This window comes from Passer domesticus, chromosome 10 (genome assembly GCF_036417665.1).
Source record: "Passer domesticus isolate bPasDom1 chromosome 10, bPasDom1.hap1, whole genome shotgun sequence".
NCBI classification, from domain to species: Eukaryota; Metazoa; Chordata; class Aves; order Passeriformes; family Passeridae; genus Passer; species Passer domesticus.
Genome location: NC_087483.1, coordinates 41692443 through 41763084, shown reverse-complemented (window position 1 = coordinate 41763084; position 70642 = coordinate 41692443). Strand labels below are relative to the sequence as shown.

General features: G+C 48.1%; 1 protein-coding gene and 2 long non-coding RNA genes across 3 annotated transcripts; 2 read left to right on the top strand and 1 right to left on the bottom strand.

Moving 5' to 3' along the window:
* Positions 1 to 30836: 30836 nt before the first annotated feature.
* Positions 30837 to 44026, top strand: RND3 (Rho family GTPase 3). Its single transcript, XM_064435327.1, has 5 exons — positions 30837 to 31169; positions 31286 to 31373; positions 37754 to 37863; positions 39795 to 39929; positions 42036 to 44026. Exons 1-5 carry the CDS (start codon positions 31020 to 31022, stop codon positions 42285 to 42287), a joined length of 735 nt encoding a protein of 244 aa, XP_064291397.1. The 5' UTR covers positions 30837 to 31019; the 3' UTR covers positions 42288 to 44026.
* Positions 37298 to 42039, bottom strand: LOC135309269 (uncharacterized). Its single transcript, XR_010369587.1, has 2 exons — positions 40578 to 42039; positions 37298 to 37699 (listed from the first exon to the last, which is right to left on the bottom strand). It is a non-coding gene; the product is annotated as an uncharacterized LOC135309269 (long non-coding RNA).
* Positions 44027 to 64953: 20927 nt separating the features above from the next.
* LOC135308395 (uncharacterized) lies at positions 64954 to 69135 on the top strand. Its single transcript, XR_010368831.1, has 4 exons — positions 64954 to 65097; positions 65227 to 65299; positions 65375 to 65474; positions 67819 to 69135. It is a non-coding gene; the product is annotated as an uncharacterized LOC135308395 (long non-coding RNA).
* The last annotated feature ends 1507 nt before the right edge of the window (positions 69136 to 70642 follow it).

Here is a 70642-nt window from a genome sequence, read left to right as displayed (position 1 = left end):
CCCAGCTTCCAGCCCTTTCCCAACTTCCAGCCCTTTCCCAACTTCCAGCCCTTTCCCAGCTTCCAGCCCTTTCCCAACTTCCAGCCCTTTCCCAACTTCCAGCCCTTTCCCAGCTTCCAGCCATCTCCAAGCTGCTCCCAAAAGCTTGGAAAACACCAGGAGATCTGAATGAGTTCTTGGATTCGAGCACGGACACTCCAGCCTGAGCGTGGCCACGAGGAGCTGAGTTTTAAACCCCAATTTCCTCCTTTTTCCCAAAGAAACAGCTGCAAGAGCTTGTCAGCTGGATTCCTGCTGGAGGATCAGAGGGAAGGGTCTGGTGTAAAAGGATGCTGAGCTTTGGGGGGCTGATCAATACCAGAAATTCTGATCAATACCAGTATATAATATAATATAATATAATATAATATAATATAATATAATATAATATAATATAATATAATATAATATAATATAATATAATATAATATAATATAATATAATATAATATAATATAATATAATATAATATAATATAATATAATATAATATAATATAATGTAATGTAATGTAATATAATGTAATATATTATGTATTTAATATAATTGATATAATATACAAATTAAAATATAATATAGAAATAATATATTTCATCTATATTATATAGAACATATAGTTTATATATTGATAATATGTTTTATATTAAGATAATAAATTTATATTTTTATATTGTATATTTATATATTTCTGTATATATTATTTTTATATACTATATATAATATTATAGAACGAGAAGGAAGGAAGGAAGGAAGGAAGGAAGGAAGGAAGGAAGGAAGGAAGGAAGGAAGGAAGGAAGGAAGGAAGGAAGGAAGGAAGGAAGGAAGGAAGGAAGGAAGAAAGAAAGAAAGAAAGAAAGAAAGAAAGAAAGAAAGAAAGAAAGAAAGAAAGAAAGAAAGAAAGAAAGAAAGAAAGAAAGAAAGAGAAATGAATAATGAATAAATAAATGAATCCACCCCATGTATCCTCTGATAGGATTTGGGGTTTCCCTGCCTGCTGCACAAACACCCCCAGCTCTGAGATCATAAAGGGAAATTAATTTGGGATGTTTTCATTTGGCTTTATTATCTCAGAATCCCCAAAGAAGCTCCTAAAAACCTCCTGTTGCACCACCCAAGCGGGAATTGGCTCCACCCCCAGGAATATAGGAATTTATGGCTCTTTTTTCCCATTTCTGACCCAAATTCCGTGAGCAGAGCAGGGATCCTCAGCAGCAAAACCCCACAGCCAAAGCTTTAATCACCCACATCCCCCTTTCCCCCCACACCTGAACCTGTGCTGGGAAAATCATATTAATTCCCAAAAAATAACCCAAACTCTCTGGCTGGAGACTGTTTTACCACCAAAATATGGTTTTACACTCCTTTTATCCCATTTCTCCCAGGTTTTACACCAAAATATGGCTTTACACTCCTTTTGTTGCATTTCTCCCAGGTTTACCACCAAAATATGGTTTTATTCTCCTTTTATTCCCATTTCTCCCAGGTTTTACCACCAAAATGTGGTTTTACCTTACTTTTATCCCATTTCTCCCAGGTTTTGCACCAAAATATGGCTTTTCACTCCTTTTATTCAATTTCTGCCAGATTTTACCACCAAAATATAGTTTTACACTCATTTTATCCCATTTCTCCCAGGTTTTACCGTCAAAATACAGCTTTTACACTCCTTTTATTCAAATTTTCCCAGGTTTTACACCAAAATATGGTTTTACACTCTTTTTATTCCCATTTCTTCCAGGTTTTACTGTCAAAATACAGCTTTTACACTCCTTTTATTCAAATTTTCCCAGGTTTTACACCAAAATATGGTTTTACACTCCTTTTATTCCCATTTCTCTTGAAAAAATATTTACCACTGTGGCCAAGGGGCAGTGCTGCCCCCACCTCTGTATTTTTATGTCTGTATTTATATTTCTGTGTTCATATTTGTGTTGCCTCCACCTCTCTATTTACATTTAAAATAAAACCGTCCCAGCTGAACAAGCTGCTGATATTTGAGATAATAAAACCAGACGTGGGGCCTGATGACATCACCCTCACTTTTTCCCGGTTTTTCCTCCTCTATTTTCTCTCCCCTCTCGGAGAACTCATTAAAATACCGAGGAAAACCAGCTCAAAGCCAGGGGAGGGATGGTGACAGCTCGGAAAATTCCCTTCGCAGAGATTTAGGGCCGAGCTCAGGGATTTCTGCTGGCCCAGGGATGGGGGGAATGTTCTCTTATCCCAGCCATAAAAGCAGGAAAAGCAGAGCCCCCCGGGATCAGGGATCATTGGGAACGGGGTAATTGCTCCCTCCACTCTTCCTCAAGGCAGCTTTTGGATTCTTGCCCGGGAAAAAATGGATATTAATGGGGTCGGGTGCAATTTTTCTGATATGATCAGGATAATAGGCTGACTTTGGAAAGGTTTTTTTCCCCGTTTTTCCTGAGGGAGACAAGTGCAGCAGCAGGTCAGGGAGCTGGAAAAGGCAGGAGTGGGATTTGATTTGCTGTGGGTTTGGGATGCCGGGACACACCAGGGACATCTTCCTCTTTTTCTTTCTGCCCACATCTAAGCGGAGCCCAAAAAACTCCTGGAGAGCTGAGCACTCTGGGATCACGATTTGGGTTGGAAAAGCTCTTTTTCCACATCCATTCCCCACAAGTTTTGCAGCACCCCGGGTTTAACAGCAGAGGATGGATCGATTAAAGGTGGAATTCCATCAAAACACGGGAATTTTCCCTCCTGGGATCACCTCTTTGTGTCTCCTGTTTCATCCGGCGGAGTTTTCTGAGATGGGAAATTATGCTTTTGGAATTCTCTGGGATCACAGAGAGGAGCAGCTCACCCAGGGACTGAGTTAATCACAGGGCTCGGTGATCAGTAATTAACAGGTGATCATTCCCTTATCCTTCATTTGCATCTAAGCAGATCCTCTTTAAATTGTGCCAAACATCCTGGAAAGAAATGGGGGAAAAAAAGCAAAATTTTCCCTTCTTTACTCCCCCAGACCCGAATATTTTCGTTTAAATTTATTTTTTATCCATTTTTGGGGGCTAACCTTGACTTTTATTACCATTTTCTCTATTTTCAGAGCCAGCCAAGCCCATGCCCCGAAGGTTTCTCCCAGATGTTCCAAGAGAGCTCAGCCCTGGGCACCGAGGGGCTCCAATCCCCAACCATTCCTGCTCTGTCCATGATGGGAACGATATAAATTATAAGAGACGTTTTAATTGCCATCAATCTCTAGCCCAGCCCATGTTTGACCCGCAGGAGGGATTTGGGGAGGGATTTGGGATGGGGAGGAGGTCAGGCCGTGCTGCAGAGGGATGATTGATGCCAGGAGCAGGTTCAGGAATGCATTTCCAAAGGGCAGCGATCCCTGCCTGCTCCACAGGCTGTCCTTGCTCCGGGAAAGGGAAATTTAGAGCATCATTAGGGCTTCAAATCCTGCTGGGATAGCCTGGAGCCCCAGGAATTAACTGGGCAGGGCCTTTGGGAGGAAGGGAAAAGGATTTTCCCTAATGTGCTGGCTCCTCAAATATTCCCCCATCTCCACAAGTGGTTTTACCTGCAGGAAAGGATCTCCAGAGGGGATTGAGGCTGCTCTGGAGCAGAGTTCCAGAATAAAGCAGGGATTGATCCAAGGATCTCCTCCATGGCTGCACCTCGGGCAGCAGCAGAGCCCAGCCAGGGCTGCCCCCAGGATGAACCCAAATGGCCCCAAAATGCACGAGCGCTGCCGGGGTCTCTCCCTGGGCTCAGCTCTGCTCCATGTGCACATTGCAGTTCAGTGGCCAACCCCACTGCAGCCCCTGCAGTCCCACCCTGCTTGTTTTTCTCTCTGCAGCCCACGGGCTTTGTGCTCCTGGGCTGGGATTGGGATCATTTGTCCTTGGTGCCCAGCTGGAGCAGGAATTGTTTTGTGTCCCTGCTCTGTGCACAGAGCTCAGCAACCCTTCATGTGAAGCTCAGAACTGCACACCAAAGCAGCACAGAGCCTGAAACATGGAAAAGATCAACCTGAGGCATCAGGATTTTCCTTAATTCTTTCCCATTTCCCATTACTTTCCAAAGCCAGGGCTCTCAGTGTGCACTTTGTTCTCCAAGCAATGGCACAGGGAACAACATCTGGTTATCTAAAAAACAGGTGAGTTTTAGGGGAAAACAGCAAGAAATCCCAATATTATTGTTTGCTTTGTGGGCCCTGGCCAGGGGAATATTTGAGGAATTCATAAAAACGTGGATAAAACAAAGAGTCTGTGGCTGAAATGTGCAGAAAAAGCCGTGCTGCGCTTCACTCCTCCCGACTCCTCCTCCCCACAAAGGGTTTTCCTTGTATTAAGGGATCCCAGTGGATTCTGGGATGAATCTCCGCAGGCAGACGCCGTGTTTGACACCTCCCTCTCACGAGTCTGGCAGCAGGAGGAGGCCACAGAATGCAGAATTCCCAATATTTTGACTTGGCTCCTCAGCAGGCTCTCCCAAATCTGCTCGGCAGAATGGATGGGAGGGGGGAATTTTCTCACTTGGGAAGCTTTAATGTGGTGTTGGAAAACTCAGTTCTCATCGAGGGCTGGCACTGGGATGGCATCCCAAGGATGTTTCTTCTCGGGATGAGCCAAAAGACAAGACCCTGGAAGGAGGATTTTCCCCTGGTGTGGGGAAATTCTGAAAAATTCCTCCCTGTGGAGAGTGGGAAAGACTTCCAGGCTCTTCCCTGCTTAAATCTGCCCTGTGGAATGGTTTGGTTTGGCCAAATTCTTCTCCCTGGATGGGGAACATCCATGACTGAGCTGGGATCACTTCCCGATGGAGCCCATCCCTGGGAATGCCAGGATTTTCTGGCTCATTTTGAGCCCCAGTCCAGCAGTTTAAGGAGCTGTGGAATTACCAGGGAGCAGATTCCACAGGGAATTCCCAGGAATCCCAGGGCAGGCAAACAGCTGGTGGGGGAGGTTTTCTCCAAGGAAAAACTATTAGGAACCACACAAAGGTTCAAAAGGACAGACCCTAAATCATTAAAACAGATGATTCCTGTGGATTTCCATGGATTTCCATGGGGTTGGATATGGATCCAACCTGCCCAGTGGGATAACAGCTCCAAGGCTGTTCCCAGTGGGTTTTCCCTAAGGAAAAACCATCAGATGATTCCTATGGATTTCTATGGATTTCTCCAAGGAAAAAAACATCAGAATGCCACACAAAGGTTCAAAAGGACAGATCCTACATCATTAAAACAGATGATTCTTGTGGATTTCCATGGATTTCCATGGGGTTGGATATGGATCCAACCTGCCCAGTGGGATAACAGCTCCAAGGCTGTTCCCAGTGGGTTTTCCCTAAGGAAAAACCACCAGGATCCACACAAAGGTTTCAAAAGGACAGACCCTAAATCATTAAAACAGTTTATTCCTATGGATTTCTATGGATTTCCATGGATTTCCTTGGGGTTGGATATATATCCAGCCTGCCCAACGGGATAACAGCTCCAAGGCTGTTCCCAATGGGTTTTCTCCAAGGAAAAACCACCAGGATCTACACAAAGGTTCAAAAGAACAGATTCTAAGTCATTAAAACAGATGATTCCTGTGGAATTCCATGGATTTCTGCAGGGTTGGATATGGTTCCAACCTGCCCAGTGGGATAACAGCTCCAAGGCTGTTCCCAATCTGTTTTCTCCAAGGAAAAACCATCAGATGATTCCTATGGATTTCTATGGATTTCTCCAAAGAAAAAACCATCAGGAGCTACACAAAGGTTCAAAAGGACAGATCCTAAATCATTAAAACAGGTGATTCCTATGGTTTTCCATGAATTTCCATGGGGTTGGATATGTATCCAACCTGCCCAGTGGGATAACAGCTCCAAGGCTGTTCCCAGTGGGTTTTCCCCAAGGAAAAACCACCAGGATCCACACAAAGGTTTCAAAAGGACAGACCCTAAATCATTAAAACAGTTTATTCCTCTGGATTTCCATGGATTCCCATGGGGTTGGATATGGATCCAACCTGCTCCAAGGCTGTTCCCACCAGATCTGGCTCTGACTTTTGGGATCCAAATCAATCCACATGGAACTGCTCCACATCCTACTGGATTTAATTCACGGAGCTGCCTGGCTTTGGGATCAGTCTGTGTTTGTTTGAAGCCTGAGTTCCACCTTTCATCTCCCACGCCAGGAATGCCATAATATTCCAAGAATAATTGGATATCCCATCCCATAATCCAATAGCCTGCATCCCCAAATCTCATTTTGTGCTGTTGGGCTGACATCAGGCAGGGAGCAGGAGAACAAACAGCTCATCAAGGATTGGATCTTTTCCCAAAATAAACCTGGAACATCCACAGCGATGGATGGAGCTCCAGGCAGGAGCTGCCTGATGAATCCATGGATTTTGCAGCTCTGGGATTGTGGAAAATTCCTTCTCATGGTGGAGTGTGCAGCCAGGAATTCACCAGCTGGGACTGCAGTGATCCTGTCTGGGATATTTGGAATTATCGTTCTTATTAGAGGAATATCCTGTTTTCACCTGCTCAAATCCACAATTATTTTAAGGATGTAAATTCTCCAAGCCTGGATTTGATTCTGATCCCAAAAATGGCCATTTTCCAAATCTCCAGATGTGGGAAAAAACACCTTTTGGTGAATCTAAATGGGCCGTAGGAGTTCTGTGGGAAGGAATGGTTTTAACACAGTGAAAAATCAGTGAAAATCAGGAATTTTGGCCTTTAAGGGGCCTTAACGGCACATAAATTGGGAAGGAAAGAAAGTGGAAATGTTTATTAATCCCTAAGGATTGCTAAATTGTCCTTCCATGTAAAAAATCCTGTTTAGGATGCCCTTGCTCCTACCCAAGATTTTTTTATATATTCTACATTTTATAATTATATATTTTATTTTTTATATTTTATATTCAAGGCTGCTTCTCCCAGTTTATATTTCCCTGTCCTTGGCAGATGAAGAGCCCGAAGCTGTCGGAGGGGTGGGAATTTGATGGGATCCTGCCTGCCCCTGCCACCCTCCTTTGTCACCGCTTGTCACACCCTTGTCACTCCATTATTCATGAGCCAAAAAGGGACGAAAACCATCCCAAACCTCCTCAGGCAGGCTGGAATTCTCTGCGTGGATACAGAGGGGAATCCCTGAATCCCTCTGGCAGGAGAGGAGCTCCTGGTCTTGGCCTGGCCAAATTCCTCCCAGTTCCCAAAGATCTCTTGGAAAAAGCACACTCAGGAATGTTCATGGTGGGATATAAAAATGATTCAATCAGTGTTTTTGTAGGGAATGAAATATGAGGATTTGGAGATTTTATTCCCAGCCAAAGGGGATCCTTTGCTCAGACCTCTCATCCCACCCATCTCCAGAGGGAAGGAGAGCTGAGCCAGGAAAACTGGGATTTCCCAGCCCTGGAGCTGCTGCCCCAAGTGTTTGTTGTCCCTGGAGTTTCTGGGATGGCTTTTCCTCCTCTCCATCCTCCCTCCCTTTTATCCTGGTTTAGGGCTCTACCAGGAATAGGAGACTCCAAATCCCAACCAAATTTCACATTCCCAATGTTTTTGGGAGGATGTGGAGCAGGAGCATCCCGTGGTGCAGATTCCAGCCCTGAGCATCACTGCTTGGGGTTTGGATCGGGAGTTCTTATTTGATCCTTTGCAGCTCTGTCCCTCCTTGTCACCCTGACCACAGCCAGACCCCTCATCCCACCCAGCTCCAAAGGGAAGGAGAGCTGAGCCAGGAAAACTGGGATCTCCCACTGATCCTCAGGTTTATCTTTTCCGTGTTTCAGGCTCTGTGCTGCTTTGGTGTGCAGTTCTGAGCTTCACAGGAAGGGTTGCTGAGCTCTGTGCACAGAGCAGGGACACAAAACAATTCCTGCTCCAGCTGGGCACCAAGGACAAATGATCCCAATCCCAGCCCAGGAGCACAAAGCCCGTGGGCTGCAGAGAGAAAAACAAGCAGGGTGGGACTGCAGGGGCTGCAGTGGGGTTGGCCACTGAACTGCAATGTGCACATGGAGCAGAGCTGAGCCCAGGGAGAGACCCCGGCAGCGCTCGTGCATTTTGGGGCCATTTGGGTTCATCCTGGGGGCAGCCCTGGCTGGGCTCTGCTGCTGCCCGAGGTGCAGCCATGGAGGAGATCCTTGGATCAATCCCTGCTTTATTCTGGAACTCTGCCCAGCCTCTGCTCCAGGGCAGCCTCTCAAGGCATCGCCACCCCTGGAGCTGCTGCCTGACCCCTTCAGCCCCTCAGTCTCCTCCATCCCCACAAGCATTTCAATTTATGGGATTCCTCCTCTCCCAGTGCTTTCCCCGCTGTTGTTTTGGGTGGAATCAAAGCGTTTTCAGAGCTGGGATTGTCGTGGTTTGAAAGCCACAGGCTTCACAACTGAAAGCTCCAACTCAGCTGTCGGGACATAAATCAGCAGAAATTCCTAAACTCAGCTGAGCTCTGTGGGATCTGCATTCCCTGCTCTCCCTTTGGAACCCCTCACAGCTGGTTTTTACGGCTGCTTTTACACCTCCCAATTTGTTAATGTGTGTTTTGCAAAGGGGATTTTGATTGGCTCCTCTTAATTAGCCCTGCTAACGAAGCTGAGAGGAGCAGAGGATTTCATTGGGCTTTGCATTCCAACGCAGCCACCGGGGTTGGGTTTTGCAGCCCAGCCCTGTGGGGAGACAGAGGGATGTGGGAAAACGCCCCCTCAGAACTTTGATGTCTGTGGCAGGGAAAACACTGAGAGGTTTTCTGGGGCCCACTGAGGAGGTTTTGTGCCAAATTCAGGGAATCTTGGAATGGTTTGGGTTGGAAGGGACTTTACAGTCTGTCCAGTTCCATGGGCAGGGACACTTCCCCTGTCTGAGGCTGCTCCAGCCTGGCCTTGGGCACTGCCAGGGATCCAGGAGCAGCCCCAGCTGCTCTGGCAATCCCAGCCCAGCCAGGAATTCCCAATTCCCAATGTCCCACCCATCCCTGCCCTCTGGCAGTGGGAGCCATTCCCTGGCTCCTGTCCCTCCATCCTTGTCCCCAGTCCCTCTGCAGCTCTCCTGGAGCCCCTTCAGGCCATGCCAGGGGCTCTGAGCTCTGCCTGGAGCCTTCCCTTCTCCAGGGGAGCATTCCCAGCTCTCCCAGCCTGGCTCCCTAGCTTTGGAACATCTCCATCCTCCCCCTTATTCTGGGTTAGGGCTCTACCAGGAATAGGAGGCTCCAAATCCCAACCAGATTTCACATTGGCACTGCTTTTGGGAGGATGTGCAGCACGAGCATCCCATGGAGCAGATTCCAGCCCTCTGTGTTGCTGCTGTGTCCCAAACCTGCTGGGGTTTGGATTCCAGGGTTTGGATCAGGAGTGTTTTATTCCCTCCTCTGGACTCATTCCAGCAGCTCCACATCCTTATTTAGGGTTTTCCAGAGCTGCAGGCAGCTCTGCAGGTGGGCTCTTAGGAGAAGGTGAGAATCCTCCCTCCTTTCCCCTGATCCAATCTGCTGCTGTGGAAAAAAAACATGGGAAAAACAAATGATTTATCACCAACACATCCCTCAGTTCCTTCCCAGCCCCAAAAATCACCAGGTTATTGAGATCCACAGCACCCAAAACTCAGCTCTGGGGATGCAGCTGCAGGAAAAGCAAGGAATTGTCTCAGGAGGCTCCGAGGCAATTACCAGTGCAGTTTCTTGGTGCTGATGGGATCTGCTGCCAGCCACCCGTGGGAACACAGAATTCCTGGACACCTTCCTGGCCTCCTGTCCCTCAGCTATCACAGCGGGATCGGATCAGCTGCAGATCAGGGTGGGTGGCAGCAGCTCAGGTTTTTCTGGTCCGACTTGAAGGATCCCAGGTTTATCAGGGCTCTTCTCCTGCAGGCACCACATCAAACCCTCCCCTCCTCCTCCTGGGGGAGGACTCACCCAGGCCTGAGCAGAGCTGGCTCCTTGGTTGCCCAACTGGCCACCAAAACAGTGTTGTGGCCTTTGGAACCTCTGGGATGGGTTTTGGAGGGTTCCTCCAGCTCCCACCATGAGAAATTCACCTCTGCCTCATATCTGGCTCTTAAATATCTTCAGAGATTTTCTCAGGCGTCACTTTGCTGGGATTTTGGTGGATTAAATGCACCAAGTTCCTGGAGTCTGTCCTGCACTGGGACAGCTCATTTTTTCTGGGTAGAGCTGTATCCCACATCTCAGGTTAGTGAGATCCTTGTGCATCTCCTGGGATCTCTCCCTCTCCATCGCTTTGAACTGATTCACTCTTCCCACACAGCTCAAATCCTCACTGTGGGATCCTGAGTGCTTTATTTCAATCCTTAAGACTCCAAATTGTCCGTGCTTCCCTTTCAGTTGGTGCCATCAGTGGATTTCATCAGGAAATTTCAGCAGCAAAAGCCCTCCACACACTTTTCCCTCTTTTTATGGCCATTAATAAAAATATCAAACATTGTTTTCCATGTGCATCTGGGAGGAACTGGCTCCTCTGGTTGTCACCTGCCCTTGCTCAATCTCTCACCTGCATTTGCCATCCCCTCCTTGTCCCTTTGCCCTCATTTTCCTGCTGTCCAGACAGATCCAATCTCCTGCATTCCTTTTTCTAAGAATCCCATTCTCTTCCAAAGCCAGGCCCAATTATCCTTTCTTTCACCTTTGCTCCACTTTTCCATCATTTCCCATTACCAGCTCCTTCCCTCATCCATTTTCTTAAATAAAATTGGATTAATCAGCCTTTAATTGCCCAATCACCATTTGTAAGTGCCAGGATTAATATTAATGCTATTCCCCACTAAAATGCAGAGCAGAACTTGGAGCAGGGATCAAATTCCCTGTAATTCCTCCCTCCCAAATCACCAAGACAAACCACCCAGAGCCACTCACTTCTGCCCTTCCACATAATACATTTGTGCTTTCTTAAAGCTTTATTGCCATTAAGAAGTCATCAATTAGTGGGAATAACTCCGGGAGCTTCATTAATTTCCTTCCTGGGTGCAGATGTAAGAGGTGCCCTGGATAAAGCCATTATTTTCCGGGATGTACCCATCAATCCTTGGAGATTGTGTGGCTTTTCTGCTCCTCACAGAGCTGCATTTCCTCCTGCATTTCCCCCTTTCCTTGGGGGAAAACGCTCCAAAAACCTCAGCAGGGCCCTAAAACCCTCAGGAATGAGGGGGCTCACCCCTGGAATGGGGGTCAAAGGGAAGGAAAAGTGGGATGGAAGCATTGATGGGATGGAAACATCATCCTGATCTGGATGGGATGGAAACATTGTCCTGATCCTGGTGGGATCCAAATATTGTCCTGATCCTGGTGGGATGTCAGCATTGTCCTGATCCTGGTGGGATCCAAATATTGTCCTGATCCTGGTGGGATGTAAGGATTGTCCTGATCCTGGTGGGATGTAAACATTGTCCTGATGTCCACGGTTCTGGTTGGAACACGGGGAAGGAGCTCTGGACTTCTGATGGATCATGAGCAGCACTGGATTCCTGAGGCATTGAGAGGTGTCCAGGGAGGTGACACCAGTCAGATTGTCCTGGAAACCCTCAGGAATGAGGGGGTTCACCTCTGGAATGGGAATCAAAGGGAAGGAAAAATGGGATGGAAGCATTGATGGGATGGAAACCTTGTCCTGATCCTGGTGGGATCTAAACCTTGTCCTGGTGGGATGTAAACATTGTCCTGATGTCCATGGTTCTGGTTGGAACATGGGAAAGGAGCCCTGGATTTCTGATGGATCATGAGCAGCACTGGATTCCTGAGGCCTTGGGAGGTGACACCAGCCAGATGTCCCAGGCCTGGCACTGAAACCTCGGCTTGTCCTCCTTTTCAGAGCTCTTCCCATGTGGAATTCCCAGTTCTGGGAGGCAGAAAGCCCAGGAATTCCACAGCAGGCCGTTCCCAAGGCACTGACAAGCAGAGTTTGCATTCCTGTGTGGTTTGGACAAGTCCTGAATCCTCCACGGGTGTCCCCAAACCGAACCCAAACGCTGGATTTCCTGCCAGCCCCAATTCCCACGGTGATCCTTAGGGAATAGGAAATCCTTCCCTCACCTTGCCAGCAGAGCAGACTGACCCTGGCCGGGTCCTGCTCCGCAGGTCCCGTGCTCAAGCTGCAGGATGGCACTTTGGGAAGGGAGCTGGATAAAGTAGGTCAGGTGTGTATTTTAGGACGCTGTTCCCGCAGAATGGAGTTATTTTAAAAAGTGGAATTCCGGGTCAGGGAAGTGGAGATGTACAGAAGATGGAGAGGAGCTGGATTTTTCATCTTTACCCCCCAAAAAACCCCTCAGTGAAGTGAACAGTGCTGGCACTGCCACCCTCATCAGTGCCACCCCACAGTGGGCTCCTTTCCTGGACTCCACATCTCGCTGGAGTTCCTGTGGGAAGGAATTTGGGATAACTTGGGACAAGCCACATGGGATAGCAGAGGGAGCAGGACCCAAACCAGCACCCCTGAGTGGCAGCACTGGGGGACCCCACAGCCCGTCCTGGGAGCCATTTGGGGCTCATGGAGCTGCAAAAACAGGGAATTTGCTGCTGCTGCAGTTGGAAGGGACACCCAGGATGGAGCAGCTGGAATTTGGAGCAATCCCAAACTCACCTTTGGTCACGGTGGCTGCTCTGGCAGGCAGGATTGGCAATGCTGCTCCACAGCTCCAGAAGGTGCATCCAGGTGTCCCTGGCACCTGAAACCCTTCAGCAGAGGCTGCCAGGAGCCACAGGCTGTGTCCCATTCCCAGATTCCCGAGGAAACACAGGATAAATGACCAAAGGTGACTGCATCCACAGCGGGTGGCCAGCCCCAGGGAGGCTCAGCAGCCACGGAAATGACCCAAAAAACCAAACAGAACAAAATACTGCATTCCCTCAGCTGCAGGGAGCAGGGTGATGCCTCTCTTCCCTCCAGGAGCATCCTCCTGCCAGCAGGAATTTGCTGGGACAGCAGAGGAAGCAGGTTTGCTGGGCAGCGTGCCCAGAGCGAGGGCAGCTCCCCGGCTCAGTGGCACTTGTGGCAGCTCTGCTCCAGCCTGGAAAACATTTGGAAGTGGTTTGGAGCACATTGTTGGAATGTTTTTGCGCTTCTGTCACTGGCAGAGGCCTTTGCTGGGAATGGGAGGCTCCAAGTGCAGGTTTTCCATGTTTGCATCCCTGTTTGCTGCAGCCTGAACCAGCCCTGAGTGGGATTCCCTCACCAAAGCTCCCTCCCCATCCCAAAGGAGCTGGAGCCCCTCCAGGAGTGCCCAGCCCTCTGTGTCCCACCTTTCCTGGCACTCCTGGGAATGTTTCTCATCCCACAACAGATATATGGACAGAAATGTACATTTTGTGCAGCACTTATCTCATCTTTAACCGAGTTTCCAATGCAAAAAAGCTCTGTCAGCACTTCCTCCCTTCCACTTCGGGAGCACGCCCTGCCTTAAGTCACCCATTCTCATCTTCTGCCCAATTTTTCCTCCCAGTTGTTTTCCTTCTCTCATGTGGGACTGTTCAACTCCTGTCCCTGACAGAGACGTCCCCTGACTGTCCTGTAATTACATTTTGATGGTTATTAAGAACTGTTTGAACTTTAAAAAAGGCATTTGGTACATTAATAAAAAGGTAAAACCATCAATTATGGATCCAGTGGGGATGCTGCAGTGCAGGGACCCCATCCCTGTCCCCATTCCCTGCACATCCCTTTCCTGGGGGGAAATCCACAGCTTGGGCCACATGAAGGGCTTGCTAAATATCCTGAAACCATAAAAAAGTCCCTCTGGAGCACAAAATATTTATGTTTTATGAGTTCATCCTGAAGCCGAGGTGGTGAAGATACCAAAGGCATGAATAATCCAGGGTGGCTGCAAAAAACACCCCGGGCTGCAGGGAAAGGGAAGGGCAGAGGCTTGGAAAGGCATTTTCCTTCCCCACCTCTGGTTGTTTGAAGAGGGGACTCAGGGCAGAGCACGCAGATCATGTTCTGTGCTCAGGAAATTCAGTTTAAAACGAATTTCAGCTCAAAGACTGACTGAAATCAGCTGGTGGCTCACGGTGCAGCACAGGGCAGACTCCCACAGCCCTGCAGGGTAGAAAATAAATCAGTGAGATCATTTTCTGCCCCCAAAAACGGGACAGTGAGGAAGCAGCACACCCCTGCTGCCTGGGGCAGCGATGGGGAGGAGTGCTGGGGACAGAGGGGGGCTGGAAATGCGGATTTGGGGATTCAGGAGAGATTGTGACCCTTGCCAGGTGTCCCTAGCCAGGCAGTGCTCGGGCTCCCCTGCTCAGTGATAAGAGGAAGGTGATAAGAGGGGAATGCTCCGGCTGCTCCAGGTTGGAAGCACCCACAGAAATATGGATGTGCAGCATTCCTCACAGCTGCTTTACCCCCAAAAGCCTTGTCCTGGGGGGACCCAGGGTGACAGCAGGGACAGCCACCCACCCACAGCTGTCCCCAGCCTCTATCTATCTCTGCAAGGTCTTTTAAGGAAAAGCTATCTAATTAAGAAATGACACTTGAATTATTTTTACTTTCAACTTAATAACTAATTACTTATGTCTTGTAATGTGGACTTTCTGGTCTAATTACAAAACCCTACTTAAACTCCTAAAGAAGAAGGTGAAGAAGAAGGTGGAGAAGAAAGTGAAGAAGAAGGTGAAGAAGAAGGTGAAGAAGAAGGACTAGCTACTGCCTTAAAACTTCTATTTTAGTTTTATAAATATTATTATATTCTAAAACTTTAAACTCTAAGTTTTCTATGTGATATTACACACTTCTATTCAAACTACAAACTCACAATCTTGGTGTTATTAATCAATTTTGGAAGCTTTCTCTACAGCTTCAGGTTAAATGCAGTGTTCTCTTGAGGGTCTGTGTCTTTCAACACAGAAAATTCTTAGTTACTAAAATTCTTAGTAATAAATAATACTTAAATAATGCTAAAATTCTCAGTATCCAGGGTTCCAACACCCTCCCACCTTCCCCTCTCCCTCCGCCCAGGCTCAGCTCTGCTTTCAAGGATTTTCACGCCAGACTGGAATATTTGAATGCTTGGATAATTCTGTTTATAAACCCGTTGCATGGGCTGGTGACACTGAGCTCCTCGTGCTGCGCATCTCACCCAAACTGATTGAGTCCCCAGGCGGGGATGGAACCAAAAATTCTTCTGGGACGCGGCTCTGCAGACAAACACGGGGCTAAAAATATCCCAGTGCAGCTTTCCTCCTCCTCAGACACACACAGCTCCAACTCCTCGGGGTAACCAGACACATTTTTGAAATATCAGCACGCAGGGAGTGGCTCCTGAGCAGGAAAAACTGAATAAATATTGGTTTAGCACCGCTGAATTTGAATAGAAAGGTGAGGCGGGCAAAAAGAGCAGCTTTTGGAAGCCGTGGGTGGGGTGTGGATGTGCTGGGTTCCCCTGGTCCCGGGGGTTTTGGCAGCTCTTCCTTCATGCCCTGGACTCGAGCAGCCCCAGGAGCTCCAGGTTTTCCTCCTCCCACGTTCTCCCCCGTGGATTTACACCAGGGCATGAGTGGGATCTGACTCTGACAGATAAAAAGGGGTTTTTTTTTCGCTTTATTCCCTGAAATGTGCTGAGATTCTGGCTGGATTTTCCCTTTTTTCCTCCTGTTAGCACCCAGACATGCTCCTGGGGAAAGCTGAGATGTGTGGGAGCCCGGAGCTCCGGCTGGCGTGGCCGGGGCTGAACAAATCCAACATTTTGTGTTTCCAGAGCCTTCAGAGCAGCGATTTCCACCCAGCCAACAATCCCACGTGGTGGATATCCCCCTACAAAAGTTATTTTGGGACAAACTGTGGCCGTGTGGTTTCTCCAGAGCACTTTAGGTGCGTGCAGAGCAGAGGAAAGGCGATGTTTGCACACGCAGCGAGCTCAGAGTTTCTCATTTTTGCTGGAATTTTGTGGTTTTTCCATGCAAACCTCCTGTCCCCGCGTTGCTCCTGGAGCATTACGAAACCTGGCCCGGAGCCTGCAGGTTTCCGCTGGGGTGTTAATGAGCTGTTCCAAGGAAAAAAGCGGCTACGGAAGAGTTTCCTGACAAACTCTGGGAAAATTTCACAGCCGGGGCTGCGCTGCCCATCCCGGGACATCTCGGTGTCCCCGGCTGCCACCCAGGAGGAGCAAACCAGGAATTTTTCCCAGCTGGGAGAGAAATAAAAGGTTCAGGATGTCCCAAAAGCCCTGAGGGATGCTGGGCTGGGAGGGTGGGAAGGCGCTGGGTGGCTCCAGGGGCATTCCCAGCTCGCTGGATTTTGGGGTGACACCGGGAATAATGTCCCTGGTTTTGGTGATGTATTGAAAGCACCTTCACAACAACTCACATCGGCTTTTACTTGTGTAAAAAGCAAGTGTAGTGTTTTACACTGCACTTTATAGTTCCTAATAAAGTGAGTTTTATTAGGAACTTCTCATATTTTACAGGTAGATTCTTCACTCAGATTGGTTCTTAACGACATCCTTCATTGGTTAATTAGGAACAACGCTTTCTTTCTATAAATTATTAGAATAATTCTAAAATGTTATCATCATTATAGTTATTGATTATTGTTTATATTATCGAGTGGGATTATTCCCTCATCTCTGCAGGACAGACAGGCTGGGAGGTGAGGAACATCTCAGCCCCTGGATGCTGTGCAAGTGAGTGATGCACCCCAAGGATTCCTTATCCCCAGAGCATCCCTGGCAGCCCATCCGTGAGTAACCCCCGAGAGGGAGCCAGGATGAAGCTGAGCTTTGCACACAGGAGGAAGCAGCAATATTTACCAGCTGGTAGGCGAGGATGGGATTCTTTCCAGGGGAAAAAAAAAAAAACAACCCAAACAAACAGGAGGAAGGTGAGGCACGTGCTTGGGTCAGGTACTCAGTCACCAGCGCTTCCTGCCTGGTGACATTCCTGCCACAGCTTCAGGAACTGCCCTGGGAACTGGCTGGGCTTAGAAAGATTAAAAAAAGAACACTTGAGTATCCCCCACCTTTCGTTTTCTCTTCCTGGCTTGTGTAACCATAGCAAAGGATCCTCGCTGGGAGATGGAGAATTCCTGCCATGCTCCTGTTGAACCACTCCAGATTCGGAGCTTTTGGCTGGGGAAACATCAGGGTTTCACTCCTGGGCAGGGAAGGGGCCACGCTTGGATCCCGTTGGGTCTTGGAGCCCTGGCTGCTGGGAATTTCAGATTTCTGTGCTGCCAGGCACTGACCCCCAGCAGAACACTGCATTGACCTGAGGCCGTGGAGAAGAGTTCCAAAATTGATTAATAACACTGCAATTACAGGTGTGTGGTTTGAATAGAAATGTGTGATATCACAAGGTGGAACACTTAGAGTTTAAGGGTTTAGAATATAGTAATATCTATAAAGCAAGATGGAGGTTTTAAGGTGGAGGCTGCTCCTTCTTCTTCATGAGTCTGGGTAGTATTGTGTAATTAGATAGAAAAGTCCACATTTAGGAGCACAGGGAGTTAGTTATTAAGTTAAAAATAAAAATAATTAAAGCGTCATTTCTTTATTAAACAGTTTATCCTTAAAAAGCCTTACAGAAAAAGAAATACAGCTCCATTTTTACCTTGTTAGTGAAGCACTGTAGAACTCACAGCTTGTAAGACTGTAATACAGATAAAAACTAACAAACATCTGAGCCTGAACAAAAAAATACGCAATTTAATCCAAACCTTGACCCAAAAAAAAGCAAAAGAATCGACATTAGTGAATGATTCCTGCTCCTGGGTGCAGCTCATTGATGGGAGAGTGGGAATTGAGGCAGAGCCCACGCAGGCAGCTGGCAGAGCTGGAGCTTACTACGAGAGCAGCATATGCTGAGCTGAGTTCCGAGACCTTCCAATCACTACGAGGGCTTAAAATATTCCAGGCTTTAATTACAAGGCTGTCTGTGCTTTAGATGCGTGAATGTGAAATGCAGGCTGGGGCTGTGACAAGGGAAGCCTTCCATGCAGGGAAAGGGCTGGAAGGGAGAATCCTGAGAGGACAGGGGACTGGGATGTGTGGAGCAGCCAGGATGTCACCAGGGGAGGTGGCATTGGCTCTGCCCCGTGCCAGGGGCTGCTGAGCCCAACAGGGAATGGGCACACTGAGGGTGGGGGTGAATCATGGAATCCCAGACTGCTTTGGGTTGGGATCTTAAAGCCCATCCTGTTTTACTCCCTGCCATGGCAGGGACACTTCCACTGTCCCAGGCTGCTCCAAGCCCTGTCCAGCCTGGCCTTGGGCACTTCCAGGAATCCAGGGACAGCCACTCCCTGTCCCAAGGCCTCACCATTCTCACAGGGAACAATTTTTTCCTAATCATAATCCACTCTCTTCCAGTCCTAAGCCATTCCCCCTTGTCCTGTCAGCCCATACTCTTGCAAATCTAAATTATCAAAGAATTTGTGTGGAACCCCTTCAAAAATGCATTTATTCCTGAAAAGACTTCCACATACTGAACAAGTCACCCCTTTTCTCTGTCTCCTGTGGTGTCTGTCCCATAAGGGACAAGGGTTCATCCCTGACTAAAACGGATTTAAATCTTCCCCCAGGTTGAAAGACTGGGGTATTGTGCCTCCAAAAAGAAGATGCACTTAAAACAATGGGGTAATTAACTTAATGACAGGAAGTTTAGGGATGGGAATTAAAGCCCTGGAAGCATCCACATGTCCTGGATAAGGAAGGGCACTCACTTCCCAAGCTTTCCTGACAGGCATCACACTGGGAATGAGCATTGCAGCAAATTGGGATATGAGATGGGGAACTTGCAGGGATATCACTGGTTTTTAGGAGATTATTATTCCTTTAATTAACTTAGAGACATCAAACACATTCTGTGCATTTTCCAAGCAAAGAAACAACAGCTTGGTAAAAGGCTTTGATCCACAGGCAGGGAGGCAGGACTGGGCTGGAAAATTGACCACCAGAGCATCCTGTGGCAAAACATTCCCACCCACAGAATGAAGGATGGAAAAGACCCCCAAAACCAAGTCCAACACCCATGGAGCACCAGGGTGAGCCTGAGCAGGAGGCTGAGGGTTTTTAAGATGCAGAATAAAGCCAGATCCTTCATCCCTACATTTGCCAGAGGAATATTTGCTGTGACTTTCCATCACTCAGCATTCCCAGCACAGCTTCCCTGGCACAGACAGCACCAGGCTGGAAATCATTTAGCTCTGAGTCACGAGGAGGTGACAGCCAGCCCAGGAACGAGGTGAGTTGTGTCACCAGCCCAGAAACCAGGTGAGTCGTGTCACCACGGGGACAGAGCCCTCAGAGGTGCCAGGTAACCCCACAGGGACTCACTGGAGCTGCTCAGGATCTTCCTGCAGGGAAAGTTTTCCATGGAAAGCAGTGGCCACTGCTGGGTTTGGGTTGTTTTGAGGCTGGAGAGAAGTCAGGGCTACAGCTGAACTCCTCAGGGGTTTTAGGCACTTCCAAAGCTCTCAGGACACTCTGTGGTGTCAGGAAATTTTGGGGAAAGTTGAGGGGAAACTGAAGGAGTGGGGCTGTGTCCCCCCTGGGTGTCACCTGAATGTGGAAGCTCTGGTGTCTCAAATCAAACTTGGTGGCACCATGTGGCTGAGAAAACCCTGTGGGCAATCAGATCCCTGCTGCAGACATGGGGCTGGCACGGGAATTTGGGGATGAAACGGCATTTGGGGCTGTAACAGGAATTTGGAAATGAAACAGGGATTTGGGGATGCAACAGGGATTTGGGGCTGTAACAGGCATTTGGGAATGAAACAGGGATTTGGGGATGAAACAGGGATTTGGGGATGAAACAGGGATTTGGGGTTGAAGCAGGGATTTGGAAATGAAACAGGGATTTGGGGATGAAACAGGGATTTGGGGATGAAACAGGGATTTGGGGTTGAATGAGGGATTTGGGGCTGTACCCCCATGTCTTGCCCATGGTCATGATTCCATGACCCTGGCCAGACGCTGGGCTCCAGTGCTGGGTGTCAGCAGTGCTTCCAAAACACCAGGCCCTTCCTAAGGAGGAGGGACTCAGCCTGACTAACAACTGCTTTAATTAAATCCAGCAATATCATTAACCCGCTGGAGTTCATCAAATTAGTGTTGCAAATGAAAACTGCATTGGCCTCATTTTCAGGAGGCTGTTCCAAGAGGGAAAACAGCATTTTGCTTCCGAATAGGGTGTTTGGTTTGCTGATAAAACAAAACCTTTTCTTGCCCCCCTGGAGCTTTAGCTCCATTTAATTCTCAACAAAATGTTTGGTTTGGCCTTCCCTTGTTTTTTTTGGGGTGCTCAGAGTGAAGGTATTGACACCACGGGGAGAATGTGGAGAGGGAGAATTGGAGGACTTTAAAAAAGGACTTTGAGAGGAGGAAAAGGAGGTGTTGGGATCCTTCCTTGAGCACATAAATCATTTGTGGAGCTCAAAATAAGCCAGCATCTGTGCAGGCTGGAGGGCTGCCAGTCATTTCCTTATCTCTGCCTTGCTCAGGGGTGACTCAGTACAAAGCTCCCAAGGTGCCCACGGGAGCCAAGGGAATGTGCCCATGCCAAGGGCTGCAGGGCTGGGAGGGGGATTCCCACCTGCTGGAGAGGAAGAAGAGGAGGGATTGGGATCCCCCCACCAGGACCTGGCTCTCAGCCCAGGCCACTTTTCTGTCTGCACTCGGGGGAGAGGCTCTCTAATAAATAGTTTTGTACACAAGGTCTGGTGTCCTGCTGGCACAGGGACAGGGGATGTCCCTCTGCCCAGGCTTGTCACAGCTGACTGAAATCTGCACTTTTCCTGGGAAAAAATCTCCTTTTATCCATGGCTCATCCCCAAGCCTTTGGGTTTATACCCACTGTGAGCAGCATGGATTGAAATTTCCCCCAAACTGAAAGCCTGGGGTGCTGTGCCCCCAAAAATGAAGCTGCAAGGATGCGGTGAATGAGGATCCTGAGGATTTCTGGGGATGAAATGCCTGGATTGTGTTATACCCAGCAGGCTGAGAGGATGGGAGCTGTTCAGCTTTAGTTCCACATCCCTGTTAATTGCCCCCCTCAGCCCTTGTGGAAAATTCAGAGTTGGTTTACAAGGCTGAGTAAAATGAAGGAGTAAAAATCCCTTGAGGTGGAAAGGTCTCCATAGGAGATGCTCCTCCATTTTTGGGCATTGCACTGAAACCAGGACCTGAGCTTCTCCTATGAACAGATTGAGGAGCCAACACTCACCTGGCTCCACCAGCAGCTCCTGGAGGGCATTCTGGGCCTTGGGAAGGGATGGGAAGGGATCCCATGGATCCAGCCAGCCCCATATTGCTGGAACACAGAGGCTTTCACCCCAGAGATGAAGCAGCCTGGTGCCTTTGGGAGCACTTGGAACAGTTTCCAAGCTGATTTCTCCAGCTCTGGCCCTGCTAAGCTCGAGTGGCCTCAGCTGCACCGTGGGGACAGCTCCACCATCTCCTGAGGGTTTTTATCACCTCAGGGAGCCCCCTCACATCTGCTTCAGGCAGGAAGGGTTTAACTCCAGCAAAACCCTCCTGGTTTTCCAGTTATTGAAATGGTTTCATCCATCAGGAGCTGGTGCTGTGCTGCTCAAAGGCTCTGATGTGGCACTGCCACCCCTAGGGGACATCCCATTGTCAATCAGGGAGCTGCCACCCCAGTAACATGCAGCTCCTCACTCTCCATGGTGACCAGGTATTAAATCCCCAAAATGCCCACAGCTGGCAAATCCTCCACTGAGGAAACGGGGAATTCTCCAGGCTGGACTCAGGGTGGCTTTGGGAAAGTCAGGGATGTGAGCTGGCTTGTGTGGGGCAGCCACGAGCTCCAGGTGTGGTGAACTGGCACTGGGGCAGGGATGGCAGCGTGTCAATGGCATCTCCCTCCTCGCCCAAGCCAGGGGCTGCCTGTGCTCACTGCTCCCACCTTGCAGCAGGATCTCAGCCTGTCCCAGCTGGAAAAGCTCTGGAGAATGCCCCAGGTGTTCCTGGAGCTTTGCAGGTTGGCAGCACGACCCTCTGGCCCGGGATTTGCTTCCTGGATGTTCCATCTGGTGCTGGGATCAGCTCACTTGGGTTTGGGGTCTCCTGGTGCTGGGAACAACCATGGAATGTGCCAGGCAGCAGGGATGGGATGGGACAGCACCATCTCCTTCTAGTAGCACCCAAGGATCCAAGGATCCTCAGCAGGGATGTTTTCCAGCTGAATCCCAGGCTCCCAGGAGGAACTGGAGATTCTTGGGAGGTGGTGGTGACGAATTCGCCCTCCTGGTGCCCTTTTGAGCTGGGAGTTACTGCAAACCTCAGATAAGGAAAGGCATGGAGACATGAACTGGCTTGTCCCACATCCCGCTGGAAAACTGGCAGGAGAACCAGGAACAGGGCAAGGTTCTCTTCTTCTTGCACCAGAAAATTCCAGAAAGCTGAAATTTTAACTGTTTTAGTGTCTAAAAGTAGCTTTTAGTTATTGTCAGCCCTCTCTGTCATCCTCATTTCCTCATGGGAAAACTGTGGCAGGACCATCCTTCTCACTCCCCAAGTGACATAATTCCAAAGCTGAACTCCCAATTCCTTTTATTGGAAAAGATTTCTCGTCCATCCCCCACTGATTTTCACAAGGAGGGAAATGTGGAGCAGTGCTGTGACCCTGAGCACTGAACAGGGATTGTGGCCTGCACTGGCATCCCATTCCCAGCAGGAATAACCCCTCCAACCCCCTCAGGAGCACATTTGGCTGCTGGATAATCCTCTCTTGCCATCATTATTTATTAGCAGGAGGTCAGAAGAGATTCCTGTGCCAGATTTCCCCCCAGAACTGTGAAAACTCTGGACTACTCCAATTAATTTGGAAAATGCAGTGGGACAAAAGCCACGCAAGCACGGAGAGAGGCAGACCTGGCTTCTGCAGGTATCTCTCTTGATGAGAGGTAATTATATCCTTCTAATTAATTGTTGGCTCATGGCAGTCAAGGTCTGACTTGCAGGGACAAGTCAGAAAGAGGGAAGAAGCCCTGGGATGGGAAGCAGCGACGTGGGAGGACGCAGCATTCTTTTCCCACGTGGAGGAGCAGCAGGACGTGTTAATTCAGCTCTGGAATTTCGCTCCCAACCTTTTATGGTGAAAAAACGAGGCTCTCCTTGGACTTTGCAAATACATGTTCCAGCTGAAACCCAAGCTGTGCGTGAGCTCCCGGCCGGCAGCCGCTCACTTGGATGTGCTGAGCACGGGATATGCAAAAATTTGGGAAGCTCAGCTCCGGGCTCCTGGAGGCTCCCAGACCGCCCCGTGCGAGCTGATGTCATGGTTTTATCTGAGGACAGCTTCTCATGGCTCTGTCTTGTCTTCCCAATGAAATACCTGAGCAAAGGAATTAATTTTTAATGATCCAATGAGAGTTTTGGAGGAATTTATTATCACTCCTGGTGCCAGGCTGTTCCTGAGAGCCCAGAAATCCTGGATCCAGCTGCTTTGTGGGGTTTGGAGGTGGAGGGATGGAGCAGCACCTTCCTGCAGGTTCCCTTCAACCTTTCTTTGACAATGCACATCCCACCAAGCTGGGAATAAAGTGAAGACCTCGTTTTCTGCAGCCTCCCAATAATTCCCTAATTCAGGTGTAGGAAGAAGAGACTTCCAACCTTGAATCATTGCTGTGGAAACACCTGACAACAAAAGCAGAGCTCGAATGTGTTAGAAGACCAGTTGGGCTCTTCTGAGTCATTTAATTAGAGCGAGGAACTTTCCCTGCCTGTGGAAATCTCGGGGTGGAAAGGGTGTGAAACCTGCTGCAACCAACACTTGCCTCCTAATTAGCCTCGCTCAGAAGGGAGTCCAAGGCTGTGTGTGACCCAGGGATGTTCACACTTTTCCAGGGAAATCTGCTTTAGGAGCTGCTGAAGTGGGAGATGCCCTCACTGCGGTGTGGAAGCCCCAGACTGCCACCGCCACCATCCATCCGTCCATGCCGGTGCTGTCTGAGCTCCAGCCCCTGGAAATGTCTCAGTTTTTCCTCACCCCACAGCAGCAGCTCAAAGGAAGCAGAGAGAGGGAGCAAAGCTCTGCATTTCATCTCGCTGGCTGCAGGCAGAGCTGCTGAAAATCCAGGCCAGGGCCCCGGTGACCCAGAAATGTCCTCTTTGACCCGGGGCTTGGTTGAAATCTCATTTTTGTGCTGCCTCCCTCCGCGAGCTCTGGAGAGCAGCTCCTCCCAAAACCAATCCCTCGCCAGGGCCGTGCAGGAGCTGCCTCCACAATTGGAGTTAATTAGAAATCTGGGAATCTGGGAGCGAGGACTTGCTGGAGCAGCTTTTGCTGTTGCAGCGATCGGGAGTTTCCTAAAGTGGAACATTTGCCATTCTTATTTCTCAGCTGCCCCATTCCCATGGATCTTGCATCTCCCAAATCCCAGAAAAATTATTCTCCCAGAGGATTTCTCCTCTCTGTATTTGCTTTTCAGGAGCTCCAGGCTCTGTCCAATCTTCACTTCTTTGGTTGTCTCTGCTTGGTGTTTTGCCCTGGTAGATGCCCATGGACATCCTGCTTTTCCCCCCTGAAATTCCTGAGGTTTTTCTGCAGCTCAGAGCCGGATTAATCCCAGCCTGGCACCCTCCAAGCTAAAGCTCTCAGCTCAACAAATTTTGAAATGCAGCTCTGAACTCGTCCCCACAACTTTATGGTGGGAAATATTGTGCCTGAGGGACAGAAAACAATAAAAATCAACACCCGAGCGCGTGAAGAGTTTCAAATGGCTCCCAAAAAATTTCTGCAATGTTTCCAAGGGTCTGCACTGCTGTTACTCATTCACACGGGCAGGAATTACAAATATGTGTGTGCAGCCAGGAAAGCTTTGGATCACCGAATATTTGAGGCTTGGGGTGGAATGAAGGGGGTTGGGGGAGGAAAAACGCTCCGAACTTCTTCAGGATAACGAATCTGCCTCCGTGGTGCCACAGCCAAAAAATGACATTTCTCCTTCGCTGAGTTTTGCGCTCTTCAGCAATAATTCTGAGCTGCTTTGCCTTCAGGGAAGGGGGAGGAATTTGGAGGAATGGGTAAGGACATGCAGTACTGACCTAATCTGGTGCACTTTTCCCTGGAAGCTGCTCCCAGAGTCTGCCTTTGGCCCCCAGCACCCACTGGGATCAGCCAGAGCTGGGTGAGGAGTGGGGATTACACAATTCCACTCATTTTTTCCAGCCCAAAACGGGATGCAAGCAAAAGGATTTCAAAATTCCTTGTGAAATGAACTCCATCCTTTGACTAAAAATGTTCCAAGTTTACTCATTTCCTATCCATTGCAGAAACTACATTATAAATAAATCTTGGAATTTAATATCTCGTTATAAAAAAAGGTTAAACCTGCAAGTTGCAACCTTAGCAGAGATCAACTCAGCAAATTCCTAATACCAAATTCCACTGAAATCCAAGAAGTTCAGCAAAAGAAGCTGCCTTCAGCATATCAATATTTCTGATGGAAAACCATCCTGTCAGAAAATTTTTATGCTGCTCCAGGCTAGAATTCCCTAACAAACACTTTTCCTGTCTCCCCAGCAACTAGGACTGCTGATCCTGTGCAAGGAATTTCCATAATTAACCTGCAGGAACCGAGAAGGAAATCTTTTTGTCTGCAGGATATTCTCCAACAAGTCTATGAACCATTTCACTCTGAGCCAAAGCACAAGATATTCAATGGGATTGCTCCATAAATTTCTGCGCATCTTCAGGCCTAGTTCAGATCAGAGTTCAGAGCCAGATCAATGTAATGCAAGTCTGGTGTTCCTTCAAATTCCAACAGGGCTTTGGGAAAACAAAAACCAAGCAAACAAAAACTCAAAACAATTCTTCCTTGTTGTTGAAATCCAATCCTGCGTTATCATCCAGATGAGGACTTGCAGGCTTTGATCCCTGTGGGTACAAGTCCTTCCCAAGATGTTTGTGCTGATTTTGTACGAGCCAGGAATGCACAACAGCAGCAGGAATTCAGACAAAAATCCCGGAGTTCTAGCTGCGGGCAGGGAATGCGGAGTTTTGGCATTCCTGCTCACTGGAGGCTGCTCCTGCCCCACCATCCCAAGGCAGGGAATGTCCTTGAGCTCCGTGTGATTTCATGGATGGCAGAGCACCCCGACGTGCAATTTGTTCTTCCTGCCAGCGCTAACAAATCATAAATATGGAACAGCAGAGCCGGATCTGCACGGGATCATTGCGCTGTGTTTATCCGGGACTTTTCCTGCTTTGGGTGCATTTATCCAACAGGAATCATTCTGCTGCAGGGAGGTTTGATCTGAGGTGATGCCCCAGCTGGTGGGATAAGGTCAGGCAGCCATAAGGAACAGTGTGTCTGAACTTGACCCCTCACAAGAATCCACTTGTCCCATCCCTGGAATGTCCAAGGCCCAGTTTGATGGAGCTTGGAGCACCCTGGGATAGTGGAAGATGTCCCTGCCCATGGCAGGGGTGAAATGGGATGAGGTGTAAGGTCCTTTCCAGCCCAAATCATTCTGGAATTCACTTAAGTGGCCCCAGAGCATTTCTCTGGCTCCTAAAAGATGTTTTCTATTCTCCAAACATGAAGCTTTTCCAGAGGCAGAATTCAGCTATATCTGATAATCCACATGATTTTGGTGGCTTTTACAGAGCCTCCTTGGCTGGATGGTGTGATGGGAAGGGAGTGATCACCTCCCACATGTCCTCACTTCACCGGTGCTGCCGTGGACTCCTGGAAAAATAATTTCTCCTCCTCTGTAAAGGGAGAGAACCTCACACCTGCCACCCCCCGTGGGGATAAATGCCTTGGGACAGCCTCTGGACACAGCCCAGGAGCTGCAGGCCCTGCAGGACAGAGATGGGATTCCGTCCTGCCTGTGAATAATGACACCACAGCCAGGACTTTAAACCACCTCAGCCTCTGTCTTAATGTCCTGCCTTCATTAAGGGCTTTTAAAAAACATTTTGGTTTTGGTAAAGCTTTGCCTTCAGCTCCTGAAACTTGGAATAGCTGAGCTTTCATTCTCATCCAAGGCTTAGCACCCAAGGACCTGTCAGTCAGGTGAGGGAGACTCACTGGTGTCTCGAGCTGATTTTATGGATTTATGCAGTTCTTTCCCGGCGCTGGAGTCACAGCCGGATTTCTAAATGCCAAAATAGAGATTATAAGAGTGTCAAGCTTCATTTTGTTTTCACTTCACAGCTAATTAGCATTGATTTTCATGCCGTTGCTCCTGCATAGTATTCCACCGACATCACGAAACGGGAGAGGCTCGTTCTCACCCTGCCACCATCAATTTTAAACCCTCCTTGGAACAGAAGGACTTTGGGGTTTGGGGTTTGGCAGCCAAAGCTCCGTCCCTTGGCAGGGTCTGAGCCACGCGTGGCAGTCGAGCTCCTTGAAGCTGATTTTTCCCGAAGTGAGAATTCCCTGGGCAGGCAGTGTGGTTTGCCATTTGAAGTCCTAACGGGAAGGCAGCAGGAGCTCCTTTTCCAACATCTGCAGGACGTTAAGGGCTGGGAATGATCCCTTGGAGGGAATTAGTGGGTACTTGCGACCACTCAAACAGGCCGGCTCATGGCAAGGCAGCAGAAATAAGAATAAAATAAGAGAAATAACCTCTTTTCATCTGTTAAGAAGTCAAATAGGACATTGATAAGCCCCACCAAAGAGATACTAAATGGGTCTGTGAGAATAGGAGAACAACATCCCTAAACAAGGTGGGGATTTCACGAGATGCAGATGTCCCTCACTGGTGACAAAATCACTCCTGGGTTCTGGAACAATCAAAAAAATAACCCCACACCAAACACCAAAAAGCAACCAAACAAAAAAAATCAGATGTGATCACGGACCTAATGCCCATCCTCACGCATTCCCGAGGGAGCCCACGCTTCCGCCACGCAGGAAACACGCATTTCCTAATCCGCAAATGTCCGACCTTAAACCTTGATAATGTTCTTTTAATGTGCGTTTAGCTGCACACCAGCAGCGCCGAGAAGGGGTGGGATGTGTAAAATCCATGTTTTATGTATATTATTCAGTATTTTCCATGGATGCTTTAGTGGTTGGAATAGCAGGGAGAGAGATCTGGAGAGCAATTTTAGATTTAAATCATCGAGCAGTTATTCTGAAACTAAAAGCACTTGTTCTCAGCTGGTTTATTGCAGTCATAGAAAGTGCTCAGGCAGATTATTTGTGAGGGGAGAAAAATGTATTTTGATATTCCCATGAAATCTTAGATGGGATCAGGAGTCATTACCACGCCAGTCCCAAATTGTGTGTGTGTGTTGTTAATATACACATCATGATTTCTGGGATGGAAAGAGGAGAAACTGTGGAAGGCTCCAATCAGATCTGGAGAAAAATGGGGAATTTGAACAAAGCAAAGCACGAAACTCGGCCCTACAAATCAAAAATCCAGACTGCGTGTGAAAAATCCTGGTGGAAACATCAGCCCCCACTGAGTTATCCCCGGAGTTATCGGGATATGGGAAAAGGCATTAAACTTAAGGGCATGACATGAATAATGGGTTTATGGGGATTAACGGATCTGGAGCAGCTTCCCCAAGGAATTCCAACAAGCTGGCGGCTTCCAAGGATTGTCCCCACTGCCCAAAGCACCCGAAATCCTGGGGATGGGCTGGGTGATGTTGGCAGCACACAAATCACGTGAGGATGATATCACCAGGAGCTGCTGATGGAAGCTCTCTGCTCACGATGAGTAAGGGTTCCTGTGCGTTAAAGTTTCCACATTCCAGGCATAGCTGGATGCAGGCAGATTTTCCACAGGAGCTGTGTGAGGGAGATGTTTCCTCCAGGACCCCGGAGGAGACAGATTCCTCCTCGCAGGAAGCCAAAGCACCGAGGAAGGGGCAGCATCAGCACCGGGTTTGGTCCATCTTGTGTCCATCTGTGCGGAGGTGCCCGGTGGATTGATCAGGAGCAGATGCTCATCCCAGCTCCCACTCAGGATGAACAAAGAGCTCTTTCAACCCCGTCTTCTTCTCTGCTTAGATCCAAGATATTCCTTGGTTGGTGCATTGGACTCCCAAAGAACTGGAGGTGAAACTCCAGAGCTTGATCCCACCTGCCTCTGCCTCTGAGGCTGCCCCATGTTCCAGTGTAGAGCAGAGGGAAAGGCAGAAAAATCAGGATTTTCCGCCCTTTTGGAAACACCTGAGAGCATTTACACTACTTTATTTTTCCAGATTTATCTGCTGTTCCAATGTTGAACAAAATTCAGCTTCCCGTGAGCATTAATTTTCTTCACTGCTTATTCCTCCCACTCCACTATTTCTCTAAAGAGCTGGTGGACAGCAGGGATGGATGGAGACTGCAAAGGAGCAGCATTTAATTTAAAAATGTAAAGAAGAGATGGAAATCTGTCTGCTCCAGGGCCCTACAAAAAAGGCACACAGAGCAAAATCTAGTGTTTTACACGTTGTTTCCAAACAGAAACTGATTCTTTGGAAATGAGTAATTTGACCTGCCAAAGATGTGACACGTCACAAACCCCAAAAATATCAGCACCGAATTTTGAAATGTCATGTTTGGGATTCTCTCATGTGAGTCAGGGCAGCATCTCCCCATGGCCAAACAGGCACGAGCCAACATCCTTTTTTCAGGATGTTGTTTTAAAACTTGATGAATTGCTCACGTTTCAGCCCAGAACTGACACGGGCTGGGTTCATGACCTGCATGACTCAAGAGAAAAGGCCAAGGCTGCACCTTCAGGGAGGCCACCCCTGTGTCCGGCTGCTCCGGGCAAAGCCAGAAAGCGAGGCTGGAGGCAGGAGGGGAGGCAGGCTCTGCTCCAGCCCATTTTCCAGGGATCTGGCTGGCACACGGAGCCATAAGGGGAAAAAGAGAGGGGCTCTTGAGGGAGATGAGTGCTACGAGCAGCTCACAAACCACCCCTTGTTCAGGGCTCTCCTTTCAGACACGATGCTCAATCTCTGCTGAACCCCTGCCAGCTTTGCTGGGGGTTGTGTCCAGGAAGAGAAGAAATGAGGATGTTGATGGTTGGAGGCACTGATCTCTGCTCTTGGGACAGGGACAGGGCTGAGGGCATGCCTGGAGCTGTGTCCGGGCATGTTTAGGGTGGGTGTCAGGGAAAGGCTCTTCCCCATGGGGTGCTGGCACTGCCCAGGCTCCCAGGGAATGGGCACATTCCCGAGGCTGCCAGAGCTCCAGGAGGGTTTGGACACTGCTCCCAGGGATGGGATTTTGGGGTGTCTGTGCTGGGACAGGGGCTGGATCCATGATCCTTGTGGCGCCTTCCCCTTCGGAGTATTCCATGATTCTGTGTTTTTGTGATATCCCCACACATTCCTCGTGACCGTGTTTTGAGGGAAAAGCCCCTTTGCCCGCCATCACAAGCACCATCCCTTCTCAGCTCTCCTCATCCCTTCTCACCTCTCCTCATCCCTTCTCACCTCTCCTCATCCCTTTTCAGCTCTCCTCATCCTTTTTCAGCCCTTCCCTCTCATCTCTCTCTCATTCCCCTCATTCCCCTCAGCCCCCTGCTCTCCTCAGCTCCCCCCAGCATCCCTCATCCCAGCCCGAGGCACTGGGCACCCCCTGAAGGATCCCGGACCACCTCTGGAGGCCGCGCAGCCCCAGATCCCGCCGTTCCCTTTCACAGCGCTGACATTTACAGATAAAATCCATCTACAAACACCACAAGCCCCTCCTTTATCGCCCCCATCGCTCTGAGGGCGCCGGGCCCCCCCTCACTGCCCCCCCCACTCGCGGTGCCTCCCGTCTCCATTAGGGGGCGCACTGTCCCGGCGGCGCGCGGCGGGGGCGTGGCCCACGCGGAGGCGGGCGGTGATTGGCGGGCGCGAGGCTATAAATAGGGGCGGGCGGCGGGGGGACAAAGCAGTGAGCGCGGGACCGGCGGGCGGGCGGCGGTGCGTCCGCGGCTCTGCCTTCTCCACCGCAGCGGCTTTATTGTGCTTTTCACGTTATTTTTGCCTTCTTCGCGAGGAGCCCGGGCGTGGTTTGGTTTTTTGGCTTTTTTTTTTTTTTTTTTCCTCCTCTCTTGTGGCCGGCCGGAGGGACTTAAGGGGAGATCAATGAAGGAAAGAAGAGCGAGCCAGAAGTTATCGAGCAAGGCGGCGATGGATCCCAACCAGAACGTGAAGTGCAAGATCGTGGTGGTGGGGGACAGCCAGTGCGGGAAGACCGCGCTGCTGCACGTCTTTGCCAAGGACTGCTTCCCCGAGGTGCGCGGGACGGGCGCGGGGCTGGGCTGGGGCCGGCACCGGGCGGGCTCGGGCTCGGCTCGGGGCCGGGGCGGCGGCGATGGGCGCGGGGCTGACCGTGCGCTGTCTCCCGGCAGAGCTACGTCCCCACCGTGTTCGAGAACTACACGGCCAGCTTCGAGATCGACACGCAGCGCATCGAGCTCAGCCTCTGGGACACCTCGGGTGAGCGCTGCCGTTCGCATCCCGGGAATTCGGGGAGGGGGATCGGGAGGAGCGGGGCTGCTTGGGGCTACCAGGCTCTGCGTGCGGCTGCTTCTGACGGCTTTTAGAGAAAAATCTCAGCTATCCTTGCAGGATGTGCTCGGCTGAGGGTGTGGGCAAGGCTCCGGGAAGCGGTTTGTCAGCATTGCAGGGGGATGTGTTCTCACCTGCCTGCCTGGAAGGAGCTTTCTGGGGAGCCCTGCTGCCTGCAAACCCCGCTCTGCCTCGTAGGGGAGGGAGAAGGTGTTCATGTGCGAGTGGGGAATTATTTCAGCTCGCTTTGGAGCTCCCGGTGGCCTCCTGAATGCCTGCTTGGTTTTTTACAAAGCAGCACTTTTCAGTGTCCTAGAGAATCTCTTTTAGGGAAAACCTCTAGAATTTACCTCTGGTTCTGTGGGATGCAGAGGAAACCATCCTTGCCCCCATCGGGCTCTTCATTCTTCCAGTTTTACCTGGAAGAAACCGGCTCAGACGCCTCCAAGGTTGAGGGGTTTGGGGTTTGGCTGGCTCTGCTCGCATGTTGAGACAGGAGCTCCTCTAGATCCGCCTGTCGTTGATAATTTGGATAATTGGGCTGCACTTAGAGCCAGGGGGGTGAGGGAGCACCCCAAAACTGCTGCTTCAGTGCTGGAGAGGAGCGTGGGGAGCCGGTGTGGGAGAGCTGAGGATGTCCAGGGGGGAATGACACCAGGAACATGACCAGAGGTGTGCATCAGCATCATCCGCAGAGCTGATTGGCAAAAAAACCTGCGGGAACTTGGCAGAACACGCAGTCCCTCTCTTTCTCTGTGTAGACGGCTCGTTAATGCTGAATTTGGACCCGGCAGTTCCTGCTCAGTGCGACAGCAGTTCTTTTACCAGGAATGAAAATGTTAATCCCTGTTTAAAAGAGGAGTTTAGGCGGCGGGTTGGCTTCCCTCTTGCTGTTGAGGAAATGATTCCAAATTCTTGCAACACGATTACTGGGAAAAGGCAGCCTCTGCCCACAACCAGTATCAGCTTTGCTCTGAGCTGATTTTTTTTTTTTTTTCTTCATCTTATGCCAAGTGAGACTTGCAGATTTCTGGAGTATGTCTGGTCGGAGCTTTCATGCTGATTACTAAGCTGGCTGGAACCGTGGAGCAAGGGCTTATTAAAAATTATTAGTTATTTTGGAAAATGTTATCTTTATTAACACACAGCACACACGCAGGCTGGACGTGGGAAGGTTTGGAATCTGTTTGTCAAAGGCTGGAGACACCCATGGAATGAAATATTCCCTAGCACTTCAAAAGACAAAAGCAGTGGAAGAAAAAACACCTGCCAGCCTTTGTCCTCTGTCCTGGAACTCAGAGCAAGTGTGGTTGAGTCAGAAGCTTGAGAGCAAGTGGGTGATTTGTCTGACATCCCAAAGTGAAGAGGAAATACTTGAAGGACCCAGTGCTTGGTTTTACAGAGTGGTGCTGAGTGGATCCTCTGGCTGTGGGACTCTGGATGAGAGATTTTGGCTCCGTGAACACCATCCCTTCTCACCCAGCTCAGAAACCCAGCTCTGCCCGAGCCCATTAACCCAGAGCAGAATCTCATCAGCAGATAACAGGCAGCAGGAGATAAGGGAGTGTTTTAGCCTTATCTGAAAGTCTTGGTAATTTAATTTTTACAAGTCTTTGTCCTGCTCTTCTACTGGGTTAGGAGAGATGTCTGAATGGCATTTTTGAAGCAGGACTAAATCTAATTAACTTCAAAAGATGGCTGATCATTGCAGCACGGGGGAGGTGATGGCTGCAGGTTTTGTGGTGCTTGAAGAACTCTTGGGAGGGGGGAAAAGATGCTGTTTAATTGAGTTTTTTGGGAATATGCTGCAGATACTTCCAAGATGACTCAATCAGTATTTTGTATTCATCTTTAACTCTTTTTTTTTTTAACTGAGAGCATTTAACAGCCTTGCCAATCAGTCCCTTGAATTAAAATTGATAATTAGGTTTTGCAGTGAATCCTTTGGAAGGATGTACTGCCACCTCCAACTCCTTTTTTGCTCACTGGGAAAATCAGAAATGCTGTGGCCATTGGTTAAAATAGTTGTGTGAGGGTGAGAACAGGCCTTGCTGCCACAGTTTTGGTTTGTAATTCCTTATATACCAACGATAATGATGTGTTTTTACCAGAGAACTTCAAGGTGTCATGCAACTGATAGAAAATTTAAAATTCATTGGGGAGTTGTTGTTGCATCTTGGATTTGCCCATAGGAATATGGGACAAGTAAGAGTGGAATGGAACGGGAAGGTTCATTATTCAAATGTTTGCTGGAGCTGTCTAGTTCTGCAAGTCATTAGAAGGATTTAAATTAGCCACAGCATTAAGGGAAGCACTTGCCAAGTGGAATTTCAATGGGGTTTGGGACTACCAGCCCTCTCTCAAAGCAGGAATGTCTGGTTGCAATCTCACTACACCATAAATTACTCTGCTCTGTGGTAACATGTGGCAGTCTTGAGCTGTTTGGGAGCTCTGCTTCTTGTGTGAGGTGGAATATTAAAAGTTTCTCCAGGTTAAAGCTTCATGTACTTTCAGGGCCACTGTGAAGGAGAAAAATCTGTATTAGCTGCCTTTATCTACCACCTAATCTGCATTTATCGAGTTTTTTTGGCTTCTTTGATATTTATATTTCTTGCCAGGACAACAGCAGCTGTGGCTTAGAAATACCATTAATTAGGTGTACATACCTGTGTCTCCCTAAAATGTGTTCTAGGGGGTTTCTTTATTGCTTGAACCGTGGCCACTCCAATAAAATAATTCTCAACAGGGCCAGAAATACTTACAACTGCTGGGGATTAGCAAGTAATTAAATCCAGAGGGGCCTTGGAGCTGAGAGTCAAGTTAGTTTTGCTGTGATTTTTGACTGTATACAATGTACTCAGTGTCCATATACAAACAGAAATTAATTGGAAAGTTTCGTGCTGAAACCTTTCAGGAGAAAGCTGAAACTTGGAGGAATTAAAGTTGCTAATTCCCCAAATTCCCTGGCAATAAGGATTGCAAGGGAAAAGTCCAGTTGCTGTCTTTGCCTCCCAGTTCTCTTGTTGAATTCTGGGATTCTCTGATTTTAATTGCTCATTTTTGCAGGGTTTTCTTATTACTTTTACAGGGGAATTGATTAGAATTGATACCTGGGAATGCCAAGTGTCCTCCCAAAGTTTTCCCTTGCAGGTGTGATCCTACAAAAAACTGTGAATATTTTGATATCTCTGTGCTTGGAGAGAGCCTGCATTGAAAACCCACCTCAGCCATCCCAGGTTTTTGGGGGTTTTTTGGGGTTTTTTTTGTTTTTTTTGGAGGAAGAAAACCATCAGCACTGAATCAGCTCCTTGGAGCAGGCAGTGTTTGCTGTGTTTTCTGGGATAATTAGTGAGCCCAAGGGTTTGGGAGTGAGAATGCTGCTGTTCATCTGTTTTTCTTTCACTTGACTGGGCTCCAAAAGGCTCCAAAGCCTAATTCCTGGTGGCTGCTTGCTGGTGTGGAAATAGGAAAATCTTGCCTGTTACTGAGCCCTCCTGGCCCCAGGATGTGCAGCTGAACCCTCCTGGTGCCCTGGCATCTTCCAGAAAAGCACCTCTCCCTGATCCAGCACCTTCAAGTGGTGCTAAACCACCCCAAAATTAAATATTCTTCAGCTCTTAACGATGTAATTCTGTTCTTTATTAAGATAGCAATACTTAAAGCTGAGCTTGGTGTCCCCTCTAGGCCAAACCCAACCATATTGCTGGGGAGGGGTTTTATTTCAGACTAAAAGCTGAATTTTTGTTGGACTCTGCATGAAACATAAGGTTTCAAAAGCAGACCATCCTTAATGTTGCAAGTATTTTTGGCTGAAATTATTGAAGCTGCCAAACAAATTGAAAAAAAAAAAGGAGGATTGCAGCTGGAATAAATGTCCAGCACAAAGGAAAATGAACTACAGCCTTATCAGCAACTCCTTGATAAAACTGAAAAACCACCCATGTTGTCCTTGCCAAAAATGCTTTATTTTACAGGAACAGAATCCCAAACACAAATAGGCTTTTTTTTTTTTTTCTCTCCCCACAAATACCATGGCTCCAGTTCCACATTCTCCTTCTGTTTTCGAGGGTTGGCACGGCTTCAAATCTGCAAGGGAACATGAAAAAGAGGGAGCAGCCTGGCTGGGCTGTGCTGGAGTTGTCTGTTCAGACTTGAGCGAGCCTCATTCCTGACATTCCTGCCTTCTGAGGGTTTCTCTGGGCAAAGGCATGGAAATGCCAGCTTGAATAGGCCTGCACAGCGAGGGCTGCAGCCCCTCTTTATTTGCACAGGAATAAAGGTTTGGTTATAAATGAGAGCAGGAAATTTCCTTTGTGGATCCTGCAGCTCGAGGAGTTGAAATGGGCTCTGTTTGTTCTGCCACACACCAGCTTGGAGAAAAGCTGGGGAATATCCCTCCTAAGCTTGCTAAAAGTGCTTTTATTCCAGCTCAGCATCTGAAATAGGAGAAATTCAAAGAGGGGGAAAAAAGAAAAACCTTCCAAGCAAAGCAGGGGTGGGAAGGAGTCTCGGGGCTGGAGGTGGGGACTCTGAGCAGAAATCCATCTCCTGGACATAAATGGGATCCCTGGAGCTGCTGAGTGAGCCCAGAGGTATTTGTGTGAGGAATGAGTTTCTGGGTGAGGCTTTGCTGAGACTCCTTTCTAGCCAGCACCCATTAAGGGTTCCCTCAGTCCTGCCCTTGCTTGCTGGAGCTCAGGGAGACTCAGGCAGTGCTCTCATGTCAGCCGGGTGGCTCTTAGTGGCACTTGGTGCTGCAGTTCCTCTGTGCCCAGGACGAATAACCCAGCCTGGGGCTCCGGGCTGAATAACCCAGCCCCGGGGCTGCAGGACAGGGCTGTAATAGCAGTGCTGGGGATACTGGGGTGTAATTAGCAGTGGGAAATGCTCATTGATAGCTGCAGCGAGGAGTTAACTCCGGGTCACCTCGCTGAGATTTGTTCCCAACGTGTCATTTGTGCTGAATTCAGCTGAAGTGGGGTGTGAAGAGCCTTTTCTGACAGCTCTGTCAGATTGACATCATTTACAGAGATGAGCATTCGAATGAAATCCTTCTCGTTCACTAAATTACCTTCTGCTACCTACTTTGGTAATGCTTCACTCCCCATGTGTTATTCCTCATTTCAAAAACAACATTCCTGGGATTCTTGCCTCCTTTCCCGTGCAGGAGAAGCCTTCCAAGTGAAGTCATCTGCGAGCCCTTCACACCATTCCTTGTGCAACAGCCTGGGCTGTCTGTCAGGGCAAAACCTGAGCAATTCCTCTAATCCAGTTAATAATCAGAGACCTTAGAGCCAATTAGTTCTGGAGAGCTGGGAAATCCGTGAGATAATGAGCTGATAACCCCCCAAACTCCTGCAGCTGGGTTCTTCTGGTGGGTGTTCCATGCTGTGTTTTAGGGTCTGCTGTATTTTAGGATTTAGAAGTAAGGATGTGTGATGGCTTAAAAATACTAATTTTGAATTGCCCAGGCCCTTGCCCTGTTGGGCCCCTGAACTGGTTTAAATGCCTTTTTAAATGCATTAAGAAATGTATTTTCCTCAGGAAGTGAAGCTCACCACAGTTAAGGCCAAACCTAATAGTGGTTGAGCAACTTCTTAGAAAAAACAAATTTTTTTTTCTTTTTTTCCCCCTCACCAAACCTGTTGCCAGACTCCCCAGATGATTAAAATACAAATTTTAACTCTGGACAGATTTTAAGTCTTCACATCCTGATTGTTGTTAAGGAAAACAGAAAATCCCTTTGCAGGCCTGCAAGTAAAACAAGCAGCACTGTACCTACATCTGTTCCCTCAGATTACTAAATTAGCTTTGATCTTGTTGATAAAAATCTGGTTTATGGGCTAAACATAAACATTTATTGCAAGCTTTATTGGTTTACAGATTAATGAGGCTTTTTGTGACAAATAACTTGAGTGCCTGCCTACAGGATTGGGATTTTTCCCTGCTGGAAATCTGTTTCCTGCAACAAGTTCTTCAGTTTGAAGCAAGAGTTTCTTCTAAGCATTGCCAATGTGACAGCTAAAGATGCTTTTTGCACTTGGAGCTATTTGTTTTAAATTAACTGTTAGATCAAAACTGAGGAATTTCAAATCTGCTTTAGAAAAAGCCTTTTGGGGTTGGAGGATTTGTTCTCCTGCAGGTTAATGCTGGGCCTTAAACTTGAGCTGAGCCGGTTTCCCTCTCCTTGGGAGTTTTGGTGGGTGATGGATCACTGGGGCTGTCTCCGAGAGCTCTCCAGGCTGTCTGGATGGCTGCAGGAAGAGGAGAACAGCAGTTAATGGAGATGTTGTTTGTTTTCCCTGCAGGCTCCCCTTACTACGACAACGTCCGCCCGCTCTCCTACCCCGACTCCGACGCTGTCCTGATCTGCTTTGACATCAGTCGGCCAGAAACCCTGGACAGTGTCCTAAAAAAGGCAAGTGTTTGAGCAAGCCCTGAGCACGGAGCTCTGCTGGACAAGCTCATCCTGAAATCCCTGCAGCGGTGCTGTTCCTGCTCTGGAAACTTCCACTTTGTTTCTTTAAATGGAGCGATGACAGGAGGGTGCTTTAATTTGAGGTCATTTGTTTGAAAGGGGTGGATGTTAATTGAAAACAAAAACTTGCTAATGGACATTTGGAGCTGAAGGAAATTCTCATTCCTCAGCCCTGAGACAGCAAGGAATTGTTGAGGGTGGTGTGAGGTGCTGTAAGAAATTGTATCTCACATGTTCCTGTAACAGGATTGGGAAATTTTGCTGGGTAAAAATTGTCTGCCAAGTGTTTGGACTTCTGCCACGGCCTTACATAATTTGTGAGCCTGACGTTGGAAGGAGCAGTGACAAATGCCTCTGGAAGCCACCAGCAGAGCTTGCAGTGGCACAGAAATGCAGCCCTGCCCCAAGCCCTCCATGAGATCACTGATCCGAGCTTGTGTCACACTTCCCACGACTCAAACTCGCAATTTTCATAGTCAGGCTCTGTGTTTGCAGGGTGGTCCTGGTCCTCTCCTTGGCTGCTGAGCATGACTCAACTGCACAGTGGGTTTGGGGCTTAATGACCTGAAATTCCTTTTTTTTCTGGGGCTGGGGCCAGTGATTCTTGTCTCACTGGGATAAAGTGCCTTACAATGCTCTGAATAGCCTACAAAAAATGCTTCAAAGCTACTCTGTCTGTATCAAAAAGCATCCAGAGCTGTGGTTTTTCTGTCCCTGTGAATGCTGGTTACTTAATTCTGCAAGAGATTTTTCTTAAAATGCTTTTAAACCCAAATTACAGCCTTCAGTTTTAGGGAGTATCATCTGTTTGGATTATGCTGTGAAGGTTTTGGCTTTGAGTTCTCAACATAACCTTGCAGAAGGGTGAAACTAAATGAATTTATCCCAAATTGCTGTTTCACCCGGGACAGATCTGTGTAGTTTTGGGGTGAGAATGCAGCAATAAAGGCACATTTAGCCCTGCTGGTGCTGTGGTTGTACAGCTGAAGGTGGGGACACCATTTCTGCACTGGCTGGGGCTGGGTGTGAGAAACAGCAGCTCTGCAAACCTTTGCTCCTGTGGGTAAATAATCTCAGCTCATGCCCTCCTGATTAGTAAGGCAGTGGAATTCATGAGTGTGTGAGATAGGAAGATTTCATCCTTGACCAAGTTCTGCTGGAGCTGATGCCTTCAAAAAATTACCTTGAAGGCAGATCCAGCTATTACATAAAAATATTTCAGCCTGGGACGTCAGGACTGATTAAAGTTGTTACCCATTGCTTCTTTGGATTTAAACATGAACTGTTGAGTTTTATCTTTTTATTTTGTTAGGGTCAGGATTAAATGTGTGAGATGGTATTTTTTGTTTGGACTTGAATGTTTGTTAGTTTTTATTAGAGTTTTACAAACTTTGAATTCTACAGTATTTTATTTTAACAAACTAAAAATAGAGTTCTGTTTATTTTTTTACAAAGGATAAGCTTTAAAAAGTTTATCCTTAAAACTTTTTTAAGTGTCTAATTAAGAAATGACACATAAAGTATTTTTATTTTTAACTTAATAACTAACTGCTCATGACTCGTAATGTGGATTTTATCTAGTTACACAATACCACCCAAACCCATGATGGACTAGCTTTTGTCTTAGAACTTTTATCTTGTTTTATATATTTTACTATAGTCTAAAACTTTAAACTCTTACGTTTTCTACTGTGTGATGTTACACACTTCTAATCAAACTGCAGACCTATAATTTTAGTTCTGTCATTCCATTTTGGAAGCCTTCTCCACGGCCTCAGGTCAAATGCAGTGTTCTCTTGGGGTTTAGCATCTGACAACACAAAGTCTAAAATCCTCAGGGTTCCAACAACTAACAATTTGCAATTTTGCAGTGGAAGGGGGAGATCCAGGAGTTCTGCCCCAACACCAAGATGCTCCTGGTGGGCTGCAAGTCGGACCTGCGCACGGACGTCAGCACGCTGGTGGAGCTCTCCAACCACAGGCAGACCCCCGTGTCCTACGACCAGGTAGGAGCCACCTCCTTTTCTGTGCTTCAGCAGGGAAGGAAAACCCCTTTTCTGTCACTGGAGCCCTCACTGGGACCAGCTTCTCCCTCGTGATGACACCAGTGCAGCCTAAAAGGCAGATTTGTGCCTCTGGTCTGGGTGGAGGAGGGTTTGAAAACTGTTTAGGATTAAAGGAAATCCTGCAGCCCCACAACACATCATAAAATTGTCCCTTTAAACATCATAAATTGTTGTCTTTTTGGTTGCAAATTGCTTTTTAGGTGAGTTGTTAAAAACTTCCTGCTTTTCTGTGCCTGCACACACCAAAAATGTAGCTAAAAGGTGACACATCCTGTTTATTCACTGACAAATTGGTAAAATTGCTGTCTGCAGACTTCAGATTTGAATGTTGTTTGACTTTGGAACCATGACATTATATTAGAATATAATCTGTCCCAGATCCTTAAGAAACCCCTTGTCCCTCCTTCTGAAGGTGCAGCAGTGCCAGAAGGCATCTTAATTCTTGATGAGTTCTTTGCTCTTAGGGAAGGGAGAAGTTTGGAGCCAGGCATTGGAGGAGAGAAAAGGGAAAGGAATCAGGTCATGGGAGAGAGCAGGATGTAGGGAGCAGGGAAACTGCTCTGAGGTGAGCTTCCCTTTATTACTCACTTGTGTGTGATCATTCATGGCAGCTGAATCACCCTGTGGCACCTCCACGAGTCACCTCAGTGTCTTTAGCAACCAGCTTGGGATGGTTTCTCCCTCATGTTTTCCAAAGCAGCAGCTCCTGATGTGGGGTTACTAAGGATGCAGCATGTTTACACTGGAAAATGGCAGGACTTGAGTAAAATCAAGTCTTTCCATGAGAGTGATCAAAACTCTGCTGGCAGGTGGATTTTTCCCCTGGATTCACAGCTCAGCCTGTACCCCTGAGGAGCAGGAGGACACAGCTTCTTCTAAATCCCCCTGCCTGGAATGGAGTCAGAGCCTTCCCATTGCTCTGAACTCCAGCAGGAAGCACTGGGAGGGTGAGGACAGGCTGGTGACACCCTGCTCCAGCCTCCCAGTTCAGGCAGCTCCACCTGAGCAAACATTTCTGAGGCTCAGCTGAGCAGGAGCCGAGATGTTTGACTGTGGGGAGGGCTGCTCCCACAGGCTCCTGCTGCCTTATCAGCCTCTCCCCCTTGCCATTGATAAGGGGCTGCATCACTGCAGGGCAAACAGGAGGCTGGATGCCCAGGGATTGGTGCCATCAGGCTGGCACTGAGAGCCAGGAGGGGCTGGAGGCAGTGTGTGAGGAGTGGCACCTCAAGGATGTGGTTGGATTTCGTAACTCAGTAAAGATTCATCCCTCAGAAATCAAATTTCCCTTGGAACAACTCCTCTTTTTTCACATAATGCTGTATTGTGTTCAGTAGCCAAATCAAGGATGTGGTTGGTTTTTGTAACTTAGTAAAGATTCACCCCTCAGAAATCAAATTCCCTTGGAACAACTCCTGTTTTGTCACATAATGCTGTATTGTGTTCAGTAGCAAAATCCACCATGGGATCCCAGGCTATTGTCATCTGTCTGGGATGTTTGCCTTGTGCTGCTGCAACAAATATCCCTGCTTTGGCTTCTTAAAATCACTAAAGAAGGGATCCTAAAACCCCTCATGTTCTTTTTCACTTTTTTTCCCAGTTCCCTATCAGGAAGCTGATAGAACTCTCCCAGAACACATTTCCCTAAGAACTTTGTCCTCTTCCTGGAGCTGGAAAAAGGACTCTGCTCTAGCTCAGGGCAGCTACTTATTCCTTAAGGCACAGAATTTCTCTTTAGAGATTTCAAGCTGCCAGATTTTCCAGGAAATTCCCAGATTCAGGTTCAGGTGAAACTGCTGAAAAGGCCTTGCACAGACCCTTCAGGCTTTTTGCAGTCACTGAGCTCCTTTTCTCTCCCCGTTTGTGTTTATCAGCACAGCAGATAATGCTTGGACACTTGTTTAACTCCTCCTGCAAACAAATCTCTGTTTATTTTCCCAAGTTAGCTTCGGCTTTCCCAGGGAAACAGCGCAGAGCTGGAATTGTGAGGATTGCTGAGGATTTTGCACAACTTGGTATTGATCACATGTTCCTTTTTCCCCTCAGGGTGCAAATATGGCCAAACAGATTGGAGCAGCCACATACATCGAATGCTCAGCCTTACAGTCAGAAAACAGTGTCAGAGACATTTTTCACGTCGCCACCCTGGCGTGTGTGAACAAAACAAACAAAAATGTGAAACGAAACAAATCTCAGAGGGCCACAAAGCGAATTTCACACATGCCTGGCAGGCCAGAACTGTCCACAGTGGCCACGGACTTGAGAAAGGACAAAGCCAAGAGTTGCACGGTGATGTGAAGGAGCTGGGATTTCCTGGAGGAGGAGGAGGAGGAGGAAGATCCAGGAGGGGTTGGAGCTCAATGAAGTCACAGCCACAGGGTGTTTAATGAGGGCTTTGCCAGTGCTTTCATGGAGACTTCTCCTGCTGTGTGAGACTGTACTTTAAGGACTGAGCAGCAGGAAGAAAAGGCTCTGAGAGAGGTGGCATCAGGAATTTCTGTTGAAGACAATGCCAAAAAAATAATAATAAAAGGGAAAACGTTTGAATGTGCTGAGAGAAGAGAGAATGATTGGGAAAATAACCCTGCAAAGGAGAGATGTCGTGGACAGTGCTTGTTTCTTTTAGTAACGCTCTGCTCCTGGATGCTACCACTTTGATTTCATTCAAATAATACTTTAATGGGATTTTTTTTTAATGAAGACATTATTAATACGCCCTTCTCATTAAGGAACTATCCCCGTGACCTTAGCGTTGGTTTTCCAAAGGATTTGATCTCATTTTTTTTAGTAGCTGATTGTGAAAATGGAGAGGATACGAGGCCGTGTGTGTCACCTAGAGGAAAATTTTGGAGGAGTCTGGAGTTTTGCCTTCCTGATCCACGGTGGGGATGAAGACAGCTGTTTGAGGATTCCCAGCATTCCCGTGGAAATGAGATGGATGCAGTTTGGGGGTGGGGAGTGAGGGCAAAGCAGCCCTGCGGGGCTCTGACTCGGCTGTTCCTCTTTGTGGTTGTGATGTGGAGTGCAGTTGGTGCCCAGTGCTGGTGTTCTGTGTGGCCTCGTTGCTGTAGGTTCAAGTGGGAGGTGCTGAGAGCTGTGATGGCAAATGATTCGTGGTTTTCCAGCCCTGATCGTTCCTTAAGCCTTACTGCCCACCTGGGGATGCCCCAAAAACCCCCCTTGGGCTTCTCCCAGGAACTGGAGAGCCCATGGATCCCGCAGAAAGCTGCAGACAAATGCTCTTCTGGGATGTGGTTCACTGCAAAAAAAAACAAAAACAAACAAAATTACCCCTCAAAAACCTGCAAATGAGCCAGCAGAGCCTTTTGTGGTGCTCCTCATTTTGGGGAGGAGAAGGGGTCTGAAGAACTGTGAGGCCTTAAGGGGTCCCCAGTGGGAACTGGATACTGCCCTTAGTTCTAGGATTAACACAAAAGTATCCAGCCCCCAGTCCTGAAATGGGGCGAACTGGTTCAGTCCAATCCCTTTTTGCTGTTGTTACACTGAATTAAATCAGCCTTTTCCAATGGTTTGCAACTCTTCCTGACTCACCAAACTTCTCCCAAAGGAAGGAGACAAAGCTCTGAGCAGGCTGGTTTTTGCTTGTGGAGGACAAGCATGTCATTCCCAATGGTGATGCTTCATTTTTGAAGTGTTTAAAAGCTCTGTTCACTCGTGCAAAGGTAAAGATGAACTCATAATTAAATCTCAGTTCTGTGTGTTCCCAGCACTTTGTTTCATCTGAGAAAAGAAGACAAATCTCACTCCCATTCTGGTTATTTCCCACAAAAAAAAAGACATTTTTGACCACCATAATAAGCTTTTAACTGATGCAACAGTGCTCTTAGGGCAGTATTACAAAATAGTTGGTAAGTGCTTCTTTCTGTATTTAAATATTGTGGAAAAATAAGTTATAACTGTTAAAAAGCAGGACATTCATTACTTTTTTTTTTTAATTGTTGAAGTCACTTTGTATGTTTGGTTAATGTTTCTGCAGTATTTATTAAAATACCTTTTTTTTCTTTGAATTAAAAAAAAAGGAATTTTCTTGTAGTGGAAACGGCCTTTGTGTGGTAGTTCATTAATAATTGTGTGTTTTGGGGCATAATTGTGCTGGGGTTTGAGAAGGAATCTTTCTCATGCAACAGCCTTTTGGGCATTAAATTTTCCACTTTGCTGTGGGTTCCTTCCCGGCGTTGTTTCCCAAAAATGCCAGAGGCAGAGGAGCAAAGCAAACACGTGGGGGTTGCTTTGCTTTGCCTCTCAAGCTGCATTTTCACATTTTCAAATTTAGCTTACAGGTTGTTCTTTGCCAGAAAAACTCATTCCCAGCCGAGGGTTGTTCCTGATGCTGTCATCACTGGGAGATCCTTGGAATTCTGAGTTGTCCCAGAATTCCTGTGTCCTGTTGGGACACAGAACCTGCAGCTCATCCTCCCCTCCTGAGCGTTTCTGGTGCTGATCCAGGCAGGAAAGCTTGGAATGGTCTCCCTGTGGTGCTCTCATCTCCAAATTCCATCTCAGAATTCCCAGCAGTTCATCTTCTGTTCCCTGGGATTGCCCTGGTGTTCCTGATGACCCTGCAGCTCTGTAGGTGCTGTAGTTAATGAGTGAGTGGTTAATTAATTACCCAAACTCTCCCTGCCCTTGCCATCTGAAGGTGTCTTTGGTGATTCCATCTGTTCCTGTTGCTGTCATCACTGGGAGATCCTTGGAATTCTGAGTTGTCCTGAAATTCCTTTGTCCTGTTGGGACACACAGAACCTGCAGCTCCCCTCCTGAGGGTTTCTCCTGGTGTCAGGCCAGGCAGGAAAGCTTGGAATGGTCTCCATGTGGTGGTCTCATGTCAGAATTCCCAGCAGTTGTTCATCTCCCTGTTCCTTGAGACTGCCCTGGTGTTCCTGATGACCCAGCAGCTCTGTAGGTGCTGTAATTAATGAGTGAGGAGTTAATTAATTACTCAGACTCTCCCTCTCCACCTTAAGGTGTCTTTGGTGTTTCCATCTGTGCCAGGTCGAGGAGCCCAACCCAGCTCGTGGGTCACTGACCCAAAACTGAGCCAGCAGGAGAAGCTCCACTCCTCCTTCCTTGGAAACTCTTTCCACAAAGGATTTTTTCCCAATTCATGGTTCCTCTTGGAGGGTTTGTGGTGTCTGTATCAGAGCTGCAAACGCTGGAGGAGCAGTTGGGCCACTCTTTTTGGCTTCATCCCAACCCACACCAGTCTCCTGCTGCTTTTCCTGGGGTTTCACCAGAGCTAGGCAGGGAATTCTGTGTGAGCTGCAAGCTGGGCTTTGTGGCTCCTCTGCTCCCTCTGAGCTGCTCTTCCCTGGCTCCTGGTGGAAAGATAGAAATGTCTCCTCCTGGTGTCTCCAGTTTGGAGGTTCCCCAAATTTTGTAGGAATTTTGGATGTCTCATGGTGCTCCTGGGTCACTCCCCAGAGTGGCATGCTCACAACCCAAACGGGGTGGATTAGGAAGGTGCTGTTAAAGGACTCTCAAACCATCTCCAGAAAGGAAATAAAACTGAATTTAACATGCTGAAGTCGGCTGTTTGATGGATATTTAGGGGTTTTTTCACCCAGATTGGTGGTGGCTTGAAGCTCCAAGGGTATTTTGGGACTCTGGATTTGGGGTCAGGTGCTGGCATTTCTTTGTCTCATCCTCACATAGCCAGCTTCTCCTAAGGGAGGGATTATTTGCTCAAAATCAAGTAACTATTAATTCTCAGCTCATTTAGTTTCTTCCTTCCAAACTCCTTTCTTAAAAGATTTATGAACATATTTTTCCAGGGATTCTCCATCTCATCCCGCTCTTGTGCCAGCCTTCCTGAAAAAGCCATGGAGAGGTTGGAGCTGCAGCAGTGGCTGCTGCCAATTTAAAAGCTCAGTCTATTTTAATTTTTTTTTTTCCCCTGCAGCTCCTTCATCTTCTCAGCAGGTCCTAAAGTGTCCAAAATGACCTTGGATCCTGATCCTTGGGATCTGGCACAAGGAATGTTCTGCCAAGTGGTTTTTTTCCTTTATCCTCCCTAAATGACCTTGTAAAATGAGGGATGAGAAATAATCTGAGGAGGAGAGAAAAGATCTCACCCACTTTTCCAAAGGATCTGTGAAGAAAGAATTCCAAGTGGGGAAATGGGTTTTTAGCCCTCCACCCACCTCATGGCACAAATTCTGGGATGTGCTCCTAAATCTCCTTCCTTTGCAATTTGCTGTGGAGGTTGGCAAGGAATTCCCAGTTTTTCACCCGTGGAAAGGGGATGAATCCTTTCAGGAGGGTTCCTGCTCTGCCATGGTCACCTGTCCTGCTCTGGAGGTGGCACCAGCACCAGGATCATTCCCATGGGAATGAGGAAGGGATGAGCAGACTTCAATCCTGCAGCAGAGACCTTCCCTGGTTAAACCACATTCCTGGGCTCCTTTTCCTGGGAACAGCCCTCTTGGAGCCAGTCCTGAGCCTCCAGGTGCCATTTTGGGATAAAAGTTATCATTTTACTCATTTTACAGCAAAATATGAAATATGGGGTGAGAAGCTAGCAGTAATCCCCTGCAGTACATTTGTGAAATAAAGGGGAATTTGTGTGTTTGCAATGAAATAATGGTGATAATATTGAATATTATTAGATATTTACAGATGGGGGGGTGAAGTTATGCCCTGTGGGCCTGGGCATGTGGCCTCAGCCAGGGCCACCTGGATTTTTGAGGGAAAAACCCAAAGAAAAGCTTCACCCTCAGCACGAAGAGGCTCAACTTGAACAAACACCCAAAAGGAAGGAGCAGAAGTATAAATAAACACAAGGGCTGGAATTCCAGGGCTGGAATGCAGGGCAGAAACTGGGACTGGGGGCCTTGGGGTGTCCTGGGGTGGAGGCAGAGGAAGCTGAGTCAAGTGTTCTGCCATGAAAAATCAGCAGTGACACCCAGGGACACCTCCAGGGAGCTGTGACAGTCCCTGGAACAGGAAGGGAGAGAGAAGAAAGGAGGTCCTGGGTGGCATTTTGTGGTGGCAAGGCGAAATTGGCGCCATTAGGCCTAAGATGGCGGATCCCCCTCACGGGGCTGGCGCCATCTTGGCTGATAAAACTGGATGGGGGAATTGGATTAAGAGGGTGTAGGAAGGAGGGTTAGGATTGTGTGACCTCGGAGCTGAGGACAAGGAGACAGCAACCACGGAGGGACTGGGAAAAGGGGATGGAAGCACATGGATGGAGCCTTTTTTCCTGCAACTGCCTTCGCAGCCTGATCTAGAGCGCTCTGATGCAGAGCGCTGGGAATGTGTCCCCTTTCCTGGGGAATGTGTCCCCCCTCCTCAGGAATGCGCTGATGGCAGCGGGCTGCAGCATTTTCCGGAGAACAAAAGCAGATCGTGGGGCTGCAGGGCATTTTCTGCCCCCAAAATCGGGACCTCCCAAGTCAGGGAGCTGGAGGTGGCTGTGCCGAGTTTCAGGTTACTCCGAGCAGAGCCATTAACCTCATCCTGGCTGGAATAGCTGCAGATTGCATTCAGGACTTGCCTTGGAGCAGACGTGACTCATTTCTTGTCTGGCGTGTAGGGAAATCTCCCGGTGCTGCTGCCAATGCTGATGGGAGCAGCACATCCCTGAGGTGGGAATGGGCACTGCCCCCTGCCCTGCCCTGTACCCGCTCCTGCCTGGCACAGCAGCACGCCTTTGCCGAGGTTTGTCTGCTCAGGATGAATTTTGGTGCCCTCTGCCCTGCTCAGGATGAATTTTGGTGCCCTCTGCCCTGCTCAGCAGGTGCTTGGTGCCCTCTGTCCTGATCAGGAGATGCTTGGTGCCCTCTGTCCTCTAAAAGAGGTGTTTTGATGCTCTTTGTCCTTCTCAGGATGAGTTTTGGTGCTCCTTGTCCTGATCAGGAGATGTTTGGTGTTCTCTGTCCTGCTGAGGAGGTGTTTGGTGTTCTCTGTGCTGCTCAGGAGGTGTTCTTGTGCCCTTTGTTCTGTTTTGGTGCTCTTTGTCCTTCTCAGGATGTGATTGATGCTCTTTGTTCTTCTCAGGATGTGTTCGATGCTCTTTGTCCTTTTCGGGATGAATTTGATGCTCTTTGTCCTGCTCATTTTCCATAGCCACAGCAGGGGACGGATGGATGGATGGATGGACGGATGGACAGCTCTCCCTCAGGGCTATGAAAACCCCTTTCCTGCCCAGAGAAGCTGTGGCTGGCCCTGGATCCTGGCAGTGTCCCAGGCCAGGCTGGACAGGGTTTGGAGCAGCCTGGGGCAGTGGAAGGTGTCCTGGACGTAGCAAAGGGATGGAATGGGATGAGATTTAATATTCCATCCCATGTACCAAAATTCCCTTTCTCCACCTCCATTTTTTCAGTTTTGCCCTTCCCTGGCAAACCCGGGACCGTCCCTGAGCAATCAGGGATGTGCCCCTGGGGTGGCACCGCCGCTCTGCCCCTTCCTGTTCGCTTCCACCCCAGCTGTGGCACACCCAGCTCCAGGATCCTCCTCTCCGGAGCTGCCAGAGGCAATTCCATCCCAAACATCACCCCGAGATGCCGATGTGCTGCTGCGGGGACTGGCCCGTGGCTTTTGTCGCCTCGCTGCCTTTGTCCCTCCCGTTGTGACCCCAACATCCCCGAGCTCCGGTCCTCTCCCTCCTGACACGGCCGTGGCTTGGGCAAATCCATCGCAGAGGGTATCAGAGAGATTTTTTTTTTAAATTTTGGGATGCTGCGGGTGGCTCCGGTGGCTTTTTTGGGTGCCTTGCGGGGCCGAGGAGGCGGAGATGTGCTTGGAGCTTGTGATTTGAGTGTGGCGGGGAGGGGGTGCCGGGGGCTGCCAGGGCAGCCCGGGGGGCTCAGCTGGTGTCAGCAGCATTCATGTGCAAAGCAGCGAGCCGGGCTGGATCCCTCTCGCGGGCCAGCCCAGGCTTCTCGGGGATGCTGCACTCTCCGAGCTCGGTTATTAGTTCCAAACGCCGCGGCAGCATCTGCTCTCAACTAGCCCGAAATCGTGTTTAATAACAAGAAAATCTACTGCGGCCAAATCCCTGTTGGGAGGGCTTTAGCCCGAACAAAAGGCCCCGCTAGCCCTGATTTCCATAACAGATGCGGCATGCGATGCATGACAGCCCAGCGCCGGGGAGCGCCTTTATTCCCGCATCTCCATCTGCAAGCCCCGGCCCTTTCATTGCATTAATTACTCTGCCCGGGCTTTGTGTGGCTCGGGAGGAAGGGTTTGTGTTTCATGCTACAATGCCCGTGCTAATGGCTTGGGTTGGGGGCACTTTTTTTTCCTTTTTTTAATTTTTTTTTTTCCTTTTCTAATTTTCATGGTAAAAGGGCGTTCTCCCTCCTCTCCTCCATTTCCCCGCATGTGGCACGGTCGGGGAAACACCAGCGGCTCCCTGCTGTGCCAAACTTCTCCTCACGGGCAGGGCTGGCGCCGGGCACCCCCAGGAGCCACCAGGAATCTGCTCCCTGCCAGTCCGCGGATGATGCTCAGCCAAGCACCCTCGGGATGCTTCCTCTGGTGCAGCCTCAAAATCTCCCCAGCTCCCAGAGCTCTCACCCAGGGCAAAGTCTGTCCTTGGAGTGACCTGGGATGGTGGGTGCCCCTGGAACTAGATGAGCTTTAAGGGCCCTTCCAACCCAAATTTCAAATCTTTTTCCTTTTTCCTTTCTCCTTTCCTTTCTCCTTTCCTTTCCTTTCCTTTCCTTTCCTTTCCTTTCCTTTCCTTTCCTTTCCTTTCCTTTCCTTTCCTTTCCTTTCCTTTCCTTTCCTTTCCTTTTCCTTTCCTTTTCCTTTCCTTTTCCTTTCCTTTTCCTTTCCTTTTCCTTTCCTTTTCCTTTCCTTTTCCTTTCCTTTTCCTTTCCTTTTCCTTTCCTTTTCCTTTCCCTTTCCCTTTCCCTTTCCCTTTCCCTTTCCCTTTCCCTTTCCCTTTCCCTTTCCCTTTCCCTTTCCCTTCTTTTCCTTTCCATCCAGGCTGCCCTCAATCCCCTTTTCCCATCTATTCCTGATTTTTTTCCCATCTATTCCTGATTTTTTTCCCCAATATATTTTGTTTTCTCACCATGACTACAGCTCCAAGCCATCACTTTTTGAAACCCTCACTGGAGGTTTGAGCGTGAGATTTTTGTGCTCCGGGACTGGATCCTTTCCAGCCTTTCCAAGGCATTTCCAAGATGTTCACATTTCCAGCACTCAGGGATATTAAAAGTAATGCTTTTTTTAAATGCAGAAATGGAAGAGGAAAATAACTTTGCAGGGATCATTTGATTCGTTTATACCTGCAGCAGATTAATCCTAACTCTGGTTTTATCTCTCACAGCACGAGCTCAGTGGGATCCCCCCTGCTCCCACTCCCACCCAGCAGGAGAATTCCCAGCTGGTTTGGGTGCTGGAGCTTTTCCAGGGGACAACAGACCTTGGGAAAGCTCTGGAGCAAAGGAAAGCCTGAGGAAATAATTGATGTAGTTGTTCAATCTATATGTGATTCATTCCATATTCGAGATATCCATCCCAGGAAGGTGCTGCAGCATCCCAAAAAAGCGACAACCCTGGGATTTACACCCCGATGACAGCAAGGACAATTCCCCCTACTCTGGTGCACCACCGAAGGAGCAGGACAGAAATGCCAGGAATTCCCAGTTTCCCACCTCGTTTCCCTGCTGAGGTCTCCCAGCACGAGGATTTCACTGGGATAGAGCTCAGCTCTGTCCAAGTGTTTCCCCTGATTTTTTTCCAGCTCCTGGGATGGGAAATCTGTGCAATGCTGGGACCACCCCGGAGCAGGAGCAGTGCCCATCCCTCTCCTGATTATCCCAGCAGCTCCAGAGCACTTGAGAAGGGGTTTTCAAAGGCAGGGAATTTATTCATTCTCCTGAAATTTCGGGAGTGGGGAGATGAAAGGCCATCCCTGGCTGCTGGGGCACTGATGGGAAGAGCTGCAGGATGCTTGGGAAGTTTTCATGGATTTAAATCCTCTCCAACTCATTGTGTTCCCCCAGGCTGGAGAGGAGAGTGGTCAAGGAGCCTCCAGCTGAATTCCTGAGGGGAAGGGGCAGGAGCTGACTGTGGACACAAAGTTCTGGAAGGAATTGGACCACAGAAATTCCTGGTTTTCCACTGAGAAAGAGCAAAAAAGAAGGGGGAAAAAAAGGAAGGAAGCCCTCCAAAAGATCAGCATTAGAAACTTCAAGTTGTTGGTTTGTTTTTTTTTTTTCCTAGACCTTTCTTCCTCTAAGCAGAGGCTCTGAATTTCCAGTAGCAGCTTGCAGAGGGAATTTTTTGCTCCCAGATTTTGCCTTGCCCAGCAGTTCTTGCTGCCTCCCACCTTTCCAGAGGCATCTCCTTCCAGGCCTCTCCCAGGGCTTGGAGCAGCCTGGGCTGTGGGAGCTGTCCCTGCCCAGGACAGGGGGTGGAATTCGGTTTAAGATCCCTCCCACCCCAAGCAGTCTGTGATCCTGAAGGGATTCTGGTGCCATTGGTTGGAAAACAGCTTTTCCAGCTGCATTTTTCACTGGAGCACTGAGGAATCACACTCTGGATGGATCTAAGGGCTGCAATTCCAGGCCTGGAATCCAGGCTCAGCGGTGAGATGGGAACAGGCTTGTCTGAAATGGCATCCCTGAGGAAAAGCAGATGAAAATATTTGCCTTTATCTGGAATTCTCTGGCTGTTGTTACCTTGGGAGCATCTCCAGAGCCAGCTCCAAATGGATAGAAGGAATGAGGGAGCCTTTGGAATAAATTCAGCCCTTCAGTCTTCCTTGCACGTGTGCTGGGAATTTTAACAGCCCGTGCAAAAGCAGCTCCTTCCCCTCTCCCAAGCTCCTTGTGGCACCTTGGCAGCACCAGGAAAAACAGGGATTTCATTTTCTGGGCGTTTTGCAGAGTTCCTTCTGATTTTTCTAGGATTTATTGACAGCTCTGGGTGTTTTCCCTGTGGATTTGTAGCATCACAAGGAAGTCAGCAATGCCTGTGGGATAAACAAAAGAAGGACAGGTTGGGCAGGTCCCTGCTAGGAGAGGTGGGAGAGCTGGAGCGGTGGTTTGGGATTTGGGATGGGCTGAGTGAGCACAGAGATAAATCAGAGCCAGTTGCCCCACTCCCTCTGTAATCTGGTTTTAGGAGCTGCTGAGATGGGGCTTTTCCTCAGCCCCTGATCCCAGCAGAAAGATAATTTCAGAATAATCAGAATAAATTTCAGAATAATCAGAAAGAAAAGCTGATTCTGTGCAATGGCTGCTCCCAATTCAGCATCTGGGATTTTCCAGCAGCTCTTTCCTGTTTTACATTTCTGCTGCAGGAGCAAAACGGAGAAGCGAGGCCTGGCTTTAACCCTAGAACAGAGCTTGGGGTGAGTGAGCAAATCCTTCTCATGACCCACTGGCCAGCCAGGCATTGCCCCGGGAATGTGGTGATGCCTTGAGAGGCTGTCCTGGAGCAGAGGCTGGGCAGAGCTCCAGAATAAAGCAGGGATTGATCCAAGGATCTCCTCCATGGATGCACCTCGGGCAGCAGCAGAGCCCAGCCAGGGCTGCCCCCAGGATGAACCCAAATGGCCCCAAAATGCACGAGCGCTGCCGGGGTCTCTCCCTGGGCTCAGCTCTGCTCCATGTGCACATTGCAGTTCAGTGGCCAACCCCACTGCAGCCCCTGCAGTCCCACCCTGCTTGTTTTTCTCTCTGCAGCCCACGGGCTTTGTGCTCCTGGGCTGGCATTGGGATCATTTGTCCTTGGTGCCCAGCTGGAGCAGGAATTGTTTTGTGTCCCTGCTCTGTGCACAGAGCTCAGCAACCCTTCATGTGCAGCTCAGAACTGCACACTGAAGCAGCACAGAGTCTGAAACATGGAAAAGCTGAACCTGAGGATCAGGGGAGGCTCAGTCCAGGCTGGGATGGAGGGATGTGGCAGCAGCAGCAGCCGGAGCGCAGGTGCCAGCAGCTCCCAGGGCACCTCTTGGCTCCCTTCTCCAGACTCCTGGGGCTTTAATCCCCATCAAATTCCCCGGGATTGTTTGAGCCCGGGGTTATTGCCATGACAACCCCTCCATCAGAGCTGGAGTGGCTTTGGGGACAAAACCTGGGGCAGCGCCTGGGGTGGGGGAGCCCCGGCGCCCGGCACGGCTTGGCCTCGGTCCCTGTGTCCCTTTCCCAGCAGAAAGAGGGAAGCAGCACGTTTCCCTGCGGCCAGATGGGCGCTTTCTTCCATCCCTTGTTTAAAAAGGCTCTGTTTAACATTCCCGGCAGATGAGGCCGGCGTTTCCCCGTGAGTCAGCTCCCAAAGATTAAACAGGGATGGGTGGGACCGGGAGCAGATGCGGGAGAAGTCCCCAGGCAGGGATGGATCCTGGAAAAAGCAGCAGCGGGGTGGCTGCTTGTCCTGGATGCAGCAGGAGCTCCGGGGGAAGCCTCTCTGGGAGGCTGGAGGTGGACGGAATTCATTGCAACAGGAGGAGGCACTGAAATAGGAGAGGGATTTGAAGCAGGAGAATGTATTAAATGGGAAAAATGGAAATAGTTGGATGCGTTCTCGGGAAAATGCATTAACATGGAAAAATACATCGGTGTGTTGAATAGGAAATAAATGAATGGCTCTGCACCTGAGGGGGCTTGGGTCCTGCTGGTTTATGGAAGGTGTCCCTGCCCATCAGTGGGATGGGTTTTAAATCCCTTCCATCCCAAACCATCCCGGGATTCTGGGATTCTACCATGCAAGAACAGCACCAAAACCCCTCTTTGTTTCCTGTGATGCTGAAGATAAAGAGGATTTATACATGTGTTTCAGCCTCAGAGATGTGAAACTCTGACTTTTCCAGAGCTGTGTCTGCTTCCAGCCCGAGCTGGATCCCAGGGATCAAGGGACAGCATTTCCCATCAGGCAGGATCAGGAATAAACCCCAGCACAGCCAGGATTCATGCTCGATGGTAAAACAAACACATCTCGCTGGGTTCATAATCCTAAAATCTCCAGAGAAGTGGATCTCCAGGAATTCGCTGCCCAGGTCTCCCAAAACAAGGACATGGTGGCCAAAGCAGCACATCCCAGGCTGGAATTTTCTCTGGAAATCAGCTCCAAGCCAGGCTCAGTCCCTGAACCAGCACCCCCTCACTCCACATTCCCTTAGGAATTTTCCCCAATTCATCAGGGGAATCTCTGAGGATTTTGAGTTTGTTTTGGAGTTGTGCATCCTCATGAATTAACCATGGGACTGGAACTGTTTGGATGCTGCTAAGTCAGTTGTTAAATGAGAGCTGGAAATTAGAGCTGAGCTGTGTAATTACATTTACAGATCTGCATCTCTGCACAACTTTAATGGGCAGATGTCAGGCACGGGCATGGCCAGGATGCATCTGGCTCTGGAAGCTCCAAAAGGAATTAATCCTGATTTATTTCAGCTCCAGAGCAGGGAAAAGCCATGCTCCTGCTGCAAGAGGTGGTGTCCACATCGCTGGCCTAACAAGGGTCCCAATTTATATTCCTGGGAGGGTGAGGAGTGCCACACCATTGGGTTCAATCAATGGGCTAATAAATGAACTAATGAGCAGCTGAAATTAAAAGCTGATTGATGCTGCTCTGCCGGGCAGGGTGGATTTTCCTTTCCCATTTTTCTGCTCCTTTTCCCCAGCACAGGTAGAAAGGAACTGCTCCAGCTGGGTTTCCTGGTGGGCTGCATTTCCCAGGGATGTGTAGATCATTTTTATCTCTGTGTTTACTCACAGTTCATACAAAAATCAACATTTCTGGGGCAGCCTGGGCGCCTCCACCCCACCAGGCCTGGCTTTGCTGTGTGTGGCCGTGTTCCTGCAGCCCCTGAGTGCATTTGGGAAAACCAGACCCACCCCATCCATGCTTCTCCTTAAACATCCCTTTTCCAGGCACAATCTGCTTGTAAATCAGCAGAGGAGCTGGGGCTCTGCTTCCAGCAGCCTCCCAGAGTCATTCCAGACCTTCAGGGACAGGAGGGGATGATGCAGTGAGGGGGAAAAAAGCCCTTCCAGACTTAATTTACTCCCAACTCCTCCACTGGCAATGCTGGAAGAGGCTTTTCCCACCAGGAGCATCCCTGCTGCTGTGGAAAACCGGGATAAATCCATCTCCTGGTGTGACAGGACAATAAAATCAGTGCCACCAGACCCATCTCCTGGAGGGAACGCAGGTTTTCCTCTCTGTTATCCTTTATTCCAAGATAATGCTGGGTGCCTGGATTAGCAAGGCTGGGCTGTTGGGGGTGAGCCAGGCCTGGGTTGGAGCCTAGCCTGGCTCTGCAGCTTAAAATCAAGCCAAGAAGCTGGATTTGGGGGAAATTCATGAGAAGGTTTCCTGTGGCTCTGGGAAGGGGCCCAGCAGTGACTTTGGATCTCCTTTCCCGCTGGGATCCAGCTTTAATCCCTTCATGGAGGATCAGAGGATGGTTTGGGGTGAAAGGGACCTTTCAAGGTCATTTAGTGCCACAGGCAGTGACATTTCCACCAGCCCAGGTTGCTCCAAGCCCCATCCAACCTGGAATGACAACAGGGAGACACGTCCATCATCCTCATTCATTCCATGGAAACCCTGCCACTGATGGATGGGCAGCAGCTGGCCTGGGAGGGGGGAAAACAGGCAAAAAAAGAAGTTTTCTTAAAAAAGAAATACTTTTGATGTCCTGCTGCTGTTTTACTGCAAGGATTCCTCCAGGTACCTTCCAAATTCCATGGATACACTCTGGGCAGGGAAGACATGGATGTTGACATGGATGTTGATGTGTACAAGTGGGTCAGGAAATACCCAAGTGGTTTTTAAAGGGTTTCTTTGGAAATGACCTTTTCTTGATGATTCCCACCCCGCTGGAGCTCCTGGAGAGGATTGAAATTGAGTCCTCAATATTCATCCCTGTTAAACACAAATATTCACACCCCCCTCTCATTCTGTGGCTCCCAAAAATCCCAGAATCCTTAAGGTTGGAAAACTCTCCCAGATCGTCAAGTCCAACCATTCCCCAGCACTGCCCAGGCCATCACTGCCCTGTGTCCCCAGGTGCCACATCCACATGGATTTTAAATCCCTCCAGGGATGGGGCTTCCAGCACTGCCCTGGGCAGCTCTACCTTTTCCAGGAAGAAATTCCTCCCATCATCCCACCTAAACCTCCCCTGGAGCAACTCAAGGCCGTTCTCTCCTTCCACATTTTTATTTTTATAGACACACAGAGCGTCTATAAATTCACCGCACATCCTTTGAAAGATTGAATCATCAATATTCATCTCTGTTAAACACAAATATTCCCGTCCCTCTCTCCGTCTGCATCCCAAATCCCAGTTTAGCACCAGGAAATGAGCTCCTTGCCGGAGCTCATTGTGCGGGTGCCTAAAAGGAGAAGGTGCTGATCCTCTGATCCATCCTGGGAGCTCAAGGTCGTTAGCAAAGGTCGTCATCAATCGCTGATTAATTAATCAGCCAAGCCATGCACGCAGGCAAAGGTTAACTGAGCACGGCCCAGACAATCCTGCTCTGATTGCACTTAACACCTGCTCTAAACCCAGCCTCGTTAAGCCGGGCCTAATGAAAGCGGAATCTTCGAGCAAGGACAGAGTCAAAGACTCTTCCCTCCTTGCATTTTCCCACCAGGCAAAGCCATTCCAGCAGGAAATGCCTGGGAATAATTAATAATTGCCTGGGATGTTTTAATTGGGTTTTCAAAGCAAACAAACAAACAAACAGATTGCCTGGGAGGGGGCAGGGGCTGATCCGTTTGGGGGATGTGCTGTGGGGTTTCTCCTGAGAATTCCTCTGCTTCCAGCCAGAGAATTCCAGCTGGAATTCCAGCACGTGGAGCGGCTCCGGGATGGTGCCAGGAGCCCATTCCCTGTTTTCTCACAGGTATTCATCACTCCATCAAATAGAATGGCAGGAAAAGTGGAATGGGAATAAAACAGGCACTTAGAATCAATAGCCTTTGGATTTTCCATGGGGTCTGTTTTCCATTGGGGCTGGAAGAGGCTGTGAGGGACACCTCCCACTATCCCAAATTTCTCCAAGCCTTGGACATCCAGGGATGTGGCAGCCACAGCTTCTCTGGGAATCCATCCCTGTCCCTGCCCACCTTCCCAGGGAAGAATTCCTTCCTAATTCCCACTTAAATTTCTCCTCTTTTAGTTCCAAACTCTTCCCCCTCTGTCCACAGCCCCAGAGCCTCCAAATCCCGCCGGGATGGCTCCACTGGGAGCCAGCAGAGCTGTTCTTTCCCTTTCAGTGGGGATTATTTGTCTTCCTTCTTTATTTCACTCCTGCCTAAATGTAATAATCCCTCCCAGAGCCGGGGATTAAAGCCGGGCTGGCAGTGGGACCTCGACAGGAACCAGAGCAGGGAGTGAGCGATGCCAGAGCTCCAGCAAATCCTCCCCACTCGAGACTGGGAGCACCAGACCAGGCAAAACCTTCATGGGAATATCACAGCCAAAAATCCTGCCCTTTCCCAGGGAAAGGCACTTCTGGGTGACCCCTTAAGGCCGGAGTTTCACCGCTCGGAGGAAAAACCTCATTTTCTCCTCTTGTTTTTGCCTTCTAGGAAAAAAAAAAAGGAGAGTTTTGCATAAAAAGACAATAAAATCCAAGATTTCATCATTGCTGGGATAAACGCCCCTGGCTGGGATGTTCTGGTGGGGAGAGCTCAAGGGATTTGCACGTTCCCAGCCTGGCTGTCCGTGGGCAAAGGGCAAAGCCCTGCTCCTGCATGAGCAGGGAGGAGCTGCCTGGCTCAGCCCTGACCTTTGGCTGCTTGCAGGAAAAATCAACCCCAGCCTGGGCTGAATCATCCCATTCCCATCCCGAGGACATCCCAGGATGTGCCCTGCTGGAAGCACGGGGGCAAACCCAGCCTTGAACCTGCAGGAATCTTCTGGGGATGCTGGAAGTTATCCAAACCCACAGATTTTCCTCTGTGTGAGGAAAAATCCCTAACCCTCAATGGTCAAATATTGGAAAGTGAGATGAAATTGAGGAAAATCCATTTTCTTTTCCAGCTTGCTGGTGTCACCATGCACATCCTCACGGATCCTTTGAGTCATCCTACAACCAAACCAAAACCCCACAGAGGTGGATAACAGATTATTGGGATTATATTCCTGCTCTCCCCTATTTCCCAGCTCCAATTTACAACTGCTAATATTCAAAAATAACCCTTAAATTAGAAAAACTCCAACAGGTACAGCAAAGGATTTAATCCTGAATTTGGAGTGGTGCTGGGTGGAAACACCTGCGAATTTTGGCATTCTGCTTTGGGAAAACTCAGGAATTTTTTTCTTCTCCAAACCACTAAAATTTCTGTTTAAAAGTGTTCAAGGATCTGCTGCAGCTTTCCCAGGATAACTCAATTCTCGACCTGGAGAACAGCAGGAACTGGAATTAGGAATTCCACCAGGAATTGAATCCATAATTAATGTGTTTATAATGATCATTGAAAATAAACCTGAGCTCTGCTGTGGTCAAATTGCACTGGCTTTGCTGACAAAAAATGTTTAAATACACCTCAAGCCAGGTTTAGCAGCAGTTAAGCCAGAGAAGGAGGTGTTTAATTCAAATTTTAGGGATGGAAAAGAACTGGAAACACAAAATCCTGCCTGGAAAAAGCTCCTAAGCCTATCCCATGCACCTGAATCCTGTGGGACCTGGAGAAATTCCTCTATTTTTTGGCAGCAGCTTTTCCAGATTTAACCTCCGGCTCAGCCATCAGCAGCTGGGATTTCCACTGAAATTCAGTGTAGGAGTATGAAAGAAATATATATATATATTTATATATTTTTAAAATATTTTATTTATATATTTTTAATATATTTTATTTATATATTTTAATATAGAAATATATTAAAATTGTATACTCTATATTTTATCTAAATATATTAAATATATACGATATATTTCAAAAATATTTCATATATTAATATATTTAAATATATTTCTATTTGGATTTTTATGAAAATACAAAGTTTTAGCCCCAAAGCCATCCCTTTCCATCAGGAGCACCACAGGAAAACCACCATGAGAGATAAATTCAGCTTTTCTCAGCGGAGATTTCTCCCTGTGTGGAATTGCAGGGCCCTGCACGGTGTTATCAGGGCACATTATCCCTGTGGGAAGGCTGGAATTATTTTTGTCAGGTTGTTCCAACCTGTTCATTACCTGGGAGAGAATTTGGGGGAATGTTTCTGCTGCTGCTGAGCAGAACTCTGGATTTATGGATGTAAGAAGAGCATCTGAACAAAAGGAATCGTGAGCTAACATTGCTTTGGTTAAGGAGAGTGATTTATTTTGTGAAATGCTTTTATTCCATTTTTGCCTTCAAGTGGAAATGTTTGTTTTCTATTTCCTGCTATTTTTCCTCCATCATTTTGTCCCATTCTGATGTTTAAATACACGTTTGCAGCTCTGCTGTGATTTCCACCTGGAATGAGCTTCTCCTTGGCCTCCTCCTCTCGAGTGCTGTTCAATCACCAAAAATTGGAGTCTTGGTTAGGAATGAGACGAAATATTTCCATTTTTTAGCAGGGAATTGGCTTCCACCTGCCCTGGAGCTGCAGCAGAGACCTCCAGAGATGTTTTGTTTTGAGAGGGAGGGAGGGTGAAGGATGCAAAAATATTCAGCAGGAGGGATTGATGCGGAGGTGTCGGTGCTGCCCCGAGTGAAGAGCTTTGTTTTCCCTCCTCTCCATCCCCGTGATCCCGACTCCTCTCTCCTCAAGGACAAATCCTCTAATTGTGAGCAGGGAACTGGCGTCACCTCCTCGTTAGGAACCAACTGCAGCTGAAAACACGCCAGGGAAAAAAGGGAAAAAACCAAACAAACAACAAAACCCAAGGATTTTAAGGCTGTAATTTAAAAATGGGAGCGGGTTCTCCACGAGGTGCTGATGTGGAGACATCCCCCCTTGTCAGCATTCCATGAATGGATAAATCTCCCTGAGCAAACAGGGCTGGGAGCTCAAGAAAGGAACATTTCCTTGGATTGTTTCCTTGGAATTCCCTGAACTCCCTTTGTGCTGCTGAAGGAGCCTCCAGCAGGTCCCGGTAATTTGGGAGTTTGGAAGCTCAGCTGGACTGGGAGCAAACAAGGGCTGGGAATTCCTGGGAGCAGTCACACATTTATCTCTGTTTACTGAGGGTTTGGGAGTGCCAGACACCTTTATTCCCAAAAAACCAAATCCAAACAGAGCAGGCCCCCCTGGAGAAGGCTTTGCCTGCTCTGGGAGGTGACCAGGTCAAGATCTGAGTGCCGAGGGTCCTTCAAAACTCCTGGTTCCAGGAAAAGGCAGGATTTCCCCTGGGGAATTCTCACCTCCAGCCTGATCCTGACCTGTGCCTCCCTGCAGGAGGTGCCAGCAGCAGGAGGTGTCCCTGGAATGCCGAGCTGGGGTGGTTATTCCAACCTGGAGCACGAGGATGTGCAAGGATCCCATCAGTGAGGAGGAGATGTTTGGTGGGAAGCAGCCCGAGGGGTGCAGGGGAAGAGCTGCTGGAATTCCTGGGGCTCAGCTCCCATCCCAGAGTGTTTTCCCACTGGGAAGGGGATTTTGGGGAGCCATGCCCGTCCTCCAAGGCAGAACACCCGGGGTGGTGCCATGCCCCTTGTTCACCCCCCATTCCAACGCTTTGTCCTGCAGGAATTTAAAGTTTCCCTTGAAATATAAAATAATTCATTCATCTGCCTAAATGTTTTTCCTGTCCTTTTTTCCATGTGGATGAGCTGGGAATGCTCCCCTGGAGAAGGGAAGGCTCCAGGCAGAGCTCAGAGCCCCTGGCAGGGCCTGCAGGGGCTCCAGGAGAGCTGCAGAGGGACTGGGGACAAGGATGGAGGGACAGGAGCCAGGGAATGGCTCCCACTGCCAGAGGGCAGGCATGGATGGGACATTGGGAACTGGGAATTCCTGGCTGGGATGGGATTGCCAGAGCAGCTGGGGCTGCCCCTGGATCCCTGGCAGTGCCCAAGGCCAGGCTGGAGGAATTTGGGACAGTGAGAGGTGTCCCTGCCATGGCAGGGCAGGATTGGGATGGGATTTAAGCTCCTTTCCAACCCAAACCATTCCATGATTCCACAATTCCATGATTCCATGAATGTTTTGTTTCTCCCGGCTGTGTGGGCTACAGGGGGATATTCAATACAATTGGATAAAAATCCTTTTATAGGAACAAAACCAAAACAGGAATCAGGATAGAAACATGGGAATAGTGGCGTTATTTGGGATGGCTTTTGGTGCCACACCAAGACAACATTATCATTATTATTATTATTATTATTATTATCATTATTATTGTTATTATTATCATCATCATCATCATCATCATCGTCGTCGTCTCCTGGCAATCCCAGAGGTGTCTGGGCTGAGCAATTGTGGATATTTCTCGTTGCCATTAAACAGTGTCGACCCCAAAAGCGCCAAGAATTATTCAGAAAATCCATCTCAAGCCAAGGAGGGCAATTTGAATGTGGAATTATTTCATTGTCACACAAATTTAATGTAAAAACAGCAAAGCTGAGCGGGTTTGCTCTGCTTGGGGCTGTGTAAAGGCTCTTTTTTGTCCCTCTTGGCCCAGCTTGGATGGTTTATTCCAGGGAAAAATGTGATTTTAGCGAAGTTTTGGCTCAGGCTGTGACACCCCTTTTCCTCACACTCCCGTCTCCAGCTCACCAGGAGCAGGCAGCAATTTTTCTGAGGAAGTTCAGCTCTGTTCCCACATCCCTCCCCACTCCTCCTGCTCCAGTTAATTAAGGATTGATTAGCTGTGATCTCTTTGCTTGTGCCTTGTCCCGGAAGCCGTGGCTGGACATGGAGCAACTGCCACCATGGGAGGTCCCCCCACGGGGTGGCCTTTTCCAGGAGGACCCCCCAGGCTTCCCCTGCAATGTGGAATATTTTGGGAGGTCTGTGAACCTCAGCCAGAGCAGCCCTGAGCTCCTTCCTCCTTTAGCCACGGGATAAAATGCGGGAAAATGAGAGAAATAAAGGTTCTCTTTGGGATTTGTGGGTCGGAGGAGCCTCATCTTCCTAGGAAAACCACCAAACTGGTTTGCCAGTGGGATTTTTCAGAGGTGGCAGGGATGAATATTATGGTTCTCTCACCCAGGTGGAGAGTGGGAAAGGTTGCCTGGGAAATTCAGCTTAAATTTGGGCTAAAAATCTCTATTTTTGAGCAAAACCCAGGCCAAAATCACAGGAGAATTGAGTCAGGGTTTCATGATTGAAGGAAAATGCCAGCAGAGCATGCCCAGATCCCAAATCCATCGGATTTTGTTATTCCTGCTCCAACCCCTCCTCAGCAGGGATTCCCACGTGTCCATCCCTCCCAAATCCCAGAGCCCCCTCCCAGCAAAGCATTTCCTTGGAAATGGGCGGCCAGGAAATCAAATCCCCAAAAATCCCAGGCTTTAGGAAGTGGTGGGAGGGAGCTGCTGACCTTTCCCGGGAGCCCAGGCTCGAAGCAGGATTTCGGGACGTTTCAAAGCCAAGCTCCAGCTCTGGCATGGATCATTATTAATCCACTGGGGTCGTTGGGAGACAAATGGAAAAGAGAGACGGGAAAAGAGGGATTAAAGCCCTGTTTGGCAGGGGCACAGGGGTTTATCAGCCCTTCCCAGCTGAGCCAGGCTTGGATTAAACGTGATCTGAGGGAGCAGGGACTCGCTGCAGCCAGGAGCCCCTTCCAGGCTCAGGACAGAGAGATTTCCACCAGGGAGCAGCTGCAAAGGCTTCATCTGAATGAAGGGCCCAGCCACCCCCAGAATGGCAACTAAGGAAACTTAAATATAATGAATATTTACTCATTTTAGTAACTTTTATATTTACTATTTGCTATACATTATAAATAGATAATATATTTTAGTAATATATTTAATAATATATAATTACATAAATATATTAATAAATATTCGTACTAAATAATATTTAATAATGTATCTAATAATTTATATGTAACAATTTGGTAATATATTTACAAAATTATATATAGCATATCTTTTTATATATATGCTATAAATATATATTATTTTATATTAGAATGTAAATAATAAATATATAATCTATTATATATATTATATACACTATATTATATATAATCTATTATATATGATATATAATATATTATATACAATCTATTATATATAATCTATTATATATATTATTTACACTATATTATATATTATATATAATCTATTATATATTATAGATAATATATAATACATAATATATAATATATAATATATAATATATAATATATAATATATAATATATAATATATAATATATAATATATAATATATAATATATAATATATATTAGGATGGGGTTTGGAGCAGCCTGGGACAGTGGAAGGTGTCCCTGCCCAGAGCAGTGGAACAGGATTATCCTGAATGTCCTTCCCAAGCCAAACCATTTGGGATTCTGGAATTCTGTGAGGTTTCCCAGTGACCTCATCCCTGGTGCAACCAGCGCATCCAGGTGGGCAGGGGGATGGGATTGTGCACAGGGATCGTGGATGTGCTTGGCAAAATGGGAATGTTCTCCTTTTTCTCCCAGGAATGGGAATTGGATGTCCCACTGCCAGGCCAGGCACGGCTTTGGAGTCCCAGCCCTGGATCAGCTGAGCCACAACGCTCTGGGAACAGGGATTGATTTTTTGGGATGTGCTGTGCTGGGATGATCCTCGTGGATCCCTTCCAGCTCCAAGTATTCCGTGATCCCAGAGTGGATTTGGGGTCTCTGCACACCTGGGTGGCTCTGGCAAACAATAGAAGGTGGCCCAAAAGCTGGAAAACCTCACAGGAAAGGAAATGACAGCATTCCCACCACGGAGGGCTAAAATAACTCCTGGCAGCAAACATCCTGGAGTGGCTGCACGTGGAAGAAATCATTGTCCTTAGGGGAATTGTTCCCTCCTGGAAGAACTTTGTCCTTAGGGATGATTATTTCCACCTGGAAGAACATTGTCCTCAGGGGAATTGTTCCCACATGGAAGAACTTTGTCCTTAGGGGGAATTCCCACGCTGGATGAATGGAGCTGGTGCCTGGAATGGGATCACCTGGCTCAGGGATCCCTGAGGGGTTGGCAAGAGCCGGAGGTGAATTATGAGCCCTCCCAGCTGGCAGGAATTGTTGTTTATTTTCCCTGAGTGCAGGCTGGGGGGGAATATTTATTGTTTTAGTTTATTTATTTATTGGTGTTTTTATTACTGGCACACAAATCCTGGTCCTGGAGGGATCTGATGGCCCCACAGCTATTCCTATTCCTATTCCTATTCCTATTCCTATTCCTATTCCTATTCCTATTCCTATTCCTATTCCTATTCCTATTCCTATTCCTATTCCTATTCCTATTCCTACTCATCTTCCACCAGTTTACACCTGGAAAAGCAGAGGGCAGAGGTTAATCAGGGAATTAATTAGGGAATGGGTTATTAGTGGTGAGGAGCTGTTGAGGAATGGGGATGGAAACACTTCCAGCAATCCCAGGGTTTTGCATCCAGCCAGGAATTCAGGGAGATTTCCCATGGAAAAGTGATGGTACCATCAGAGAATCTTCCAGGCAGTCCCTGCTGCTTTCCCTCCCTTCCTTGGGATTTATTCCCACCTGGGGAGGGTCTTTCCCATCCTTCCGTGTGCTGGTGGGAATTAATCAGCACTGGGAATTAATCTAAAGCAGTCTTCAAATTAATTAGCTGAGTTCCTTAATCCTGCCCGAGTCCCTGTGCTCCATTGGAATTCCAGGGATGTGCCTCTGGCTGCAGCACAGGTGAAATCTGGGGGGTGACGGATGAAGGAGCAGCTCCTGTGGGGTCTCTGCTTCCCAAATTCCCATAAAACAGGTTCTAAATCCCTGTGCCAGCCCTCCGAGCCCACCTGGCTCCTTTGGAATTCCAGGAATGTCCCTCTGGCTGCTCAGCCCTGGCTGCAGCTCAGGTGAAATGCAGGAAGAGGGGCAGGAATCACATCCCTGGGATCTGTGCTGGTGGGAGTCTCTGCTTCCCAAATTCCTATAAAACAGTTCTAAATTCCCCTGCCAGCCTTTAGGGCACACCTGGCTGCGTTTTCCCAAGGTTTTGCCTGATCCTAGGAAGGCAGAATGATGAGGATTCTGCTCACCACAAGCGTGGTCACTTTATTTAGGGTGATCTCTGACTCCATATAACAGAAAAAATCCATGGAAAAGCTCCTTTTCCTGGGATTTCTGTTTTATACCTCCTGGTTTATAGAGCTGTATTTTAACTCCGCTTTTCCTCCCCTTTTATTTGCCCAGCTATTGTGTTGGTTTATTGTGGGATTATTTTCCATGTGAATTCAATTCTGCCCGGAGGCTTTTCCTCGTCCAGGTATTTCTGTGGCTGTGCCCTGAGGGAAAACTCCCTGCACAAACAAAGATTGATTTATTTAATGATATTTACCAGATTTGCTGCACTGCAAATGTGGGGCTTAAGGATCCTGGAGCTGCCCAATGCTCCCAATAAGGGGAAATCCTGGAATTTCTGCACGGCATTCTAAAGTGAGGTGAGCCAGGAGCTGATGGGAGTGGGATGCTTCAATGGGACAAGGGGGAAATATGAGAAGAATCCTGAGGGCAGGGATGGATGGGAGATTGGGAAGGAATTCCCAGAGCAGCTGGGGCTGCCCCTGGATCCCTGGGAGTGTCCAAGGCCAGGCTGGAGCAGCCTGGGATGGGGGAAGGTGTCCCTGGATGGGTGGAATTTAAGGTCCAGGGGATGACTGGGAACTTAATTCAACCCACATCCTTATTCCAAGAACTGCTGGAGAACTGCTCAGCACCTCCCAGCTGTGTTTTACTGAGCTCTGTCCTTACTGAGCCCTGCTTAAACCCTGACTTGGCTTAAGCAGGGATGAAGCCCCAACACTTGCATTGCCCCAATGGTGTCCCCGAGTCTCAGGCCCTAAACTGAGGCTAAACGGGATGGAATGAGAGTTTCCCCATTTTTTAATCCAGTTTAGCTGGGAAGCTGAGCCCTGACCCTTGGGGTGGGTAAAGCCTCACTCAAAATTGTATTAATTCCACTTTTATTTATGGCCAAAAACCATCTCCTTTTGTCCCTATCCCAGAACCACAAATACAAATTAAAGCTGAGAGTGTTGCCCAGCTCCTCCTGCCTCCCTCAGCACCTGCAGAAATCTCCACAGGTGGCTGAAATCCCGGGTTTTCTGCCCACATGTTGGATTTAAAAAAATTTAATTACTAGCGCACTTCTCTGAGTTTAATGGGATGATGCTGAGCCCTGGGAAATCCAGCACGGGAATGTTCCTCTGCTCCAGGGAGTCTCTGCTCCCACCTGTACCTGCCACAGCTTTTTCCCTAAAAACACCTTCCCACAAATGGCTCCGCTGTTGAAAACCCAATAAATTCCCAAATCTTTCCCATATGCTCAGGGTTGTTGGTGTCACGATTCTCATTTCGTCTCCAGCGTGGATTTATTAACTCTCCTGCTTAATTACTCCTCAGTGAGGCTGGTTCTCCGAGCTCTCCAGAGGCAAGCAAAGCTTTGGGAATGGCCAGCAGCTCTTCCCAGCTGTGCTCCCTGCCCGCTTCCAGATGTGCAAACAAAAGAAATGCTGATGGCAAGGCGCTGTCCTCGCCCAGAGGAAATGAAATAAAATGAAATGAAATTAAAAGCACGTCCTCTTTCCCAAACTTCACCCAGGCCCTTCCATCAGCCAGCACCAAAATCAATATTGGCATTTTAAACCCGGCTTAATTTGAAAGATTCCGGGCTGGATAAAAGATGGAAGCATTTGTGGTGCCATTTGAAGCTGATTTATTTTAATGAGATGCCTACAAGTGCTCCTTGCATCTCGTGAGGATAGCCAAGTGTCAGGATAATGATGCTGCATGCACACGGAGATAATTCCTCAGCTTTCACACCCTCGTGGTGCTGAAATCCCTCTGGAAGGCTGGGAAGAGGAGAAAAACCCCAGGAATTTACGGGGCAGGAAAATCCACCCCGCACCAGGCCTGGATCCCAAATCCCACTCCAGCACCAGAAATGGAAGTGGGAACATAAAACCTGGCAGGGAACCTCGTCAAAACATCAGAAGTGCCTGGGAGAGTCAGGAGCAGCACCCAGAGGAGGAGGGGAGGCAGGGAACGGGGCAGGAGCAGCCCCAAGGGAGCTCGGGGAAATGGGAATTGGCCATCCCATTGGACCCCCAACACGCCCTATAGACTGGCACCCTCTGAAATCCCATTTTGTCCCACCTCATCTGCCTGGAAAGCTCAGTGTTGGGGAAAAGAAGTTGCTGTAATTCTATCCTGTGATTAATTCAAGCTCTCCCAATAAATTATTTATTCTATTTGTTATTAGAAATATCATTTTATTATATAGTTATTATTAATACATAATAAAAATGTAACACATCAATATAAATTGTAAATGTGAATATAAATATGAAAAATGTAAGTATAAAAATATTTAAATATGCTTTAAAATAAAGTGGGGATTTTTGTTTTTTATTTGGTTACAGGCAGGTTATTTTAATAAATAATATAAATAGTATAAGAATGTACATAGAAGTATAGAAATACACAAGAAATATATAAAGATATATAAATATATATTGTATACACTATATATTTTATATTATATATATCATATATATAAAATATAGATATATCCATATATAAAACATGAACATATTAAAATATATTATATTTTATTATTTATTATATTTATAAAATATCTATATAATATGATAAATGTATTATATGCATATAATGGATTTTTATACATTAAATGCATATTATATATTATAGATCTATATATTTTTAAAAAATTATTATTATTATTATTATTTTAATTTATCTGCATGGATTTTTGTCTTCTGGAAGCTCCTGGTGGGGAATTCAAAGCCTGAGGAAGAGGAGTCCCCATCCTTCCCAGGCTGGCAGTGGGTGCAGCCCTGCTGGAGGTCACAGTGCCCTAAACCAGGATATTCCTGCAGGGAAAAAGGATGGAAAAATAATGGAAAATATAATGGAAAAGGATGGAAAAAGATGGAGTTGCCACATGCAAGGGGACAAGGCAGCCCAGCGGCTCCAGGCACAGCCCACCACCGAGCCATCCCTCCGTTTCCATGGATATCTCCCCAAAATCATGGCCAAACAGGGCAATTAGGCCACCACAATACCTCTAATTGCCTGGATTTTTTCCAGCTCTCTCTCCCCACTTTTCCAGGGGGGATTTCCCAGCCCTTTTCCAGCATCCTGCCCCTTCCCAGCTTTTGACAGCTCCCTCCCCACCGGGAGCCCCCGGGACAAATCGCGGAGCTCCAGGTGACAGATGCTGCAATCAACCTGCTCCTAATTAGCCCAGAGCAGGACGCGCTCATTCAGAAAATGTGGATGTTCCCAGCAGGACCAACGTGTGCTGCCTTTAATCCCAGGATTAAATTTCGGGCTCTGGGCCAGGCTTTAATAGCAGCAGCCTGGGATGGCAGCGGAGGACGGAGCGGGAGCGTTCCCGGCGCACCTGAGGATGCTCAGGTGGCTCCACAAGGACAAGGAGGAGCCTCTGGAAGCTCCTGGAGAAAAGCAGGATAACCCCAAAAATCCTGATCCACTGTGGTCTCTGGAAACCCAAAATCAGGGATGGAGGCAGCACATTCCCACCTTTCAAGGGTTTGTGCGGGTTAAAACCTGCTGGAAAAAATTCCTCATTTTGAGCTCGGTTAACCCAGCCCGGGAAAGGGATTGGAAACGGAGCAAGGGGAGGGTGGGAAAAGTGGGAATTTCCACTCTCTCCCATGGTGCCGGGGAGAAAAGGACCTCTTTTCCTAAAGCCTGGCTTTATTGGGATTTTAATGAGCATTTCGGGCCCATTCTCTGCCTGCCTTTGAGGCTGTACAGCTGTCAGGGCATCAAATATTCCAGGCAGCTCATTTGAGTGGAATTTCGGGATTTTTTTACATATTTTTCCAAAGGAGGCTTTCATGATCAGAGTTTAGCATCCCTTTCAAAGAGCTGCGACTTTGGTGACTCCTTGCTGCTTTTCCTGCCGGCACAATTCCTCCGGATTTTAGGCTGGAACATCAAAAACACTCATGGCAACACAGAAAATGCAATTTATTATTAGACAAGGCAGCAATTCAGGGTGTGAATTTATTAAAAATGAAATTTTGCTGGAGTGTTTAACATTCCAGTTCCAAATCCATTACAAAAGCTCTGTGAAATTCTCTTCCCTGCCACATCTCCCTCCTGGATAAGGTGGGAGCAGCCAGGGAAGAGTGACCTTGGGAAATACTGGGGGGTTTTGGAGGGAATTTTTCTGCAGCATGTTTGGGAATGGTTTTGAGGATTTTTCCCCCACCACGGGGTTTGGGATGCACTGCCTGCCTGACTCAGATTCCCTGCTTATTCCTCATAGCTCCAAAGCTGGAGTGCACGGACAAGGAGTATCCCAAATCCATCTGGTACCGTTCTGGTGCTAAAAAATCAAATTAAATTTATAATATGGGGCTTATTCATGGATGAAAAATGAGGTTTCAAGGGAAGACTTCACCTGAGAATTCCCCCAGGAAACGGGGAGCAGGCATGGAGGCAGGGATGTGCTGAGAGGAGCAGGAAAAGCAGGAGCTGTGGAACAATTCCTGGATGCCCAGGGAAAAGAGGGCATTCCCAGCCTGGCACAGCTGGGAATCCTTGGGAAATCCCTGGGAATGACCTGGGGAAGGAGAAGGAATTTGGGATAGGAGAGAAAGGGTGGGCTCCAAACCCCTGTGGCCAATTCCACCTGCGGCCTTCCAAGCCTGAATTTGGGGAATTACCAAAGGAATTACTGGGAAAAGAAATCACCTCCATGGACAAACCTGTGATGGTTGTGAAGCTCCCAGGACGAGGGAGGAGATGAATCTGGCTCCATAGTTCAGAAGGCTGATTTATTATATTATTGATATTATATTTTAAAATTATATATTCAACTCTAGAGAAAAGATTCAGACAGAAAGGTGGGAAAGGAGTGCACAACAAAAACTCGTGACTTCCCAGAGCCTCGACACAGCTGGCTGTGATTGGCCAATAAATAAAAACAATTCACATGGAACCAATGAAAGGACCTCCAACCACATTCCCAAGCAGCAAAACACAGGAGAAGCAAATCAGATAATTATTGTTTTCCTTTTTCTCTGAGGCCTCTCAGCTTCCCAGGAGAAATCCTGGTGAAGGGATTTTTCAGAAAATATCATGGTGACACAAATCCACCCTTCTGCTATCCCAGCTTGCTCCAAACCTGGCCTTGGACGCTTCCAAGGATCTTGTTTTTTTTGGGATAAAGCCACAGTGGGTGCTCACCTGCCCTTCAGCTTGTGTGCAATTAGAAGGAATGGGAAAAGGATCTGCTTTCCCAAATGGAAACCCGCTCCTAATTAGAGGTATCCATGTATCCTGGAAACATGGAATTCCCAGCGCCCCTTCCCGATGTTTATTGATTAATGATTATTATGGGAAAACATGAGCTCCCCTCCAGAAATCTTTTGACAGCAGCTGTCCGTCAGAAATAATGATCCTTTTAAAACTCATGAATAAATAATAATGCAAATCCAGAATCCAGCCCGCTTCCCATCCCAGCCTCTGGAATGAGATGCACTTATTTAAAATAATGACTCTGCAACGCTTCCATAATGAGCTGCTCCCTGTGTAATCCTCCTGACTTTTCCTT

What these genes read in the sequence shown, in the direction of transcription:
- RND3 (XM_064435327.1), top strand. Translation starts at nt 31,020, where the DNA reads ATGAAGGAAAGAAGAGCGAGCCAGAAGTTATCGAGCAAGGCGGCGATG. An exon ending in CAGCCTCTGGGACACCTCGG is followed by an intron (nt 31,374 to 37,753) that starts GTGAGCGCTGCC and finishes TTTTCCCTGCAG; the next exon opens with GCTCCCCTTACTACGACAAC. An exon ending in TGGACAGTGTCCTAAAAAAG is followed by an intron (nt 37,864 to 39,794) that starts GCAAGTGTTTGA and finishes GCAATTTTGCAG; the next exon opens with TGGAAGGGGGAGATCCAGGA.